This window comes from Eublepharis macularius, chromosome 6 (genome assembly GCF_028583425.1).
Source record: "Eublepharis macularius isolate TG4126 chromosome 6, MPM_Emac_v1.0, whole genome shotgun sequence".
In the NCBI taxonomy this organism is placed as follows: Eukaryota; Metazoa; Chordata; class Lepidosauria; order Squamata; family Eublepharidae; genus Eublepharis; species Eublepharis macularius.
Genome location: NC_072795.1, coordinates 126773994 through 126845100, shown reverse-complemented (window position 1 = coordinate 126845100; position 71107 = coordinate 126773994). Strand labels below are relative to the sequence as shown.

The following is a 71107-nucleotide window of genomic DNA, read 5'->3' as shown; positions in this document are numbered from 1 at the left end:
AATGGCCGAGAGTCAGGTGGGCGGGGCCACCTGACATGTGACCTCTTTGGGGAACCGCCGGAACTGTGTTCCTGGCCGTTCCCCCTCAAAATGAGCCCTGATTCTGTCCCTTCCCAAACTAACAAAGCTGGCCAAGGGGCCAAAATGCTCCCAGAAAACCACCGAAGCAGTGCCTTCAAAAGACCGTGGCTTGCACCAGCACAATTATCATTCTCCTCACAAGGAAAACGTGAAAGCCCCTCAGCCAAGAAGACCCCAACAACTCTTTTGTGTCTCCAGCCTGTAAATCAAAACACTTTCAGACTTTGTTCCAGCATCACTCCCGACTCCCCAACAAGTACCACATCCACAGGGCGGGGGGGCAGGAGGGAGACCACCTCCAGAGCTGGCCCACCAGCACAATCTATGGCGCCTCACAAACCCCCTTACCTCTATAAGGCACCGTATTGGCCAACATTTACAACCACCACCACCCCTGCGTTTTTATCAAAGAAAAAAATATTTTGGCACCCCACCCCACCCCACCCCTCCGGTCAGCCTTTAAAAGGCTTCAGCACCAAAGCGATCTCCACAGCTTCCCCTTTCAGCAGGTCTCCAAGAGTTTAGGAAGAAGCTTTTGACCACCTCCTTCTCCTATTGTTGGCAGGGAAACAAAAGGCGAAGGACCTGGGCTTAAGCAAAATGACAAGGAGCGCCTTCATGCAGAAAAAAACACCCCAGAAAGAAGCCCTCCCTCTCTGACATGCACAAAAGGGAGGGAGGGAAAGGAAAAGAATCTTTGAAAATAACTAATTAAAGTTGTTTTAGCCTCTCTCACACGCCTCTAAGGGCACCTAATCTCACAGGAGTAATGGCATGTGGAACAATGGGCCCCCCGGCCCCCCAGGCTCCCTCCCCTTTCCCTGTGCCCCCAACCTCTGTCTCCGAGGTTTTAAAACAAGAGGCCACTTTAAGTTAATGAGCTCTCAGCTGACTGGAAGAAGCCTCTAATGAAGGCTGACGGTCACACATTCCCTGGCGGAATGAATAGGATCCTGCCAAAGCTAGAACTGTCAGAAAGTTTCATTCATAAAATCCACATGCCGGAGAGGTAGGAGGGTTGTGTGTGTGGGGTGGGGGGGTGACTGCGAGGTGTCTGCATGGAGCAAGAGGACCAAAAATCGGAGAAGCGGCCAGCAGTGGGCAGGCCTCAGGATTCCTGGGGTCCGGCTCCTGGCTCCATCTGCCAATTAATTAGGAAGATCCCCCAAATGGCTCTGCCGGGATAATTAGGGAGAGTTTGGGCTGGGGGGGGGTTCCACTTTCCAGCTGTTATGTCACCACCTCTGCAAGGGACAGGCCTGGCTAGCGGGGGAGGGGAGGGGCAGAAAAGTGTATGGATTGTGCTCTAAGGAAGAGATGTGGGGGGTTCTTCCTTGGCTTGCCAAATGACGGCATCCATGCCAGTTGCCAGACAAGGGGAGGGATGGAGGAGGGTAGGCAGAGGGGACACTGGGATGGAACAAAGGGGGACAGGCTTCAAATAGACACACACACACCCTCAAGCAGTCCCCATAGCTTGCAAGAGAGAAGAAATTTGGTTCACAGGTTGTCTGTGCAGATGTGTAATGCCACTGTGGGACAGCCTAAAATCAAATAATAATTATGTTTTAAAAATCAGGTGCCATATGATTATTTAACTGCAGAATTGGACACAATGCACTCTAAACAAAATAAGAAAAAAGGAAGCTACTGGTGCAGGATTGAGAGACCAAGCCAATGAAGGAATCTTGCAGGTCTCTTGCAAGGCTCTTGTAGGTGCCAGCCTGCACATGGGCAAAATCAACAGCAGCCCATACACAGACTTTCTCTGTGGTGGCCCCTACCCTATGGAACAGCCTGACTGAGGAGGTCAGGGGAGCCCCCACACTCCTGGCTTTCTGCAAACAATGCAAAACCAAATTTTTCAAAAAGGCTTTTTTCTCAGATAGGAGGGTGGTATTGTAGGGAGGGGTTCTCAGATGTTTCACTAATGAGTTAGGGACCATAGACTCCACCATTATGTTGCCTTGCATATTATCTGTTGCTTTAAATATGTATTCCTATATACTACCTGGGCTTCATGCTATTTCATGTCAGTCCTAGAACTGATTATATTCTGTTTCAGCAGTTCTCCAACCCCATATTGGATCCTTGCTAATGCTATGTCTTTTAAAACTTGTATTCATTTACCCTAGGACATTGTTTATGGAAATGTCCTTGACGCTGTATGGAAATGCCTGCCCTTGTCCTTGCTACTGATTGTACTAATCTCACACTACGTAATCCGCCTTGAGTCTCAGTGAGAAAGGCAGACTATAAATGAGTGGCACGGAGGGCAATCTAAACTTCCCTCTGTCTGGAGATCAGGGGGCGGGGCCACCAGCCATGTGACCATTTTCTCCGAGGGCAACCAACTCAGAGCCAAGCTACAAGTGACGCCTGACACAGGTTGGACACTTGTCAGCTTCCCTCAAGTTTTGATGGGAAATGTAGGCGTCCTGGTTTTACAGCTTGGCTCTCCATTACAGCTGCAAGACCAGGATGCCTACATTTCCCATCAAAACTTGAGGGAAGCTGACAAGTGTCCAACCTGTGTCAGGCGCCACTTGTAGCTTGGCTCTGAGTTCCACCACCTCTTTTCCCAGAAAAAAAGCCCTGCTCTTTATCACCCCCATTGACTGACTCCACCCAGTGTGGGGCTGGAATCTCCTTCTAGGCTGGAGGAGCAGCACTCTTGGAACAGCAGGACTTTGCTTCAGAGGAAGGGAAGTTATGCGTTTCTTCTTATTAAACGGCTTTATGAGAAAGCTGATTCACTGCTCGTAACTGATCGTATGATTTATGTCTCCTTTAACAACCCATCCAAAACAGCGTGGGAGGAGAATTATGACATCATTACTAGTGATGTCATACTCTCCAATCGATAAATGCTTCACAAAGGAACCCAAAGTCAAAAAGTAAAGCCGAGGCATCAACATCCACTCATTATTGATCTATTTAAATAAATAATATCTATTTTGCTTTTTATGCCATTCATGGTTTCCCCTCTTTTTTAATCCTTACAATAACCCTGCAAGGATGGATAAACTGAAAGAGAGTGATGGCTCACTGGCTTGCTAAGAGCCAGTTTGGTGTAGTGGTTAAGAGTGTGGGACTCTAATCTGGAGAACCAGGTTTGATTCCCCACTTCTCCACTTGAAGCCAGCTGGGTGACCTTGGGTCAGTCAAAGCTCTCTCTGAGCTCTCTCAGCCCCACTCACCTCACAGGGTGATTGTTGTCGTAGAGATAATAATAACACCCTTTTAAAGCGCTCTGAGTGGATCATCCTGAAGGGCGGTATATAAATCAAACGTTATTTTTGTTGTTGTTATATCACTTAGTGAGTCTCATGGCAGATAGGTAGGGTTACCAGCCTCCAGGTAGTGGCTGGAGATCTCCCAGAATTACACCTGGTCTCCAGGCCACAGAGATCAATTCACCTGGAGAAAATGGCTACTTTGGGGGGTGGATTCTATGGAATTATGTCATGCCAAGGTCTTTTCCCTCCCCAAACCTCACTTTCTCCAGGTTTCTCCAGGTTTCACCCCCCAGATCTCCAGGAATTTCCCAACTTGGAGCTGGCAACCCTACAGATAGGGAATTTGAACCCCGATCCCTCCATTCCTGGTCCAACACTAACAGTGCAATCCTAAACCAAGTTAACCCAGCCTAAGTCCATTGAAATCAATGGGTTTAAACAGGAGTAACTCAGTTTAGGACTGTACGGTTTATCACATTCACTACACCACTGATAAATTACATTGCCTTCAGTTTTTCCTTTTAGTTACTATTCAGTAAGTGCTGTGAATTGTCACACTTCCAGTCCCAGTCAAAGCAGAACTGAGCACCCTTCAAGATAGAGGGAGGGAGGTTTGGGACTTCTGCGTGCCCAGGAGGAGCTACAAAAACCTGGAAAAAATGGCGAATGATAAAAATGCAACAGAAATAAACATGCCTGGGGAATCAATCCTATTGAAGACAAGAAGACAAGCATTCCCTTGCCTCTGAAGATGCAGACTCTCCGCTCTGGTGGAAAACATCTTTTAAGTGTCCCTGGCCCTAGGGAGGCCCGCCTGGCGTCAACCAGGGCCAGGGCCTTTTCGGTCCTGGCCCCAACCTGGTGGAATGCTCTGTCTTGTGAGACAAGGGCCCAGCAAGATTTGCTTGCATTTCGCAGGGCCCGTAAGACAGAGCTATTCCACCAGGCATATGGCTGACGCCGGGCAGTGCCGCCCCCCCCCCCCGTGAAAGGGGGGTTAAACCATCGCCCCTATGCGAACTCAGAGGCATGTGTGAACCACTATGCAGCATGAACTGTAATATTTAATGTTTTTAAATGTTTTTAAATGTAGTATTTAATGTATTTAAATGTTTTTAATGGTGTTTGTATTTGTTATCCGCCCTGAGCCTGTGAAAGCAGGGAGGGCGGAATATAAATATAATAAATTAAATTAAATTAAATTAAATCATCTTCTGCATAAGGTGCTCGAGGAATGGAGGTGGAAGGCAGGAGAAAGGCAGGACATGCAATGAGATACAACTAAGGGCCAAGCTACAAGTGAGGAATGACACTTGAACGGCAAGTGAACAGATTCACGTGTATTCCTCCCTGTTCACTTGCACTCCACTGGCGCTCCACTATGTGATCAAGTGGAGCGCCAGTGGAGCGCAAGTGAACAGGGAGGAATACACGTGAGTCTGTTCACTTGCCATTCCTCACTTGTAGCTTGGCTCTAAGGGACAGAAATGAGGATGACGTAAACAGGAAAGGTAACTAAGTGAGGAAGGATACGCAAGGATAGTTTTTGTGAGGAGTAAAGCAAGCACCTGGAAGTTGGCTGTGTTTCTTCTGCGCTGGATCAGTGGCAAGGAACGGTGGTTCCAGCTCTTACAGAGAGCTCTTGTCTGCCTTAAGAGGTTGCACGGCCCCTTCCCTTGAGAAGCAAGAGCTCTTCACCACTCGGGAGAGACAAAGGTCCGTTTTCTTAAGGGCAGAGTGGAGTGTGCTTGGGGCAAAGTGCCCCGGGGCCGGGGGAGGAGTCCTCTTGTCAAGTGCTTTCCAAATGGCCTGCAGTTTGGATAGCACTGCGGAAGAGCTACAGAGCCAGACAATAAGTGCCCCGCGTCTTCTCGAGCTTGAACTCATTTGCCCTCCTTAAACCCTCCTTGAAATTCTTCTCTTGTTTCTGAAGTCAAATAGCCATTGAAAATTCAGTATCTGATATTTCGCATCTGGTATTTAGTATCCAATACCAGCTGACAACTGACATCTGACAGTATTTGGTATTTTACAAGCCGCAGACCCACAAAGACATGCTGGGGGGGGGCTCTCATTTCCCCTCTCCCGCTATTTCCTCTTTCCATTTGCTGGCAGCCCCCATGGCGTGTATCTTTTTCCTCTTCCTTCTCTCCCTCCAACATATCAGTCAACCTACATTTATCTTTCCCTCTGTCTTCAGCTTTCCCTCCTTCTGGCAGCCTCTTCTGGGAAAACTATGGCCAGGTTGTGTTGTGCTGGGCTCAGTTGCATGGTAGCAAACATGTAAGGACTTACACTTTCCCTTGCATTCCCCCCCCCCCATACTATTTTCTCTTTCCTTCCTTCTGGCAACCCACCCCCTCCAAAATATACTTTAACCTGCATTTTCTCTCCTTCTCACTCACCAACTATCCTTCCTTTTATTGAAACCAAAACTTGAAGGCTGGTGTAATGATTTTAGGGTGTGTGTGTCTTTAAATGCGTGGTGTGAGGGTGAAAGAGAGGGATGAGTGAGTAAGATGATTGGCTGATGACTGAGAGTGTGGGTGGAGTGAATGCAGTTTTTAGTTACTATGAGCCAAGCTACAAGTGACAAATTACACTTGAATGGCAAGTAAACAGACTCACGTGTATTCCTCCTTGTTCACTTGCACTGCACTTGATCACGTAGTGATCAGACTCACTAAGAGCAGAACCACAAGTGACAAAAGGCACAGATTGGACACTTGTCAGCTTCCCTCAAGTTTTGATGGGAAATGTAGGCATCCTGGTCTTGCAGCTTGGCTCTCTGACTGCTGTCCAATGGACTTTTCAACTGTCGCTTGTCCAACATTCCGCCAAGCTGCCTACATTTCCCATCAAAACTTGAGGGAAGATGACAAGTGTCCAACTTGTGCCTTTGGTCACTTGTGGTTCTGCTCATAGTGATCAAGTGGAGCGCAAGTGGAGCGCAAGTGAACAGGGAGGAAGACACATGAGTCTGCCCTTCAAGTGTCATTTGTCACTCGTAGCTTGGCCCTGAGGGAGAGAAAAAGATTCAGTCAGGGCAAGAGAGACAAGCTGTGTGCAGCCTTAGCATGTTTAAGCATTTCTGAGAAAAATAATGAGTCTGGTTCTAGCAGGCAAGCTGTGTGCAGCCTGAGTATTTTTTAAGCAGTTCTGAGAGAAATATTGAGTCAGGGCAAGAGAGGCGAGCTGTGTGCAGCCTGAGAGGGTCCATGTATTTTTGAGAGAACCTGTGTGGAAGCCTGAACTGTGTGTGTCTGTGAGACTATATATTCATTCTATTAGAAGCAAGCGAACTGTGTGTGCGTCTGAGAGAGAAAGTCTATGTATATTTGAGTGAGAGGTTGATATCAGAAGCAGGCAAACTGTGTGTGAAGCCTGAGAGAAGATCTGTGTGCCTGTGTCTATGAAAAGAAACTTTAAGAACCAATAACACTCTTGAAACCATCAAGCTTAAGAAATAATATGAAACCGATATGCTTCTTATAAAAATAAAAGTTTTATCCCAGAGTATCTGTCATTCCTATATCCCATTCCTATCCTCAGGGCCACATAGTACCACGAAGGAGCCTGACGCTTGGGCACGTTATTAAAGGGGAAATTTAAATAAAATATCTTAGAATATAATTCCTGGTGGCAGCAATCTACCCAGAGGGTGTAAGAGAAAGATTAAAGGCAAAATCTACCCAAGAGAAAGAAAGGGTCGTAACAGCTGGCAATACTGGTGTGGTTGCCTAGAAACAGCCACAGATGGCATTTGTTTCTCAGAGCTACAGGTGATGTGTCTATGGTTTTGGCGGGGTTAACTCCGCCCCCCCTCCAATGATGTAATCTTTTTTTTAAAAAAGTTCCAGAAAAGTTTTGTTTTTTGTTTTGTAGAAAACTCTGTCTTGTCCATACACAACTCCAGTCTCTGGATTTAAGTATCCTCAGATTTGGCTGAGTTGTGAGTTTGATATATATATATCTAATATATTAGATCTTTCTTTCTTCCTTGTTATTAGAAAAACCGTTGTATTCTTTATTTGGCCCTTTGTAATAATTAGTACTTGATTGACTATTAATAAGATTAAGGTTGCCTACTGCAGGTTGTGAGTTTCCTGGAGATTTGGGGGTGGAGCCTGGGAAGGGCTGAGTGGAAGGAGCTCAAAAGGATGTGATGCAACAGAGTTCACCCCTCCAATGCAGCCATTTCCCCCAGGGGAGCAGATCTCTGTAGTCTGGAGTCACTTGTAATTCTTGGGGAACTACAGTCTCCACCTGGAGGTTGGCAACCCTAAATAAGATACATCTACTCTTTTATCATTTAGGGCTGGCAATTACATGATGAAAGAAGGGGATTTTTCTGACTGTTAGTACTAACACAGCAGTAGCCTTTTCTTAGCTAGTAAATCTATATTCTGTCCCATAACAACACACATTGAACTGTCCAGAAGACAAACACAGTCACCCTGAACAAAGCTTTTAAGAAAAGAAGTCAGCTTGTGTTTTTAAAATAAACGTCCAGATATAGCTTTGCAATATCACCCTATGTTTATATACAACCAATCCATTAAATATAGTACTGGTGTTGCTTCTGAACCAACTCAGCTATTTTTTTTTATCTCTCTCTCTCTCTCTCTCTCTCTCTCTCTTTTTCTTTCTGTCTCTACCTCCCTCAGTCCTTCCTATGTTGTCCTTTTTTATTCCTTCCTTCTTCCCAATTTCCATGCCAAAAATTCTGAGTTAAACATTGCCTGCAGGGGAAAAAAATGCATCTCCGATATAAGAGGCAACTCCATTACAATTTAACATAAAAAGATCAGCTGATATCGACCCATAATTTGAACAACTGCCAGGCTATTGACAGGAAGACAAAATAAGTTAGAATGGCCATGTTTCAAAAATTCTGTATGTACACTCAATCACTGGAACAGAAATTGCAACCGGGTGTATAACAACACTACCGTGTTTTCTATTTCCCCTGTAGATCAATGCTAATACGAGGAGGGCTCCGAAGATGGATGTTGCCGCCAAAAACCCCATTGCAATCCTGAGAGCTGGCCATGGGTGGCTTAGTGGATAAAGGACTCTGTTGTCGCTGTGACAGAGCGCTCTTAAGAGCCAGATTCTGTTTAGGCGATGTCAGAGTAAATATAGCTACCAACGGGACTTTTTTTCTGGGGAAAGAGGTGGTGGAACTCAGCGGGTTGCCAGCACAGGGGGGCAACTCTTGGTGGGAGGTGGTGCCCCTGGTGCCACATGTGCAAAGTGCATGCATGCTCCCAAGGCCAATGATGTCACTTTGGGTCAGCTGGAACAAGGGGGGAGTTTTTAAAAGTTTAAATCACACTTGGCGAAAATGATCACATGGCTGATGGCCCGCCCCCTGATCTCCAGACAGAGGGGAGTTTAGATTGCCCTCCGCGCCATGCAGAGGGCAATCTAAACTCCCCTCTGTCTGGAGATCAGGGGGTGGGGCCACCGACCATGTGACCATTTTCAAGAGGTTCAGGAACTCTGTTCCACCACATTCCAGCTGAAAAAAAGCCCTGGCTACCAAACTTCAAGGGATTGTGTGATACATTTTTGAATGTGGACCTGGGTTTCAGAATGAGAGTCTGTCTACCCAAGACATCTTACACGGGGACACTCAACTGAAAGATCTTACACTTGTTCTCCCATTGTGGATACACGTGCACTGCTAGGGAGACAAAATACACTTGAATATAAGATCACTGAGTCATTTGAGCGCCTCCATGTAAGATGTCTTGGGTAGAGAGACTTTCAGTTTAGCTTAGTTTGGCCTCAGGGTTCTCTCATAGTGTGTCCTTGGGCTAAATCCTTACATCTCAGCTTTATTTGCTCAGCTGTAAAATAGAATTAGGGTTGTGCTCACTGAGAAAGAGTCCAGTAACACCTTTAAGACTAACCAACTTTATCGTAGCAAAAGCTTTTGAGAACCACAGCTCTCTTCGTCAGATACATCTGACAAAGAGAGCTGTGGTTCTTGAAAGCTTATGCTACAATGAAGTTGGTTAGTCTTAAGCGTGCAACTGGACTCTTTACTATTTTGCGACTACAGACTAACACGGCTAACTCCTCTGGATCTATGACTGAGGAAAAGGTTCACCAGGGCATAGTTTCTGTGACGAGAGAGGTGTAAAGGTGAGTGCTAACAACAAAGGGCGAAGCTCTCTAGCAAGGAAGCCCTTCTCCTGATCTCCAAAGCATGGGAGCTTGTTACTCAATGGCCAAGGGAAGGTCCCTCGGCACATGCTCAGAGACGCTCTCTTTAGTAGTACTTCATACATTGGGTCTGAGCCCTGGCACAGAAAACAAGTTGCATGACTATAAAGGAATCAGCCACAAACTCTCTGGTGCACTGAAAACAGGGCAGGGCTCAGGCCCTTTAATACAATGCAAAGAAGCAAGATGTTTCAGCTCACACCATTATTTTCACCTCTGATATAGAAAGCCTACTGTTAGGGGAATTCCTGAGTTAGGAATTTCCTGGAAATTTGGAGGCGGAGCCTGGGAAGGGTGGGGCTGGGGGAAGGGAGGGATCTCAGCAAGGTATAATTCCTCATAGTTCACCCTCCAAAGCAGCCATTTCCTCCAGAGGAATTGATCTCTTTAGTCTAGAATTGTATTTCTGGGAGATCTCCAGGATCCAGCTACAGGTTGGCAACCATACTCCTCCATCTAGCTATAACAAGGACTAGAATCTGGTTCTGATCCCTGTGCACCTGGAAGAAGATCTCCCAGAGTTTCCCAGGATAATCCCAAATACGCAAGCACAGGATAGGGCTTTAGCCATACAACCAAGGCTATAAATCTGGAGATTTCTGTTTAAACGCTTTGCACAATAGGAAACAGAACGCAATACAACATTTCCTGAAAGGGATGTGTGGAGCTCAGGGCTTTTTTTTTTCAGCTGGAACGCACTGGAATGGAGTTCCGGAACCTCTTGAAAATGGTCACATGGCTGGTGGCCCCACCCCCTGATCTCCAGACAGAGGGGAGTTTAGATTGCCCTCGCGGAGTTTAGATTGCCTGTCTGGAGATCAGGGGGCGGGGCCACCGGCCATGTGACCATTTTCGCCGAGGGCAACCCGCTGAGTTCCACCACCTCTTTTCCCAGGAAAAAAGCCCTGGTGGTGCTGATAACTCGTTTAGCTATTGACAATGAATGCATGTCAGCATAAGCACTTTTGAAAACGCCAGGACTAAACTGAAGAGGCATAACTGGTTGACTTGCTGGACCTTGGTCTGTGACCGTCTTCCTCCGCTTTGCAAAAGTAGGCATTCTGGTTAAGACAGAATCTTATCTGGCCCTCCAGTAAGGTTGGAAGAGCCAGTGTGGAAGAGTGGCTAGAGTGTCAGGGCAGGAGAGGGGAGACCTCACTCACTCTCCAATAAAATTAACTGGGTTAACTTGGGCCAGTAACACACTCTCAGCCAACCTACCTCACAGTGTTGTTTTGAGGACAACGTGGAGGCAAGAAGAACCATGCAAGGCACCCTGATCTCCTTAGAGGAAATGGACTCAAGCCCTCCCGCACACGCAGCGGTGTGGCTTGTGTCCCAGCCAGGGGAGCTGCACCCACACACAGGGCCATTGGGCTTGCCTAATAGCTTGAACCAGTCCAGTAGGGAACTGGTGCTCCAAACAAACTCTGCAAAACTATAAAGCCAAGCAGCTGAACAAAACACAAAGCCAATCAAAAAATCTTTCAGGGCGTTCAGAGGCAAACAGGGGGCTTCCGCTTTGTTTTATGCTGCACAGTGAACTGGGCTTCCCTCTGGCTTCGCTCCTCAAATGGCACACATCCTTGTTCCAAATCCAGAAGTTATTTCCTCTTTCTTCCTTCCCCCATCATTCATCAAGTGAGCCATCTGCCTTTCAAATTTTTTTTCAAGTGCCTTGCGTGTTTATCTGGTCAAACTTTTGTTTGATGCTTTTAAAAATGTGTATATTCTCACTTTTTAAATTTCCAGAACTTCCTCAAGAAGAGGCTCTGACCTGGATAGCCCAGCTCAGCCTGATCTTGTCAGAAGCTAAGCAGGGTCGGCCTTGGTTAGTAATTGGATGGGAGACCTGCATTGAAGAACAGGGCTGCAGAGGCAGGCAATGGCAAATCTCATCTGATAGTCTCTTGCCATGAAAACCACACCAAGGGGCGCCATGAGTCAGTTACGGCTTGAGGGCACTCTCCACCACCATCCCAAGAAGGGGGGAGGTGACCATAATGGTTCAAAGGACCCACCAATCAGTTTCAAATAGGAAGAATATTTTTCCTTCGGGCTTGTTTAGAGGATAGTGCGTGTGGTTCCATAGATTCATTGCTAAAATATTGCCCATTGGGATGCATCCTTAGCAGCTTTGAAACAGACCAGAACTCCTAAATACACACACACACACACACAAACTAGTACTCACAGTTAAAAGTTGAAAGAGTCAAAGCTTAAGAGGGTCTTGTGGGTGGTGAAGAAGGACTAAGCCTGCAGCCTGCACTTACCTGGGAATAAACACCAAGGCCGTTTCCACACGGCTTACCTTCATTTGTAAGGACCCGGAACATTGCGCAAAAAACGCGGAAGGTCGCGTTTTCTTGCGTGAGATTTGCGCGACGTTGCACAACTTCACGCAAATCTCGTGCGAGAAAACGCGATCTTCCGCGTTTTTTGTGCGATGTTCCGGGTCCTTACGAATGAAGGTAAGCCGTGTGGAAATGGCCCTAGTCTGAAACTCACTTCAGAGTAAACATGTACAGGATTGTGCTATCAGTCCCCTCCAACCAGAAAGCTGCAGGCTAAAGCCCCTATTGGAAATTGTGTGCTTTTGTGCATCTTTAGCCCCATGAAAATGAAAAAACTAACCCCACTGAATGTGGGCTAGTCTGAAATTTGTCAAGATTTATCTTCCAAATAAATATTTCCATCAAAAATATCTGGGTAGTTCAGATGTCAGCCGTAAGCCGGAATTCCAACATGCAAGCGACTTGAGATGCTTACCTGCTCAAAGCGAGCTCTGCAGATTGGTCCTTATCTGGAGTTTTTTAGATCAGTGAGCGTCCTCTCGGATTCAGACCTGACCTGGTAAAAACACATGGTTGCCACCAAAATCAGCAACTTTGTTTAACTCCACCCACCCCCACATTGCAAGCCTTTTCTCCTTGCCGTAACAAAGTCATGTTTTCCCCTTCATGCTATTCCATAGCATTGCTGATGAAGGTGGAGGGCAGGGAAAACAGCACCGTGATGTCTCAAGACAGGGGGGGAAGATGCAGAGCAGAAGGGGTGAGCTGGGCGCAGGGTGGTTCCCACTGGCATCATATCTAACAAAAATGAGCCCCCAGAACTACCTGCTAGAATAAAAGCACAGCGTTCTGCTTCCAGCACCCAGGTAATTCCAGAAGGTCACCAACAGGGCAAGCATGGGAAAACCGTCCTGTATATCGCCTTTCCAGGACACTATCTCTAAATATGGGGACTCTGTTTTCTTCACTTCGTCACATTCATGCCTTTCCATTAGTCATTTTTTTCCTAAACAGAAAAGCCCCAAGCCCTTGACCGTTTCCTCCGTAAGGAATGCCTTGATCCAGGGGTTCTCAAACTGTGGGTCAGGACTCAAAAGCGGATCACAATTCTCTCGCAGATGGGGCAGGAGGAGGCCAAGAGGGAGGAGAAGCGATGGGGTAAGTTTGGAGAAAAAGCTCTTGGAGGCTGGACGGCAATGTTAGGTTGGCCTCCACAGGATGGGCCAGTTGGCCATGAAACACAGCTTCCGGCTCAGTAATGCTGTGTAGTCATCATAAATACTAAACATGGAAAACAGAAATGCAAACCTGTTCAGGATTAACCAGTGCTAGATTCCCGTGACTTATCTTGCAGGGGGTGAAAGTAGCATCAAGTGACTGCACTTTGGGGACCCACTTGCAAAGGAAGTTTAGAAGTCAGTCCCACTTCAAGAAGCTTTGAGAATCACCACATTAATTGCTTTAGCCACATTTCTGTCACTTGGGCAGATCTGCAGCATCCTTTTAAAAAAGATGGATTGCCCAAAACTCTACGCAGTATTGCAAACATGGAGGCACCACAATGATGGAATTCTTCTTGTTTCCTTTGCTGTTGGGGAAGACAATCCCACCAAGATATTTGGTCTGAGTTAGAATTATGTTTCCTCTTGCTGCTATACAAGTCAACACCAGGGCTTTTTTTCTGGGGAAAGAGGTGGTGGAACTCAGTGGGTTGCCCTTGGAGAAAATGGTCACATGGCTGGTGGCCCCGCCCCCTGATCACCAGACAGAGGGGAGTTTAGATTGCCCTCCCCACCACTCCAGGGCAATCTCAACTCCCCTCTGTCTGGAGATCAGGGGGTGGGGCCACCAGCCACGTGACCATTTTCAAGAGGTTCCGGAACTCCGTTCCCCCGCGTTCCAGCTGAAAAAAAGCCCTGGTCAACACAGAGCAAATATTTGGCAGTTTGAAATTCATTCTGTCTTCCCTGTGGAGAGAGGCAACTGACCATGTTCTGAAAGATGTAATATTATTGCATGGAAATAGCATGTTTAACAAATATTATTTTCTCAAACTCAATGTCATTATATTTCTCTGTATTAATTACTTGACAATTGTAAAGGTTTACCAATAATCAGAACAAAATGAATATGAACCAATTCAAAAGTGGAGTGGCTGAAATAGTGACAAAATAGTAGAGAGTGCAATAGCACCTTTAAGACTAACCAACTTATTTGCAGCATGAGCTTTCGAGAACCCCAGCTCTCTTCGTCAGATGCATCTCTGTGGTTCTCGAAAGCTTATGCTACAAATAAGTTGGTTAGTCTTAAAGGTGCTACTGGACTCTCTACTATTTTGCAACTACAGACTAACACAGCTAACTCCTCTGGATCTATGAAATAGTGATAGAACCTTTTTTTTCCCAGTGAATATCTGAATGAGATTTTAAAGATACTGGAACTGAACCCACGTTTGTAAGGGTAGAAATTATAAATTCGACAGCCGTGTAGTACTTCCTTCGCTATTTTATTCCTGCTTCCTGGAGCTTTCTTCTAATTTTTCCAAGGAAATACTTTTGCCATCTAGAGCAGTAGCTTTGTTGCAGTTTATAGGACCCTGTGACACCTCGGCGAACGTGCCTTGCAGCTTATCACATGACCTTGGAGTGACATCTAGAGGTGAAATGCAGCACTGCCATTTTGCTGCCAAGAGGGTTTGCTATCAACACACAGCGCTGAACCAAAATTGGGAGAGGAAGGTACCTTTAATGAATATTCACAACCCCCGTTACAGGCACTGCATTCCCTTTACAGCAAACTGTGTACAAAGAGGGGCACAGAGCATACACCTCTCATCAATAATATACCCATATTGGGGGTTCAGGCCTCCACACTGCGTAACTTTTGTTGAGATTTACATTCAGATGTTCCCCTAAATATACATCCCTATGTATGTATGTATGTATGTATGTCATTTATAGTCCACCTTTCTCACTGAGACTCAAGGCGGATTACATGGTGTGAGATTAGTACAATCAGTATCAAAGACATTTCCATACAGTGTCAAGGACATTTCCATAAACAATGTCATAGGATTTCACAAAGACATAGCATCAGCAAGGATCCAATACAGAGTTGAAGAACTGCTGAAACAGAACATAATCAATTCTAAGACTGACATTAGATAACATGAAGCACAGGTAATATTTAGGAGTACATATTCAAAGCAACAGATAGTATGCAAGGCAACACAATGGTGAAATCGATGGTCCCTATCTCATTAGCAAAGCATCTGAGACCCCCTTCTTACAAAACTTCCCTCCTATCTGAGTAAAAAGCCTTTTTTGAATAATTCAGTTTTGCATCGTTTGCAGAAACCCAGGAGAGGTTCTTTGTTCTTCTCCAACTAGTCCAGCTTCACTATGCATAAGTACAGGCAGTAGGGTTGCCAGGTCCAGGTTGGGAAATTCCTGGAGATTTGGGGGGGGTGGAGCCTGGAGAGAGTGTGGTTGCAGAAGAGAGGGGCCTCAGAATGCTATAATGCCATAGAGTCCACCTTCCAAAGCAGCCATCTTCTCCAGGGGAACTGATCTCGGTCACCTGGAGATCAGTTGTAATTCCGGGAGATCTCCAGCCACCACCTGGAGGCTGACAACCCTAACAGGCAGATAAAGGTTAAAGTCTAGCTATGCAGTGCTGGCCAGCAACACAACAATCGTCACAGCATGCCAGGAAACGCTTGGGTACTGAGAATGAGTGGTGTGGTCCCTCATTCAGAGTGAGGGCAACAAGAAAACTTAACTTGCCTGAACAATCTGGTCACTCAGCCAAATACGCGATACCATAGTGTAAACGTGATCCTTATGTGATCCCGGACTGGCTGGGATCATGTAGTAAGAAATCCTTTAAGGTAAAAGATGTTGGCAAAATAATGGTTGAAAAGGGGAGGTATGAAATATGTATGTGTGAAAATGGAGGCCCAATTTTCCCATGGACTTTTCCACTCCTTCCCCAACAATCATTTTTGCATCAAAAACCAATCCTTTTTTTAAAAAAACTGACAAAAAAGCACATATTGACAGGAGAACTTGGACATATGTGTCCAACCAGACATTTTGCCGAGGCAGAAGCTGTCAGATTCAAACAATTCAGTCCACAATTCAGGAGGATTGCATACCTCTTTAGCCAAAGAGGCTCTTGCTGCTGAAAAACTCCACCCAAATGTCAATGGAAGGCAAGAGACTCCATTTTTTCCCTCAGTCACCAGCTTGGTCTAACCAGCTGCAGATTGTTGCCTCCCTTCTGTACAGAGGAGTTATCCAAAAATAAGAAACATAAAGGAAAGCCTAATTTCCCCTACAGAGTAGGGTTGCTAACCCCCAGGTGGGGCCTGGAGATCTCCTGGAATTACAATTAATCTTCAGACAACAGAGATCAGTTCCCCTGGAGAAAGATGGCTGCTTTGACATTATCACCTGCTGAGGTTACTCTCTTCCCCAAGATGCATCTGACGAAGAGAACTGTGGTTCTCGAAAGCTTATGCTACAATAAAGTCTCTTCCCCAAACCCTGCCTTTCCTAAGCTCCACCCCCAAATCTCAATGAATTTTCCAACCCAAAGTTGGCAACCCTAAAACAGGCACAGTAGCCAATTGGCTTTTTCAGTGAAAAACTGGATGGGCTTGGACGGAGGGAGGCGGAACTTCAGGTGGCTGTGTCCTTTATAACTTCATGTAGAAAATTTGAGCACAGTTATTCAATCGCTCATTTTTTGCCACTGTCATCCCAGGCAAACTTACACAGAAGTAAGTCCCACTTGATAAAGTCAACTTCCAAGCAGGCACGTGTCAATTCAGGCTTTGTGACCTTATTTCTGGACACTGACGCGGCCATTTTCTTTATTTTGTTTTGTTTCAGCCAGAAACCTACAAGCCTCTAGCGGCTAACAGTTTAGCAAACCCCTGCTTTGTTCAGAGCTGACACTTTTAGTTGGAATAAACTTCATCAAAAGCCCACTTTGAGCCAACACCTTTTGCACCTTGACTAGATCTGCCCCGCAACATTAAATAAAAAAGAGAACTCTACTTATTATCCCACATCTAGACATGAGAAATGATAAAAATTGGTCAGCTCCTCATTTCTGTCACCCATCAGCTCTTCCCTTGTGGGTATACAAAACAAATGTGTGGGGGAACTTTCCCGCTGTTATTGCAAAAGGTATTGATCTGGTCTTCAGTGCTGCATCTGGAACCTAGAGGTGTAAAGTGATTTGTTAGCAGATAAGAGTAGTCCACAGTTCAAGAACAGAACAAACATGAGCTAAGACTTTTCGTAAACCTGCGGTTTTTCATTGCCAACTTTTTGGTGGACCTATTAAGTCTGCCACCATGACCTGGAATATCTCAGAAGCTAAGCAGGGTTGACCTTGGTTAGTAATTGGATGGGAGAGATCTCCAACGAAGACCAGGATTGCAGAGGCAGCCAATGGCAAACTACCTCTCTTAGACTCTTACCATGAAAATCCTACTAGGAGTTGCCAAAAATCACCTGTGACTTAACGGCACTCTTTGCCACCATTAAGTTTGCCATCGTGTCTTAAACCGGCAAAGCATGCATACGCAGGATCTCTTAATAGTTAAAGCATAAGCTCGTCCTGGGTAGTGATGCAGTATGGTATAACCCGATCTTGTCATATCTCCTGTCAGCTCTTCCCTTGTGGGTTAAGCCAGGCTGCGTAGCTCACTTCAAAGTATACAAAACAAATATGTGGGGGAACTTTCCCTCTGCTATGGCACCCGGGCTGCCTTTTTCCCAAAAGTTGTTGATCTGGTCTTCAGTGCTGGATTTCGAACCTAGATGCGTAGCAGGTAAGAATAGTCCACAACTCAAGAACAGAATAAGCATGAGCTGAGAGCCAGGCTACAAGTGACAAATGACACAGGTTGGACCCTTGTCAGCTTCCCTCAAGTTTTGATGGGAAATGTAGGCATCCTGGTTTTACAGCTTGGCTCTCCGACTGCTGTCCAATGAACTTTTCAACTGTCACTTGTCCAACATTCCACCAAGCTGATCATAAACATCTCTGCATCTTGGAGCATGAAAGACCTACTTGCACTTTTTCATTGCCTACTTTTTGGTGGACCTATCAAGTCCGCCACCCTGACCTGGATAAGCCCATGCAAACCTGTTCTCATCTGGTCTCAGAAGCTAAGCTGGGTTGATCTTGGTTAGTAATTGGATGGGAGGCCTCCAGACCAGGACCGCAGAGGCAGGCAATGGCAAACCACCTCTGCTAGTCACTAGGGGATGCCATAAGTCAGCTATGACTTTATGGCACTCTTTGCCACCATTAAGTCTGCCATTGTATTTTAAATTGGCAAAGCATACATATTCAGGACCTCTTAATAGTTAAAGCATAAGCTTGTCCTGGGTAGAGGTTCAGTATGGTATACCCCGATCTTGTCATATCTCAGAAGCTAAACAGGATTGGTATTAGGATGGGAGACCACCAAAGAAGACTTGGGTTGCTCTGTAGGCAACGGCAAACCACCTCTGCTTCTCACTTACCTTGAAAACCCCTTGATGGGGTCACTAAAAGTTGGTTGCGACTTAACAGCACACACACACTTATAAGCATGTCACGAGTTTGTCATCTTGCTTTAAAAAGTCAGGTCTATTCTCACAAATAACTGCAGCAACCATCAGAACCTAAGTAGTACTCCAGAAACTGAGCAGATCTGTCTTCTGCCACCAAGAGCACACTCCAGCAAAGCTTCACATTGTAGATGTATCCTTAAACGATATAATTAATATTGCTGTTGTTGTTTATTTATAGTCTGCCTTTCTCATTGAGTTCCAAGACAGATTACATACTGCAAGTGAATACGAAATAATCAATAGCTAGGACATTCACAGAGCAAAAATACAATATGACCATCGGGACATTCAATGAAAGCAGATACAATGGGGTATGGAAGCCACAGACTGAAAACCAGCATAAAGCCAAACACATAGATGAAACCTTTCCGAATTAAGGCATAAGTAATTAACATGACATCTTTGGCAAAGTCGAACTACCCAGTAGGAGTATATCTACATCAGCAGACAGTACCCAACAGCCTAGTCTACAGTCCCTGTCCCTTTACCAAGGTATCTCTTTGAGCTATTTCTTATGACGCAACCCTATTATCTGAGTAGAAAGCCCTCCTGAATAATTCAGTCGTGCATAGTTTGCAGAAGGCCAGTAAAGTGGGAGCTTTCCTGACCTCCTCAGAAAGGCCATTCTACGTGGCAGCTACCACAGAGAAAGTGCATATATGGGCAGTTGTTGATTTAGCCCGACTGCAGGGTGGTATCTGCAGAAAGCCAGGGCAGAACATAGGGAGAGAGGCAGTTGCATAGATATGAGGGGGCAAGACCATGAAGGGCTTTGGATGTAAGGGCCATGACCTTGAATGCAGCTTGGTAACTGATGGGTAGCCAGTTGAGTGACTGCAGAACGGGAGTGATATCCATGCTCCATCTAGCTCCTGAAAGTGAACACGCTGCAGCATTTTGCACCTGCTGGAGGCTCTGACTGGACTTTGAAAGGAGACCTACACAGAGTGAATTACAGTAGTCTAGTCCCAATGTTACCTGGCATAAATCCAGGTGGCCAGATTAGTCATGTCGAAGTAGGGGGCCATCTCCCACGCTAGCCTAAGTTGGGAGAAGGCCTTGTTTGCCACTGCATTTACTTGCTTATCTAGCAGCAGTGCAGGATCCAATATAACCTCTAGGTTTTTCACTGAGTCAGCCATGGTCAACTGGTCCCCATCAAAGTTCAGAAGCACTTTAAACCTCTTAGCATACATGTACAGAACACACGGAAAGGTTGGTTTAAGATACAGTTAAATTGGCTGGAAAAAATAGAACTAATAAAATCAATAATACTACCTAATGTCTTTTTTTATTACAAAATTTCCCAATCAAACTTAACCAAATTTATTTGAGAACCTGGCAAGTTAAATTAAGTTCATTTCTTTGGTCAAACAAGCGACCAAGAATAAATTTTTATTCACTAATATTTTATTTTATTCAGACCAACGAAACTTGGAGGACTAGGCCTTCCAAATCTTGCCAAATATTACGAGGCTGCCCAACTTAAAAATTTCTTAGCCTACAATTCAACCAACACTGACACGGCATGGCTTCAAACAGAACAAACTTATGCAAAGCCTTATAGCTTACAAGAGGTAATTTGGAATAAACCTAGAGAAAGACCTAGTGACGGTTCAAACAATCCTTTTTTGTTAACTACTTTGCAAGTTTGGGATAAATTCAGGACTCTTTTAACCCCAGGTGCCTCCCCAGTATGACATTTCTGGGACAAAAGTGATTTCCTCCAGGCCAGACCCAGGAATATAGTAATATATGGAAGTCAGCCAAGCCATTGCGATGTCACGACATTTTCCACATGGGTAAATTAAAAACAAAATCTCAGACTGAAGTGGAATATAAAACAAAAAATTCTTGGTACCAATATCATCAGCTTCATAATTTAACATACAATACAGAAATCAGAACTTTAATAGACAGACCTTTGACACCATTTGAAAACCTTATGAAAACTGAATTGCACAATATAAAAGGCCTGATATCCTTACTGTACACATTCCTAAATCAAAAACTATGGGCAACTACAACAGTCTTGCAAAATATGTGGCAAAAGACTGTGGTAGCAATATAAACAAACCTGGTCATCCAAATCATTTACTTCTGAATCCAGGGGCGGTGCTAGGGTTTCTAGCACCCGTGGCTGCCCCTATGTGGCTGCGCCCCCCCGGACTGTGTGATGATGTCACTGCATGATGATGTCATCATGCAGCAAGCCAGGCCCATTGGCTGGCAGGTGGCTGGGGCGGTACGCGGTGGCTACCCGCGCTCCGCACGCCACCCCAGACGCCTGCCTTGCCTAGCCCACGAATGCTGCACCCGGCTGGGGGCATGTAGCGGTGGCGGTGGCGATGTGGGGCTGGCCAGCTGCAGCAGCTGCGGGCCAGGCACGCCAGCTCCGTGGAGCATGCATCCACCCCAGGCACCCCCTCCAGCACCCCAGCGCCCGTGGCGCCCGCCTCACTGCCTCAATGGTGGCGCTGGCCCTGTTTGAATCTGTAAACATTAAACTTCAAGCCTTCAAGATCTATACAAGATGGTACCTAACTCCATTAAAGCTCTTTCATTGCAGAATTAATAAAGATCCCAGATGCTGGAAATTATGTGAGTAAACTGGCACGTTTTTACACTGTTGGTGGACATGCCCAAAGATTCAAATATATTGGGATTCTGTTATTAGCACCATTTAAAAAATTATAGGCCATACAATATGTCACAAACCTGAAATTTCTACTGAACGTATGGCACGGAACTAAGATCTATAGGATAGATCTTGGTTCAGTAATGCTAACAGAGGCAAAGATGACTATAACTCATAAATGGAAAAGTGACTGTATACCCACCAATAAACAATGAATATCAAAGGTCTGGGATCTTTTAATTTCAGACAAAATAACACACCAGATAGCTTCTGCTGAGAACCCTAATTACCATTCACTTTTTATGGAAAGATGGCTTCCTTTCTTAAATTGTATCACAGAGTACCCTATTGAAGATTATGCTGTACCCAGGGCTTTTTTTCAGGGGGAATGTGGGGGAACGGAGTTCCAGCACCTCTTGAAAATACTCGGCAATAGTGCTTGAAAATAATATGACTTCAAAGAATCTCGTGTGTTTCTTCTTCATTTCCCTCTTGAGAGTTCCACCACCTCTTTTCCCAGAAAAAAAAACCCTGGCTGTACCTAAGAAATATGTAGACATTTGACTGTATTGATTGTTAACACCTGTTAAAACATTCTCTGATACATTAATCTAGTTTAAAATGTTTAGAATCTTGTTATAGTTGTATATTTATTGATATGTTATTGTTGTATTAAAAATTTAGAAATAAAAAGTTATTTTAAGAAGTCCAGAAGCACGTCCTTCAGGATCTCTGCATTTCCTACTAGCATCACTTCTGTCTTGTCTGAATTCAATTTCAGTTTGTTTACTTTCCGTTCATTGAGAACAGCTGTCAAGCAAAATCAAAAAGAGTCCAGTAGCACCTTTAAGACTAACCAATTTTATTGCAGCATAAGCTTTCGAGAATTAAGTCAAGCAGTGACTCTACAGCCTCACCAGGGGATTTGGATAGCAAGATATAGAGCTGGGTATCTTTATATTGATGGCATCCAATTCCATAGCTACAAATTATTTCTCCTAAAGGCTTTATATAGAGGTTGAATAACTTGCCCCATAGCGCAGAGTGGTAAGCTGCAGGACTGCAGCCCAAGCTCTACTCACGACCTGAGTTCGATCCTGGTGGAAGACGTTCAGTAGCCAGCTCAAGGTTGACTCAGCCTTTCATCCTTCCAAGGTTGGTAAAATGAGTACCCAGTTTCCTGAGGGTAAAGTGTAGATGACTGGGAAAGGCAATGGCAAACCACCCCATAACAAAAGGTCTGCCAAGAAAACGTTGTGATGCAACGTCCCATGGGTCAGTAATGACTCAGTGCTTGCACAGGGGACTACCTTTACCAACCTAACTTGGGAATAAGGCCCTATATGTGCATGTTGGTTGTTGCGAGGAGAAACTGGAGAAGAGGAGAACTACATGAGCTGGTTTCAGTCCTCACTGGGGAGAAAGACAAGGCATAAATGAAATAAACAGAGGAACTTTTTCATTGAGAAAAATGCTTCCTCCGTGATACCAGAAGAGGGCGCAGAGCTCACATTTCATCACACAGAACAGGAGAACACACTCATCAAAGCAAGATGAAGGAAGATAAATTTCAGTAATGATGGATAAATAATGCATGTAAATAGTAAGTCACTATGATGAACCAACGTACAAAATACTCCCGATTGAAGTCTATTTGCTAACAAGGGTCCTATAGAATCCATACGTACCTAAGAACATGAACATCCTAAATAACACAGGCCTTTTCTAGCTCGTTTTGAACTGGTGTCTGCCTCTGAAATTACAAATGGTCTCAATAAACAGTACAACACAAAAACATTCTAATGGAGTTTGACAGGCAATCATCTGTTTGAAATGTTTCAACACCTTGAGATTTGGAAAACCAGCCACGAGGGAACTAGAAACGCTGGGGTTCAAGATCAAAATAATCCACATTATGATACTCCCTATTACTATGCATGGACAGTGAAAAAAAGCTGACAGGAAGAAAATTGATGTGTTTGAAATGTGGTGCTGGAGGAGAGTTTTGCTGATACCATGGACAGCCACAAAGACAAATAAGTGGGTTCTAGAGCAAAGCAAGCCTGAATTCTCCCTAGAAACTAAAATGACAAAATTGAGGCTACTGTACTTTGGTTACATCACGAGGAGACAAGACTCTCTGGGAAAGTCAACAATGCTAGAAAAAGTTGAGGGCAGTAGGAAAAGAGGAAGACCCAAAATGAGATGGCTTGACTCAATAAATGAAGCCACATCCTCCAATTTGCAAGATCTTCGCAAGTCTGTTAATGATAGGACATTTTCAAGGTCTTTCATTCATAGGTTCGCTATAGAAGCAATTTGACGGCACATAACACACACACAATACCTTCTGTACAATTTTTTGGATGCATTATACACTTATAGTGTCAATTGTTTTCTACTTTATTCCTGTATTTGTTATCAGCACATTGATTATAATGAAGAGGCGCTTTGCAGGGGGGCAGCAATGTGCAGTATTGCACACCACTTCCAGCTGCATAACCAAAAATGACATCACGGCATCACTGCAGTGGTCTAACAAATGCTATTGGTTTTAACCATAGAGTTTGAGGAGGTTGCTAGTGTTGCCAGGATGCATGATATCACTCTGAGTTCTGGGTTCCAGAAGAACATGTGTTGTTGTTTCATCACTCATCCAACTTTCTGCTGCTGCTGCACCAGGCAACACCAGAGGACTGGAAGCAGAAGGGTGGGAGCTCTTCTGTTCTAGTTGGAGACCTGGTCCCTAATCATAAACTTTCCTCATGTAGGTTTTGCTCATGTTGTGGGTTCAGGTGGTCTTTTCACTTTGTAATTTAACAATGGTGGGAGGAGTGCCCTCAAGTCATAGCTGACTTATGGAAAGAGACTAATAGAGGTGGTTTGCCCTTGCCTGTCACTGCAATCCTGGTCTTGATTGGAGGTCTCCCATGCAATTACTAATCAAGCCTAACCCTTCTTGGCTTCTGAGATCCAACCAGATCGGGCTTACCTGGGCTATCCAGAGCAGGGCTCCTTTACAACATACCTCTATTTTTATTTACCGCCTTGAGATGCAAGAGGGGCCAGCAACCAAGCGCCCCCTCCCCTCCTCACAACTCAACGCCTCAGAGCTACTGAACCTAAGGCTGCCAATCTCCAGGTAGTGGCTGGAGATCTCCTGGAATTACAACCGGTCTCCAGGCCACAGAGATCAGTTCACCTGGAGAAAATGGCTACTTTGGGGGGTAGACTCTGGAATTATGCCATGCCAAGGTCCTTTCTCTCCCCAAACCCCACTTTCTCCAGGTTTCTCCCCCCAAATCTCCAAGAATTTCCCAACTTGGAGCTGGCAACCCTAACTGAACCAGTACACAGGCATTCGAGCACCATGTTTCTACCCTGCACTTCTAGGGTTGCCAGCTCCAAGTTGGGAGATTCCTGGCGATCTGGGGGGGGTGGAACTTGGAGAAAGTGAGGTTTGGAGAGGGAAAAGACCTTGGCATGGCATAATTCCATAGAGTGCACCCCCAAAGCAGCCAATTTCTCCAGGTGAACTGATCTCTGTGGCCTGGAGACCAGTTGTAATTCCGGAAGATCTCCAGCCACTACCTGGAAACTGGCAATCCTATGCACTTGCCCCAAGGTCGAGCTGCAGGGGCGCCTTTTCTCCATTTTATTCCCACCAGAACCATCCTGTAAGGGTGACAAATTCCGTGGGGCCAATTCAGACGTGCGTTGGAGGTTCCGTGTGAGCAGAGCCGGGCGGTACCAAACGAGGGCCCTCCCCCACGAATCCCAAACTCCTCCCCCTGCTCTGAAAATTAAGTTTTAGTCAACCGCTAGGCGCGCCACGATGCGCCCCCACGCACGTCGGAATCGCCCTCTCGGGGATTCCCGCCCACCCAGACCAGCCTCGGCACTAACGGCCTCAAACTCAGCTGGCCCCGCCCCCTCCTCATCCCCGGATGTTGCAGAGGCGCTCCGCCCCTTCAAAAAGTCACCCGGCGCGGCTTTTTTTTTTAATTTGACCCTTCCCGCTCACCCTAGTTTAGCCTCAAGTTTGACGGTAATGGCGGGGCCGATCTAGCCCCCGCCAACTCTATGGAGGGGAGGGAGGGAGGGAACGAAGGGAGGGAGGTGGCCAGCCGGGCCTCACGTGACGCCTTCAAGCGCTCCAGGCGGGACGGCGAAGAAGAGGCCGTGGCGGGACTGAGGGCAGGTGAGGCGGGCAGCCTTTCCCCCTTCCCTGGAGTCCTAGCCTGGCCCCTTCGCAGCTGGCCAGTGACGGGTTTGAGGGGTGGGTCGGCGGGGCCGGGAGTGCCTCTGGGCATGTGCAGAGGGCGCTCTGCCGACCTGAGGGGCTTGTTTGTGTTCCTGAGGTTCAGACTGGGGGGGAATGACTGGAGCTAGGGAGGGTTGCCAGCCTCCAGGTGGGGCCAGGAGAGGCCCCAGATTTACAGCCAGTATACAGACTGCAGAGGTCGGTTCCCTGGAGGAAGTGGCAGCTTCAGTAGGTAGACTCTGTGGCATTATATACCCAACCCTACCCTCCACCCCCAAAACCTGGGATTTCCCACCCCGAATAAGGGATTTGGACATTAGGAAAAAGAAAGCTTCTCTTTGTAACATAGCGTAAGAAAAAAAATGGAAAAAATTATACCTATATTTGTCGTGGAGAAAATCAGAACCCTTCTTTTAGCTAATACTGTCTTCTCTTTGCTTTGTTTGCTTTGTTATTCTTTGTTTGTTAGTTGTTATATTTGGCTATTTTTTGTATAGATGTCTTTTTGCTATTTTATTATTTTCTTTATATAAAACTTAATTTTTTAAAAGGGGGGGGGATGGAATTTTCCAATCTGGAGACGGCAACACAAAGGACAGCTGGGCTGACTTCACCGTCTTGATACGCCGGCATCTTCTTGTAGCACCTGCCAGCTTTAAATTTTGTCCCCGTGGAAGGTTTTGTGGGCTAAAAGTCCACTTCACCAGTTGCGATGGCTTGGGTCTTCATATTGCAGACATTTCATGTAGGAATTATTGGGCAGGGAAGACATCAGGGTCAGAAGTGCATGAAATGCAGGAAGGGCAGGATGAAATTTAATTATGTAAAATTCAAATCTAATCATGGTTTGCATCTGTATTTTTCTTGATTAGGCTTGAATTTTACATAATTAAATTTCACTTTGTCCTTCCTGCTTTGGGTAGCTCCCTGACCCTGCTGAGTGTCCCCCCTGCTTAAAATTGACTGCATGGAGACAATTCAATTACAGAATCTGAGAAAGTAGGCTGTAGTTCATGAAAACTTAACACTGAAACAAAATTGAAGTACCACAAAATTACACTGATCAACTGCCCTGGAATTATGCACAGTCTTGGTATGCCTTCCCAGCTCAGATTGACAGCTCAGAGGGCCTTTTTAATAGCTATGGGCCATGCCAAAATTTAGCAGACTCCTGGTGTAGACATAAAAACAAACTTTTTTGCATATTGGACTGCTGTTTAAAAGCAGGACCGGAACCCAACGGTTCTATTCACAGCAGCTATTGTGTCTGCAGTTTATGAGAAAGAACTTAATTTTATTTTTAAATTTAATTTAATATCATCCAGTTGTGACGATGCATTTTCCTACTATTTTAAAAGTTACTGTCACTTAAATATGCTTAAGACCAGGTGGTCCTGTCGCCCAATACAACAGATGATGGTTGTAAGTCAAGTAGGCCCAGCTGAGCTTGGTGGAACTTCCTTCAACCCTAACACAGTTAGGGTTGCATTGTTAGTCTACTTAGCAATGTTTTTAACAGCCTTCTTGTGGTATGACGGTTTAAATCCATTAATTGACTCATTGGCCTGAAGGTCATCCAGTTTTACATGATCTCAGTGGTTCGGGCTAGTCTGATCTTGTCATATCTCAGAAGCTAAGAGAGTCACCCCTATTAGTACTTGGATTGGAGACCACCAAAGAAGTCCAGAGAGATCCTGGTAATAGCTTTGAAAACCTTGCTTTGAAAACCTCATTGGGGTCACTGTAATTCAGCTGTGACTTGACAGCACCTTCAGTTTTACTGAATCATAGGGTTGGAAGGTACTTCTAGGGTCATTTAGTCCAACCCCCTGCATAATGCAGGAAATTCACAAATACCTCCCCTCCCCACACCCTCTGTGACCCCTGCTCCATGCCCAGAAGATGGCAAAACTCCTGCCCCTTCCAATGAATGTGTCTGGCCTTAATTGTAGGGCTGCCAGAGAGAGAGTTAGAATTGAGAAGTTATCCAAAGGTACCTCCTTAATTTCAGGAAAGGCATCCAGTCTTTAGTAAGCGTAACTGATAGGTTTGGGTAGTGGCTGCTAACTTTGAGTATTCAGGTAGGGATGATTTTATAATTTATAAATAATAATTTATAATAATAAATGTTTACTGGTGGTCCTTGGCCCTAAGGAAGCCCGCCTCGCTTCAACCAGGGCCAGGGCCTTTTCAGTCCTGGCCCCAGCCTGGTGGAACGCTCTGTCAATGGAGACTCGGGCCCAGCGGGACATATTATCGTTCCGCTGGGCCTGTAAGACAGAGCTGTTCCGCCAGGCGTTCGGTGGTTGAAGGGGGCGGTGCCATGTCGGCCTCCCACCTTTGGGGTGGGGGAGGGTTCTCCCCACCATTGCACTTGATTAATTTATTTCATTATTGTTTTGTATATTGATTTTAGTATTGGTTTTTTTTTAATCAATTTTAAACTGTTCACCGCCCAGAGCCCCTGGGATGGGCGGTATATAAATTGAAATATAAATAAATAATTTGACATTAACTGTAGAGATATGCAGACCTCCTGGTCCCCAATTATTTGTAAATTTGTGGCACTGAGCACCCATAAAAACTCTTTTCGAAAATATTCAGGGTTATCAATTTGATTCATTCAGAATTTAATTTCCAGTATTACCTTTTTCCTAACTTTTTAACCAGCCAGAGTTGTGGCTTTAATATCAGTTCATGTAGGGGGTAATCAAATGGTAATATCTGTTTGCAAATATTATGCAAATCATATGGCTGTTTCAAGGCAAAGAGCATGCTAGACCTGTGTTTTTCTGGTCAGCTGGCTACTTTAAAATTATGTCTTCTTCTTTCAGGCATACTCGGCTGACTTCCACAGGCACATCTTTGTCATAGTATACATACGGGTTGTGAATTCTACACCCAGTCATTTCTAACTCTGTGACTACCACTCTAGATTTTATAGCTGGAATAAAACTGGATGTTGTCAAGAGATTTTTATGCAGACTACATAATTTGCACCAGTTGTTCTCCGGGTATGTGGGGGCGGGCGGAGGTTGAAAACCTGGTGTTCAGCATTTCTGAAGGTCAGAGGACTCGTAGAAAAGTAACAGTAAGAGAATGAGTACAGACAAATTGTAGCAAAGGCACTGGTTAATATCTCTAGAAAGAAGGTGGTAAGAAAAATGTCCAGGGAAATAAGCAGTATTTTAGAAAAAAAGTGTGTTAGGGCAGTGAGTCCCAACCCCAAAAGTGGGTTGTGAAGCCTCTGAAAGTGGGTCTTCGGCCTTTGCGGTTTTGTTGATTTGTGCATGCTCTGTTTTTTATAGTGGTCCTCAGACCAAGTAACTTTGGACTTGAAGGTCATAATTCCAAGAATGTCAGGGTGGATTTGATTTAAATCACTAGTCAGTAAGACTAGATTTAAATCATGGTTTTCTATATAAAGACTCATTCTTTTCTACATAAAGACTCCTCACTCTTAGCTTCTTGTGCAGATCTATTCTGTTCCCAGCAATCTTCTATTCATTGAATTTTTTTGAAACTTAGCACTTAAGAGGTAAGGGGTTGGTTCTGTGTACAAAGATTTGCAAAGTAACAGTGGGATTAAGGTCTTTTTCCCAACTGTGTATGTTTCTTTTATAACCATTTTGCTGTGAAGAAGAGACGTGATCTCTGCAGACACAAATTCACAGTTTTGAGAACTGTAAAACCAAGCATCTGTGATAACATCTTCTAGATAGAAAAATGGCCTGATAATTTTACAGAAACCTCTGGAAGAGCATGACATTGTGAATGGATTCATGGAATTCATTTATCAAAAAAATAAAAATTGCATGAATATACAGCTTCATGCTACATAATTAAAAACTAATCTTTACTTCATGATGATAACCTTTGGACTATAATGTATCTTAAATAGAAAACTATCTTTAGATTTTTCCTCAAAAAACATTTTATTAAAAAAATCTGATTTAAATTTTTAAAAATCCGATTTTTAATTTTTTTTAAAAAAAATCATTGATTTTTATCCACACCACTGTGTTAGGAAAAGGAACAAGATGGGAAATTGTACATTTTAGGGAACATTGAGGGGGGTGGTACCATATAACATATTTTGTCATGCTAATGGCCCAGGCTAGGCCAATCTTGTCATATCTTAGAAGCTAAGCAGAGTCAGCTGTGGTTAGTACTTGGATGGGAAACCACTAGAGGTGGGCACGGTCTGAAAAACGGACTTAAATTTGTCAGTCTGGCCCGGTTCATGGGACTCGCCTTTTTCATTTGGGCCAGTCTGTCGGTTCGTGGCCTACGAGTCCAGACATCCTGGCTCCGGTTGACCAATTCCCTAAGCAACAGAGGGGACTTCTGCAGACCTTCTGTAGCCCTTAAAAATTTGATACGCAGCTCTGCCAGAGAGCTCCCATTCTTCTCTATGTGAACAATTAATTCCCTAGGCAACAGAGGAGTGGACATTCTGCAGCCATGGGAACACCAGTCTTAGCCCTCAAAACTTTGATAGGCAGCTCTGCCTGCCAGCCAGAGAGCTCCCATTCTGCTCTATATGAGCAAGGAGCAAGAATTAATTCCCTAGGCAACAGCTGGGAAGGTGTCTGTGTGGTGAGTGAGGGCGCTCTTCCTCCACCCTTTTCTGTTTGATTTTGCTTCATTGCAACTTTTTGGTGCTGCAAACCAATGCAAGTCAATTGGCATTTGTGACTCCTATCTAGTGAAAGTTTCCTGGGGGTGGCCCAGGACTTTGGAGGTCTGTAACTCGGACCTCCGAAATGCAATCTTGGCCAAACTTGGAGGGTGGCTGGAAGAGAGCCTGCTGAAGCCTTGCTGCGAGTTTGGCATCTCTGAGTGCGAAGGGGGTGGTCCTAGGGCCCCCAGAAGTGACGGACCACAGACCGACAAACTGGTCCGTGAATGGGCTGGTCCATGAAAAGTTCGTGGCCTTTTCCTGGTCCGTGCCCACCTCTAGAAACCACCAAGGAAATCCAGGGTCTCTGTGCAGAGGCAGGCAGTAGCAAAGCACAGCTTTGTAAACCCTACAGCAGGGGTGGGCAATTGTTTTGGCTCGGGGGCTACTTTGTGGGAGCGGAGGTTAGTGGAGGGCCGCACCTTTTAAAGTGATTGCATTCATTAGTTAACTTTGCATTTCAGAAAAAGTATAAATTGTATCATAAAAATCAATAAATATAAATTAAATAAAATAGTGGTAGTTTTATTCAATTTATTGTGCTAATTTCATACGAGATGAATCTTCGGTCGTGCACGGGAAGGAAATTCTGGTGCAAGGCAGATTTTTCTGACTGTCTTGGCGGGCCACAAAAAACTCTGTAGCGGGCCGCATGTGGCCCGTGGGCCGCAATTTGCCCACCCCTGCCCTACAGGATCGCCATAAACCTGCTGCAACTTGACAGCACTTTACACACACCATTGTATTATAGAAAGGTTTGTTCCTGAGCTTTTTTTGGTAAACATACACATCTTCTGTTTCTGTTTTGAGGTCAAGTAACCCTCCTTCCTTATGGTGATGGTTTCCATTCTTATTGTCCCTGACTGGTGAAATCAGTGGCTGAAAGGAATGCTTGAGGGCAGCCAAGCACTCACCTCTGATACTTCGTATGTTTCTCATTAGAATTTTTTTAAGTATACTTAAGAAATATACTGACTTGCGCTATTTTATGTGCCCTAACCTGGATGGCCCAGACTAGCCCACTCCTGCTGGTTCTGGGAAGCCAAGTAGGGTCGGTCCTGGTTAGCATTGGATGGGAGACCATCAAGGAAGTCCAAGTCACTGCGCAGAGGCAGGCAATGGCAAACTGCCTCTGTTCATCTCTTGCTTTGAAAACCCTATGGGGTCACCTTAAGTCAGCTGCAACTTGACAGCACTTTACACACACACACCCTGTTTTATGCATTGTTAGAGTGATCCTCGTGTTGTGATAAATAAATGTTAGGTTTTTATAAGCTGCCAGATGCCATGCTAGTTGCCTTATTTCCCAGGACTAGAATCTCTTTTCAGATGGCATTTGCACACTCAAGTTAGCTGTATAAGCAACTCAGTAAAAGACACACACAGACCCCTGAAAGATTCCAGGACAACCCATCTCCCTAAATATTGTATCCCTGTTTGTTATTTTCCTATGCTGCAATTCCACTAACATAAGCCACGTGACATGAATCAAAAGACCACGTCCCCAATTCCATGACAACCATATCTCTTTGTGTTTTATCTTCCAAGTTTGTCTGCAATTTTTATTTTTGCTTTTAGGGGGTTGGGAGTGGTATTGGTGATTCTGGAGGACAGGGTCAGTGAAAAGAAGCAGTACTCTTACAAGGGAAGAGTTAACAAGAAGAGGTCAGTCACAAGAAGTATCTTGGTAACTACTATATGGGTCATGAAACAGTGGCAGCTTTGTTGATTCCAAAGGTTAGAAGTAGACGTGTATAGGATCAGCGCAGACTGATGTGGGCATTTGAACGTTTCTTACAGAATTACTCATACGGCAAAATTGTGGCATACTAATTTCCACACATCTCGTACAACAGTTTGTAATACATGCAATCAGGGCATCAGTAAAATAAAAGTAGGGCAAGAACCCTTTCACCAAGTTTTAAGGGAAATAACATCATGTCTATGAGGTATGATGGTAGGGGAACAAAAGGGGTTAAGTAACAACCTAAGAGTGTGAGTGTGTGTGTGTGTGTGTATTAAATATTAAAAAGTATTTATTATAGATGTGCACCAATGTGAATAAAAACAAGTTTAAAACATAAGGCCTGAATGGCAGGCTACATATATATACTAAAACTTGCTAGAACATCTCAAGATACAGATGATGGTACAGTGCAGTGACCAACACAAATAGACCAAGGTACAGTACAGAACTGGCCAGACGCGTTTCGGCCCTTAGGCCTTCCTCAGTGGTCAATTGTAAACAATTTATGATCAAACACGCGCACACGTATGGAAACCAATCATGCAACGCTCCCGGTGTTTTATCCAGAGCTGTAACAAAAGAAGAAGGGGGGAGGGAGATTTTTTAATATAATATAGTCCATTCTAAAGTGCTAGAATTATTCTAGGTTAAAATACTGGATCAAAATTTACCTCTAGTATTGTGTGATAAACTGCAAATATTGCAGTGGAGCCAGGACTGCATTCACAGAATGCTCTTCATTTATTGTTACACTCTAAAAAAAAAAATGTATCAAATTATAAAATTATTCCCCAACATGCTCTTAATTACCCCCTAGGTTCTCCAACCCCAATCCCAAACCCACCTGAGGCTTGGTTTCCAATGTATAGGAGTGTGTTACATCAGTCTGCAGTAAAGATACAATGGCACTTTAACCTAAAAAAGTTCAGCTATATGAAAAGGTGTAAGGGATGGTGGTAGGACCACAAGCTCCCTGGGAAGCACATGTTTTCAATCCCAGTCTATCAGCAGGCAATTTTCAGACCAGTTTTCAGTGCAACCGTATGTGTCCACAGAGTAACTTTTACAGTTATTCCTGAAGATGCAATCTTTTTTTTCTGAAAGCCACGCATTTTGTCTTTACCTGAAGAGTCCATGTGCTTCCTATGAATTGCAGAGGGTAAAAAGGGAGGGGGGGGGAGGATGAACAGCTGAACAGTTTGACTTGTTCTGTCTTTGTGCAAGGACAGAAAAATGGCCCAGTCGCCTCCTTTCTCTGTCCGTGGTTGTTCACATGCAAATTGACCAGCTTTCCCTACAGTCTGGCATGGCCAGCCATTGGTTGGGGGTCCGGGGGGGGGGGCGTGGTGTTTCACCCACTCCTAGAAATTCTTCGCCTCCACCTCTGGCTTGCCCTGAGCAGCTTGGCTGCACTGCATCTTTCCTTCCCTGGCCTCCTGACCTGCTTCCTCACTTGCCCTCCGCTCAGCGACAATCTGCTGTCCTGCCTTCTGTGCCCCGTCAGGTACCCGTAGAATAAAGACCCGTACAGAATTTGAAAGGATGCTTGCTCGGTGGAGCAGATGAACATAATGTACGGATACTTCATTCCGATAAACTATATGAAGTTAGGATGGGGGGGATTGGGGGGAATGAAGCTATACATGATGTTGCTTAGTTATTTGCAATCGTTATTATTGGTTTCATTCATAGTCCGCATTTCTCATTGGGACTCAAGGTGGATTGCAAATATGGTCAGAACTCTTCAGTCAATTAATGAGCAAAGTACTCAGGCCTTAAATATGTGGTTCAGTTAAGAGATGGCAGCAGGGGTGATGCATGGAGACATCCATTCAATGGGCTATGTTCTGCAGCATGTTATGAAATCTACCAACCTAGCTATGGAAATAAGCTCCATATTGCAAGCCAGTGTGTGGTAGCCAAGGGGCCTTTTCCTGTTTTGCTTTGTGTGAAAAGTCCTTCCCAAAGCAACTTTGAAAGGAAAAATAAACAATAGAATAAATATTATGTATGTATTTAGAAAACATATATTCTGCCTGTCCAGAGACTTGCATGAGAACTGGTGGTTTATATTTTTATACACAGAGAGTGGGGTGAAGCTTGTAGTTTTGGGACTGGTTAGTAGTTATTAGACTGACTGGCTGTTTAGAAAACAGCAACATTATGATCTGTAGGCCTACAGCAGAACCATAGATAAAATTATCTCCCATAGCAATTAGACAGGTCAAGTTCAACTCACAATTTTGGGAGTATTACAAAGGTGTCCAAAGAAAAAGAGATGGGGTAAAAGGCATCCGTTATATCTGTTCACAACTTCCATCTGATAAAGAGATCCTAATAATATGTATTTTTATTTGCAAACGCAGGTAATCTTCTCCTTCTCCAAACAAACGGTCACCATTTCCTGCTGCTTCCAGCTTTGACAGCAGCTAATGACAGGACCGGCACTAGCAGGGAGTAAGGCTGAGGATCTGTCCCAACTGCTCCCCGGTGGCCTAGCACCTCTGGGTGCCACCAGCCTTGGTCAACAAGCCCAAAACTGGTAGGGAGATTTAGCCAGACTGGATCATCTCGTGCTCCCTGGCTTGCTCCAGCTAAACGTGTTTGCAGCCAAGGACTTTTAAAACGTGTGGAAGCACCAGAGGCAATTGACAGTTGCAGGGGAGACACAAATAGAATTGGGGAGAGGATTGGGAAAGACCTGGATCAGTGCTTTCTCGTCTTTTTATTGGCAGTTTACTGTATCTTCCCAAAAGACAGAGGGTTTAAAAAAAAAAAAGCAAAGAGATTGTGCAAATTTCTCATTATGAAGTTCCTTTAGAAACAAGTTTCGTCAAATCTGCTCTTAGTTTCCAGATTCATATGCATTGTTGAGCTTTCTTGGCAAAACAATAGCAGAACGGAATCTATTCTCAGGCTGATCCATGTTCTTCGCTGCCTCACCATCCAATATGGTGGTTCCTTAATAAAATTACTCTGAACCTTCATCAGTTTGCCTGACTGATGCTTGCCTGCTCACTCTGCCAACGACAGCCTCATATAATCTTACAATAAACGGAAGCCCGGAAGCCTTTCCGAACCTCTGCAAAGCCCCCATTCCCGAGGGACCCCTACAAATAAGTGCACATATCTGTCATTTTCTCACCTTAACCCCTTCTGTAAGGTGGACAGCAAGAGGCTTAAACAGTCCCTTCCCCTGGTGGGAGGGATTAGTGAGTAGAGCCAGTGTTGCCCTTGCCAAAGTCAAAGTACGATTTTAAAAAAGAAAGTCAGCTTTTCAGGGAGAAGCAGAGCCTCATCCCTCACTCCTGATTGCTACTAGTCTGATACATCGGCTGAACTCTCCAGTAGAAGCCGTGGGCCCGAGGCCGTTGCCCTCCCAATGGAGAATTACCTGGGGTAATTTACGTTTTATGGTTTGGGGAGGATTACAGCAGGAGGAAACAGCAATGGCTCATCTCAGTGCAGGGAGGATACAGAAGGGAAACTGCACCTTTGTTCCGGCAGCGCAAAGCCATCCATGGGGGTCTTTATGGTAGGCAGATGGGGCACCACAGTCTCGCAGAGGGGTGAGCAGAGCTTCAGTTTTGCAGGCTCCCCCTTGTGCCCTCAGTTCCGTGCTCTTCTGAACAACATTCTGAAGATGTGTTTGTGTTTTTTTTTTCCTTACCAGAAAGGAAATGGAAAGAATAATCCAAGATGACTTGACCGTCTTCATCCAGTCCCATATCCCAGCCGCTGACTTAAGGTAAGTTATGTTTCACAGTTGGGGGAATTCTTTTATTCCTCAGTGTACCAATATGAGGTTCCCCTCTTCTTAGTCTGAATAACTGACCAAGACTTCAAATCTAGTGAGCTCAGAAGTAAAGTTTATTTTCCAATAAACTTGATGCACAAGACAGACAGCAAAAGTGCATACCAGAATTTGGTAGCACTCACTTTTTTATACTTTTCAGAAGGAAAAGATACAAGTAAACCATTTTGCTTACGGAATAAGAAATTATTACATGAAGTGTAAACAGTCAAGTGAATATATAAACTCTTCAAGAGTTACATGATGTTTAGATATGATGGATTGACAGATTAAATACATATCTGCTGTGGGTCGAATAGTATAAACAAAATCCTAAGACTCCAGTGATATGTAGACATATCTGAGAGAGGATATACCTAAGGCTGAGAGAGAAGGGCAGTAAGGGGGGAAAATCCAAGCCCTTATTCACTCAAGGATTAATATGTTTGCTAAGTTCAGTTTGGGCTTTATCTTGTACTGACTAAGCACAGGAAGAACATAGTAAAATGAAATAAGAGATACAAAGTGTGTGTGTGAGTGCATGTTGATTTGATACACTTCAGTTACTCCAGAGCATAGAAAAATGGGAGACATAGAGAAAGAACAGGATACTCCAGAATTCCCTCACATTCTCCTTTTAAACAAGCCCACAGCAGAATATGTGACGTTTTCTCAAAGAAAATATGATGTGGGGTTTTACCAGGAATGCTGAATCTATGTTCCACAGTGGACTGAGCTGTATTAACCTTCCAATACATTTACAGTGAAATCCTAAGCAGAGTTACTCCAGTTTAAGCCCATTGATTTCAGTGAGCTTAGGCTGGAGTAACTCTGCTTAGGCTTTCACTGTTAAAATGCTTTTTCGGCCTGTTGAATCCTCAGGCCCCGTATCTCTGCCTTGGTTCCAGAGCTGTCTTGGTGGCTCCTAAAAAGTTTCTGGACTGAAACCACACAGTGGATTCTTTTCAACGGGAGGACTTCTTTCTCCTGTAGAGCCAACCTTTATCTCAGGTGTATTTGCAAAAGGCCATGCATGACATTTGACATATCATTTTTTAAATTTGGGCTTGTTTTCAGCGGCTAGAACAAAATCAAAGAATGGTGTGTGGGGTGGGGTGTGTTATTACAAAGGCAGCTTCCACACACATTGGATAATGCACTTTCAATGCTCTTTAGCGACCATTTGGAACTGGGTTTTCGTGCGTGAAACAAAAAATCCACTTCCAAAGGATCGCTCGAGGACATTGAAAGCGCATTATTCAACGTGTGTGAAAACTGCCTTAGTTTTAGTTTGAGATTTGTCAGATGGTTATGTGTCATTAATCGTCATTTCAAACTGAATTAATTCGCTGTTATTTGCTTTGACTGCCTGGGGCTGGAAAAAAATATGAATGTTAAATAGGTGATTGAAGAAGTGAGTCTGTAGAAAGTGTTGGGCTTGTTCTCTGCAGGGTACTCCGGTCTGTGTCCAAAGGCCTTCTTAGCTTCCATCTGTGGCTCTCCTGATGTCCAGAGACTTTGGGTACCACTAAAGGCCAGATTGGTAAATGAAAAATGACAAACTCTATCATCAAAGCGTCTGTTGCTGGTTTACATTTTGTACCAAAGCAAAACCCCTTTTCTAGTTCTGAATCCAGAATTGTAGACGTGACTAGATGAAAAAGGTTATTTTAAAAATCTCATTTATGTCTTACTGTGTCAGCTCTTTTATCCCGCTTTTCTGAACCACAGAAATAGTTTATCCATGCGAGTCAGTTCCTAAAGATTTTTTTTTAACACCGCAACTCACCTCCAAAGTTGCTGTGGATTCTTGCCCCACAGCCAGTAGAACTGCTGGTCTCCTTTCTATCCCCGTTTGCTCTCTGTGCTTCCAGTGGGATGGATGAAGTGTTCTTCTCTTACGTGACGAGCGTTCTGGAAGACCTCGGGTCCCCCGATTCAGCGGAAGAGAACTTTGACATGGACACTTTCGTTGAAATGATGGAAGCCTATGTCCCGGGCTTTGCAGACATCAACAGGTGTGTGTTTAAAGATAGGTTCCCACCTGGTGCTGGGGCCACAATCCTGCAATCTGACTGAAAGGCCACTGAACGGGGAGCTTCTTATTTCCACAGCTGGGTTGACTGGCCCCAATGCATCATTCTGTATTTAGGGGGGGGGGGCTCGCTGTATGACGGCACACGACTTCCACAAGTTGGACACTTCAGCCCCCTTATGGCAAAGCTTCACTCTGTCCCAGTCCCAGGAGATACGAACTTGTTAGATAATAGGCGTACTGTCCCTGGAAAAGGTCTTCTGTCCATGTGTCCTCCTGGTCTTGCTTATTAAAGTTTTTTTTCCTCAAGTTTCTCGGCCACTTATTTACCCAGAACTCTGCTCCCTAACACCAGCATTGTCACTGAAATCTCCCCAAATGTTGGCAAGATTTCAAAGAGCAAGCTGTAAATAAAGCAGTCAGTAGTGAATTTGACCCCATCAGCTTCTGTTGCACTGAACTGCGTGATTCCTGTGAAAGCCCAAATCTTTAGAATCTTTCGGAATAATTAGCAGGACATTCCTGGTTTTCCTCACCCAACGCTGTCCTAGGCAAGGTAGAGGAATGGATAGGAAAGGGGGCCTGCCCACCGCCAAAGCATCAAAAGTTGGTCTCGTGCTGTGATAACAAACCATTCTTTTCTTACAGTGGTCAAGTTTGTGAAATGATGTTTTCCCTCTCGGAAAGACTCCGCAAAGCTCACAACAAACGTAAGCCATACGATGAACACTTTGAGCACAAGGAGCTGTTGGCCACGAAGGCTAAATGAGGTGCCAGTCTTGACCCAGACTGGCAGAGAGGGAGCAAATGCCAGCATGATTCAGGGGAGGCTGATGTTCAAGAGCCCTGTGGTTGCAGCAGCGCAAATAAATAGTACACTGAGAGACCACAGGAAAACCACACGGGCTGTGCAGAGTTGTGGTTGCGGTCTAACTCCTGCCCTGTACCCCCAGTCCATCAAAAAACGTATTAAAATTTCAGTACAGCCACCAGTAGCCCACTTCTTCACCTATCCCATGGGGATGCCCCATTCCTTTCTTTCTTTAAAAAAAAAAAAGCCAGAGAGCCCCGATACTCTTTAGAAAGCAAACTTGGCAACGTGGGGCACAGGCAGACCGAGTGTGAATGATCTGCACTTCGAAGTTTGAAGTGATCAGAGAGAATGGAAATCAGCATTCACGTGGCATCAAAAAGCAGAAATTTCTGGAAATAACTCAGGGCAGCCAGATCAGTACAAGAGGTTGCCTGCTGGATGGGATCAGTGGTCCTTCATATGCAGCATCCCGTCTTGTGCTGGAGGGCCAACTTCTGTGACGCTGCCTCCTAGCACTGGTTTTGGGAGGCTGACTACCTCTGAACGTGGAGGTTCCCTTAACTCACCATGGCTAGTAACTGCTTATAGACCTATCCTCCATCAATCCGTCTTTTTAAGCCTTCTGTGAAGGTCGCCATCCTTATGTCCACTGGAAGTGAATTCCACAGTTTAATGACAGTTTAAATACACATACTAACACACAACACCAAGAACAGGGCCAATAAGTTATTGTGAGTATGCCAGACAAAACAAAAAAAGTCTTCACCTGCTGGTGTAAGACAGCAATAGAGAGGGACCGATCGATCTCCCTGGGGAGGGCGTGCCCGAGATTTGGTGTCATGCCCAAGAAAGCCACCCATCTAGCCTCATACGGCAGGGGTAACCAAGGCAGGGCCTCTGGAGTGACCGGGTAGGTACATAGGAGAGAAGGTAGCCCTTAAAATAGGCTGGTCCCAAGCTGTGTAGAGCTTTAAAGGATTGAACCTGGGCCCTTCTGCATGCAAAGCAGAGGCTCTTCCGCTGAGCCATGGCCCCTTTTGAAACTTGGTGTAAATGAAATGGAAACACCGAGGAGTCAGGCAGCTACAAAACACCGAGTCATCACAGGCCATTCCATGGTCTCTGCGGAGTTTTCCAGTCGCAAGCTTTTGTGATGCCGATGTGGCCCTTGGAAATGTAGGGTTGGGTCCTATAGCTTTTAGGGCAGAAGTTCTGATTTTTCACCCTGCCTGATGGTTATTGCAGTCTACTGCATTGTTCTTCTATTGCTATAAAAAGTAGAGCTTGGCTCTAGGGGGGACCTGGGTTCAAGTTACCCCTCCGTAACAGCCTCCTTGTGCTGATCTGTGCAAGTGCCTGCCACTTAACCTCAAGGCTCCATCTTTACAATGGAAATACCCCTGGCTTACATCACAGGGTAAGCCAGTCATCCCCAGGACGGTGCCTGTGGGTGCCATGGCACTCCTCAATGTGTTCCCTGGCACCCACTTTCTGCCTTCGCAAATTAGAGCCAATTCCTGGCTTTCCTCGGAACAGAAGATGCTCTAGAGGAGCCCAGGAGGCACCATCCCCTCTGCATCTGCAGGAGGCACATATTTGGAAACAGCTGCCTCCTCCAGAGGAGTATGTTGAGCTGGGGTCCTCGGTGGTCTCATCATGGGCCCCAACTCCGATGCCAGCCATTTTGTGATCGGCCTTCTTAATAAACCGCTTTGAAGGATAAAAGTGCTGCATAAAGGAATCGAGGGATTTTCCCCTTATTGCTTTCATTTATCGCTGACAACCTGGCAGTACAATGGGGTGGAATGACGACTTGCCTTACCAGTTTTCTGCCTCTGTGTCGTATTTAAATGAAGCAGAAACTTTTCTCCACCAACTAGCCACAGCCTTTCAATAAAAATGACAGGAGTAGGTTAGCTTAGCGTTCATTCATGTCGGATTCAGGCTGGTTCATCTAAAACAAGGTTAACTTTAGATGGAAGGGAGAGGGGAAATAGACAGCCATCCATGCCTCTCCACTTGCTTTCCTTTCCTGGCATTGCAAAGTTAGTCTTTTTTACAATGGCACTGGCCGAGCAGCTGCCCCACCCAAATGCCATTGATACATAAATGTGTTTTGTTTCTTTAAGAAACCACTCCTCAGAACCCTGTGCAGAACAGGAGCTGTTTGCCTTCTGAAGCACTGATCACCACAAAGAAAGAGGGCGCGGGCACCTCTGAAGATGACAGGCTGTCATATTCACCAGTAGGGGGAGCTCTGGCTCAGGTAAGTAACCACAGGTGCCTGTACTGACTTCTCTAGCTGATGTTCTGATAAGTTCTTTGTGGAATTCCCGTCTACTGCGCCATGACATCACAGCTGATTGCATCCTTGATTCCATTCCATGTGAGTTTGGGGTGGGAGCATAAAATTCACATTTTACAAATGGGAAAGTTGAGATTCATCCCTTTGGTAGCATATGGCTGTGCTGTTGTAGACGTCCAAATTGAAAGTAGGAAAGAGTCCAGTGGCACCTTTAAGACTAACCAACTTTACTGTAGAATAAGCTTTCGAGAACCACAGATCTCTTCGTCAGATGCAAATGGAAAGTGGCTGTGCGCTGGCAGCCTGGCTGGTGTGGGGCAGGATGAAGGCCCCATGCTAGTGAAAGATTAGGAATGTAATATGAATCTGAATTTTTTGGAGGTTTGCCCCCCCCCCTTTTTTTTTTTTTAAACAAATGTGATTTAACTGAATCTTATACTCGGGGCTTTTTTCTGGGAAAAGAGGTAGTGGAACTCAGTGGGTTGTCCTGGGGGGAAATGGTCACATGGCTGGTTGGCCCCGCCCCCTGATCTCCAGACAGAGGGGAGTTGAGATTGCCCTCGCGGAGGGCAATCTCAACTCCCCTCTGTCTGGAGGTCAGGGGGTGGGGCCACCAGCCATGTGACCATTTTCAAGAGGTTCCGGAACTCCGTTCCCCCGCGTTCCCCCTGAAAAAAAGCCCTGCTTATACTTGGGAAGGCCCCGTATCGTGCTTTCATCAGATTAATACTCAGGGATCGATACAGTGACAGATTCAATACTGTGGCTTTGGACATAGTTTGAGAAGTCCATTGTTGATAATTTAATCTGAAGTTAGAGGGCCAGTTTACAAATGACCCAGACATAGTTTGTGTATGCCTGGGCACAGGAGACCCCCCCCCCTTCCTCCCCTGGGCTTGTGGTCTTTAATGAGTCTGGTGTTTGAGGAGGTGCCACAGCCGTGACTGATCACTGCAAAAAAAAAAGTGTTAGTGGATCCCTTGAGCAGCAAGACCGACTTGTGCTGCTGGCCTGGACTTGTGCTGAGGCTTGCTCTCACCTCCGATAAACACACGCCCCTATCAGCCTTTAGTCTTATAAATACTACGCTAAGCGATTGATAGATTTTTATGAATGTGTCATCACAGAATGACTGGGTAATTGTAGCTAATTAACTGCTCCACTGACTGTTAAATTGATTCCCATGCTTACTGAGTTCATATAACAGATTATTTTTCATACAGGTATTTTGAATTGGGTTGAATCTGGTTGAAAAGATGGGCAGTTGTATCCTATGACTGCCTTCTGACAGGTCATTCTCCAGTGGAGAAAAACTCTCTTCATCAGAGGAAGAATGTCACAGGGTCTCCAACCCATAATTCATCATGTATAATAAAGGGAAAAATACAAAATCTAGTTACTGCATATCCCCGATTTTGATCTTCCATCAGTGGATCTCAAACACCCCCTCCCTTTATTCTTTGAGCTGCTTTGTTGTTTTGTGAAAGTAGGGAGGGAGGGAGGGTTGCCCCAATTAAATCATGCTTTTCTAGTCGAACATAAAATAGAAAAATGTCTTTTTAAGGGCTAGAAGCTGTGTTAGCAAATTTAAGGCAAAAGATGTTCTAGGAAAAAAATTAAAAATCTGGGTTACGACCAGGGACAGATCTAGGGTTGCTGGCACCCAGGGCAACCCATTTCCAGCTCCTCATGCGCACAGCATGCGTGCGCTCCTGGCGCTGCGTGATGACATCACAGAAGTGATGTCATCACACAGGGAGGAGCGTGCCACCTGCACAGCTTGCCGGCTGCCCCGGTGTGCTACGGAGTTGGCAGAGGCCACATGAGCGCTTGGGAAGCCACCCGTGCCATTCACCTGCCCCGCAGGACGGGGCACACAGCAAGCCAGCCGCCCCCTGTCCTGCAGGGCAGGTGAATGGCACAGGTGGCCTCCCAGCCCCCCACGCTGCCGGCTGCGTGCTCCTGGTGGCTGGCAGCTGCACCTGGCACACTCTGATGGCGCCAGTCGCAGACTACCCCCTGCCCCCCCCCCCCCGTCAATCCACCCCTGGTTACAACAGGACTCAAGAATGATCTTTCAAAGAAATAGAACTGGGACAAGAGAACAAGAACCAAAGGCATTGAGCCAGTAAGTTGTCTGAATAAACCCAGGAGCTGGGAAATGTCTGAAAAATAATACACAGTAAGCCAGAAATGATTCCTAGAGAGGGAATAAAGTTTTCCTCACCTGCACCATTCCCTTCGATTGGGGGAGGTAGGCACAGAAGCATCCATGCTCTTAGCTTGCTAGAACGAAACCCCCTCAGATGACCGATTTTGGGAGGGGGGGGTCCATGTACCCAACGGATGGTCCCGTTCATTTTATTTTACATAGCTATAATAGCTGAAAGAGGACACAAGGGGACTGTTTTATGCCTCTTGGATGGAATATTAATCATCGTTATGAGAGAACAGGTGACTTAGTCTGGATTTTTTTTAATGAACACAGGAGTTGCATGAGGTTTATTTTATTTACATTGCAGCACCAGTTGCTGCCTACGATCCAACTGGGAGCTCTTAAAGACTCTTAAGACACAGGTCTTAAAACTACACACAGGTCAAATCATATCCTGCCATTTTGCACTGCTACAAAACGTGTAGGCAACCATTTCCAAGTTCCGTTGCCGAATTGTGCATTTGTACCTTATGCCCTCCCTCTCCAGTCACTACACTGCCCCACTCTGCCCCTTGAAAATGAACGTTCCCATTGCTTGGCTTAAGTAATCCTTCATTTAAGTCTCAAAAGGCTCCCATTCTTGAAAGACACTCCAAGGAGATCTCGCCAGTAGGTCCCTCCACTGCTTGCCGGGCTAACGCTGCACCTGTCTTTCCTGGCTAGGAATCTGGAGGTGAACTGGTCAGTGCTGTGGACATGATGCTGGAGATGTTCCCAGCATGCACTGTGAGCCAAGCCAGGAAGGCTTTGGGCATGGCCCTGGGTAATCTGGAAGAGGCAGCCCAGCTGCTCCTGGAGGAGAAGATACAGTTTGACTCTGCAGGCCCTACTGCACAGGTATGGTACCTGGTATGAACTGGCAGGGCTGGGCCAGGGCAGAGAACACTGCTATGGTGCTGCAACAAAGATAAAAAAGGGCTCCGTCTTCCCCATACACAGCAGACGTAAAAAGATTAGTGGCAGTTGATTAGCAAATGTATTTTCTGTACTCAGACCCCTGCAATCGTGCAAAGGGGAGTGTTTTAGGTTGGTGGCACAACAGAAAGTTTTCTGCTGTGTTGTGAATTCAGAAGCAAACCTAACTTAAACTGGGTTCCTTTGGAAGAGATGTTGATATCCATGCTTAGCTGCTTTGGCTACGTCCAATGAGAGATGGCTTTGAGGTTCAGGGTGGGGCTTGAATGCCAAGTGTGGGAATGGGTACAGAGAGCTATATATACACACACTTCCAGTTTAAGATAGGAAATCCATTAATCTCTGGTTAAGACTAGCCCAGCAGGAAAAAGAAAAGGCACATATGGTGAGTAGGGAAGGCCATGACTGGCAAAGCATGCCGTAAATTTGGCGCTGCAAGAACACTATTGACTATGCTAGTGTCCAAGCATAGGAAAAAAACCGTCTTCTTAAATCCTCTTAAATTGTGAATTTTCAATTACTTAGGGTTCTCTGTGTTCCAGGTGAGTAAGAAACAGATCACTTGACTTCTACATATCCTATCGTGCTTTCTAATTCCAGGACATTTCGAGACCTGAAAAGTCACCCAAGCAAGATGACTGCAAGCAATTTATCTTACAGAAGTAAGTAATAAACCACAAAAATCCATGCATATTTGCACCCAGCTCTACCTTTCAGTGGAAAATGTTTAACCGGTTTAGGCTAGATTGCAGCCGTGCCTTTCTTGAAGAATGTTGATCTACCCACAGTAATTCAAGCTTTAACAATATCCAGGCTAGGCTATTCCGATGTGCTCTTTTTGAAAAGGGGAACAGCAGTTGGTCCAGAATGCAGCCACAAAAATGTTAACGGGGGCAGGTCATTCAAGATGCATAATGCCAGTTCTGTGACTGCATTGTGTACCAGTTGGTTTCTGGGCCCAGCTCAAAGTGCAGATTTTAACCGCTGGAGTTCTAAGCAGTCTGCATGCTAAGGCACCCAAAAGAATTCCTGCTCCATTATGAACTTACCAGTAGAGGTGGGCACGAAGAGCAATACGAACAAAAAAAAGCCAGAACAGCCCGATCAGTTGTTCGTGAGGCCCCGTTCCCGACGAACGTGTTTGTTCCAAGCCGTTTGTGGTGTTCATCAGCCGTTCATCAAGCCAGACAGTCTGGCGCGTTTCAATCAATTCCCTTGGTAACAGTAGGCACGGACTTTCTGAACTCTGTCTGAACTCCTGTTGCCCTGGAAACCCGAATCTAAGCCCAGGGGCACTCCACCCCCCCCCCCCCACTCAGCCACTTGTTAGGGAAAACCCTGACAAGGGCTGATTGCAGCCTGCCCGGGGTTTAAATTTCCCTTTCCCTGCTGCTGCGCAGCGCAGGAAGACGGACATTTAAATCCCCCACTCAGCTGCTTGTCAGGGAAACCCCTAGCAAGCGGCTGAGTGCAGCCCCGCCCCCGCCCCCCCCACTCAGCCGCTTGTCAGGGGGTTTCCTGACAAAGTCTCCCCCCCCCCCACTCCCTCCAGCCGGCTGGAAGGAGGGAGACTTTGAAGGGAAGGAGGTTCCCCAACCGTTTGCAAACGGTGCAGGGAACTTTCTTCCCTTCCGAGTCTCTCCCCCTCCCTCACGAACAGCGAACCACGAACATGTTCACGAACAGGGTCATGTTTGTGGTTGGTTGTGATTCCCTGTTCATGGATGACAATGAACATTGTGTTCGGGTTTTTTTCCTGTTCGTGCCCACCTCTACTTACCAGTAAGCTCACATCCTCCTCAGAGGCCCTGCCCATTTGTGTGAAGGACAGTAAATAGTTTTGTGCTTCACAGCCTTTTCCACAGCGTTTGTTATTGTTGTGAATTAATATATTTATGTATCACTATTCCCTTCATTCAGCTTACAAAAGCATATTCCAAAAAAATGTGTAGAAACAATTCAAATAAGCAGCTGAAAACGTTAAAAAAAAAGCACAAAGAATTTACTGTCTCCACGCACGCGCTCCCAAGCAAGTAACCGTCTATTTCCAGCAGAGGTGCTCTTGAACCGTACTGCTTTGCAGTACCTTCAGAAACAAGCTGCTGGGATCGATTCCAAGATGGTGGGACTGACTTCTAAGGGAGATCAATCTGGCTCCTTCCTTGTTAACCATCAGACAAAGGTGGTACTCCTTTTTAAAGAGTGTTTGAGTTATTTTTTTTTAAACCAAGTTGCAGGAAGTATTTTAATAAAAGAATAAAAACCAGGTGGCTGTGGGTAGTTCCTTAGCATTTCACCTCAGCTTTCCCCCTCTTGTAAAATGAGAAAAAAAGGAACTCCTTGACAGTTTTGCTACAAAGAATGGTTTTAAAGAGATTTTAAGCTGATAAAAAAGCCGTGGAAGTAATCTCAGCATTGGAGCATCACTGCTGGTGTCATCCTAACGATACTGAGTTCTGACCACTGCAGTTGGCAAATGTGGCAGGAGTCAGAGGAGAAGAAACAAAATGGGGTCAAGGGAGCAAGAAAAGGCTAGGATGACATGTGCTGAGCCTAGAGGCAAAGGAGGAGGGGATAGGTTGATAGTCTAATTTTAATTATCATAAAGGAAGCCTGAAGGATTGCAGAGTCTCAAACGGTGTTTGCTTGCAGTGGGCGTTCAGGAAACTTGAGGATGCGGAAGATCCTTCAAACTAAACCTGAAGGAAATATGAATGACAAAATTCTAGTCTGCAGTATTTGAGTTTTGCAGTTCTTAGCACAAATGGAAAAGTTGAAATACAGCAGCCATTTTCAAGGACTGGTCAGATTCCAAAAAGCTGGACTAGAACTTTCATGTTTGAGTTTTCAAATGTAATGGATGTTAAATTCAAGATACAACTCATTTACTTTTGGTTACAGCCACACGTAGAATCATAGGGTTGGGAGGGACCTCTAGGGTCATCAACCCCCTGCGCAATGCAGGAAATTCACGTCTTGTCTTCATTCCCCTTCTACTCACACCCTAGAGAAAGAACAGCAGCCTTCCAGGAAGTGGGGCTTCCCTCTGGCCTCTGAAGTTTAATAGAGCACAGGAACTGGCAGCATCGCCTGTGGCAAAGCCGTCTCAAAAATAACAAGTTTTGTTAGCCGCACTTCCTCCCATCAAAGATGGTCAAAAAATAAATTTTAGATAAATGCAGCTCTTCAATGGAAAGGCTCGCCCTTTTTTAACCTCAGCCAGGGGGATGCAGAGCTGCCTCTGCCATTTTGCTATGTGAAAGACGACAAAATTATCGCTGACAAGTGAGCCTTGGGGGGCTGAAACTGGCACCTGCAGGTTCAGTGCGGGCGGAAAAGAGGAGCGTTCTCAAGTGCAACAGGCCAGGCCTTCCCTGGGGGGCTCGACCTCACTAGGAAGCCTTGTGCGGACTCGGAGGTCGTTCGCTCTGTATTGTTTCCTGTCTGTGTTGCAGGTACATGATGGTAGACAGCGAAGAGGATCAGAAGACGCACAAGCCGGCCCCACCAAAGGAGGTGAGCAGCACAAGCCCATCTCCAAGCAGAGACTTGTCACCATCTAGCCTCCAAACCATTATTTGATGCAGCCTCAGATTTAGAAGGGAAAAGATACCCAGAGAGTACAGTTTGTACGTACAACCTGAAGTGGGCTGCACGTCTATATGGGGACGACAGCAGTTTTCCTGTTTATTGTAGGGGTGTAAAAAGTTTCATACACGCTTGACAGCTGGCCTAAAACATCGCTGCCTTTGACCTCCCAAATCAAAGCCCCGTTTAACAGAGATTATTTCTCCAGTACCAGGAGCTGGATAGGGATCACTAGTTGGTTCTAACACAGGCAGCGTTTTGTCAAGGGAGCACACAGATCTCTCAGCCAGAATCCCTCCAGCCAGCCTGTGGCAGCTTACCCCTTGCTAAATACATTGCGGCTCGCAGAGAAACCACCTTGACGGGCACACTTAAGAGCTGGGTAAATTCATAGTTTTGAGCATGTCTCTTGTTTCGGGTGGCCAGCAGCACAGAATGGACAACTAGCAGCCCTCCGCTCAGGATAGTTAATTCTCCTCCACCTCTGCCTTCTGTGGGACTGAATCATTCAATCAGAATTCATGCAGAACTGCAGCAGAATTACCCAGCAGAAGCAGCATGGCAACCTGACATCCAGTAAACCATGCAGAGTTGCGGCAGCCAGCCTCCAACCAGGGAACGGCTGCTTTGGCTCAGCATCTTTTAATTTCTTGCAACACCGAGCTTAAGAACGACTCAAGTGAACATGATCTGGGGGGCAAAAGTCTACAGTTTAGCAAGCCACCTCAGTTTCCTTTCCTTCTTTCCAGGCTCCCAAGAAATTGATTCGCTACATTGATAACCAGGTAGTCAGCACCAAAGGGGAGCGATACAAGGACATCAAGAAGCCAGAGAGTGAAGAGATGAAGAGAACTTACATCAACCTCAAACCAGCCAGAAAGTATAAATTCCACTGACTGGGTTCTGGTACTCGCGCCGTACCTTTTCCTCAAACATCTGCAAGCATCTTCTGCGGTAACTACTGAAAAGAGCTGGAACTCCTCCTGCTTACTAATCTGGAGATCCCCAGTTCAGGGGGAACCGTGTGCGCAACCCCAAAGGCTGACAATCAGTGTACCATCACAGGACGCGCTGCAGGGGTTCGAGAAGACGCTGCTGCTCCCCTGGGCTCTTTTTCCTTGCTAACAAGGATTTAAGGTAGCAGGTGTTTTGTTATTTCCTAATAAGCCTTTTTAAATCTGCATAATGAAGTCGTGGTCACATAGTAGAGAGTAAAAACTAACCTCTGTGACTGTACAATGGAAGTACACTTGCCTCTGGAGCCAGCTACTACGCAGGCTTTGAATACACATCTGGTAATTTCATAAACACACCCCATTCCTGCCAGTAGATTCAAGAAAATCCTGCATGGGGAAATCTGCACCAAGATTCAACATACACAGACTCCCCTCTAGAAACCCCACGATCAAGTGATGCACAGGAAGGGTGCCACCTTTTCCTTTAAGAGCACAGCATCAGGGAGAAATTCGATGGGTGCTATATTTCTCAGCGCTCCCGCATGAAAAACACAGAAAGGAAAAAGGCACTCCGTGTTGTCCACCAGCCACCTCTCCGGTGAGCTGTGCTTCAAAATAGTTGCCGCCATTTACCCCCAAAGCAATTACCACTTGTCAGTGGCGTTCCAAAAGAAAGAGTTTGGTGCACGAGTTCAAGAACCGTGGCTGCTGCTTCACAGCCACATCACACTGGCAAGACAAGTGTCTTTAAATATACATACGATATACGAGCTAGCGGAGATACAGATGGGCTTGCTTTTCTAACCCTCCCCACACACACGCACGCAAAACGAGTCCAAGATGGGAGCAGCGTGCCCTGAGCAGGAACTCCACACCTGCCGCTTTGCCTTCTTGGCAGCAGTTCCGTCCGCTAGATCTGAAGGTTGATAAACGGGGCGTAGCCCGCCACGTCCTGCAGGAGAACCAGGGCCAGCTGCAGCGGAGGCTCCACGTCCAGCTCCACCCCGCGACTGCGCAGGATGCTCAAGCTGGACTCCACTACGTCGTGACAGTGCTTCACCTTCAAGGCACGGAGCTTGGGGCAGTATTCAGCCAGGGTCCTGCCAAAAAAGGGTGGGAAAGGTCAGGCCACAGGATCCGGCCAGCAACAATCCCCCCAAACGACACGGTTGCACCTTGCCCAGGAGACACCAAAGAAAAGCAGGGACAGCCAGTGTAGAAAGAGGACGGTTTGGTTTAAAAGTGCAATCCTGTGTCACGCAACCACTTTTTAAGGCAAGAGATACTAAACGATGTTAATGTCATCCTAATTTCTGTAATCCTAATCCTGTGACTTCACTTAGCAGATGTCTTATTCTGTTGACTGCACTGACTTACACTGTGTAATCTGCCTTGTGTCTCAATGAGAAATAACGTGAATAAATCAAATAACAGAAGTCAGCAAATCTGACATTGCCCCATTTCTGTTACAAGCCACGGGAAAGAAGGCTGACAGGTGACAGGTGCCTGAAGCTCTGTAAAAGAGCTTTTCCAGTCTCTTCCTGGAAGAGTCGCTCCAGCCTCGTTTTAAGGACTTGGCTTCCCACAGCTCATCAGCTAACTCTTAAGGCCGAGCCCTGAAATGCTGGAACAGCTTCTGGAAGATCCTTGCCGGTCACCTGTACTCCTTTACCCAGGAGCAGCAGAGCATCAGTTGGCACAGGTGCAGAGATAAAGTCCGCAGAATACAACCCTGTGTCAGCCATTCAGGGCGGGGAGTGGGGGGAAGGACCAGGCTAGGAACTGGTGGCATCATTTTGAGGATGTGGTTTTTGCAGGCAACATACTGGCAGCAAGGAGGGCGCGGGGGGGGGGGGTCGGTTTGCAAGGGAATCAGAAAAACTCAAATCTTGTAAAACCACTTCACTGCACTTTTGGCAACCCCCCAAATCCCAATAATAAGTACCATACAGAGGTTAGCGATCTCTGAGGGGAGAAATGGCCATAAAGCACGGGGTCAGGCTCGCAACAGTTTCCAACAATGGAGAGGAAGGGCTCCCTGCCTGCCTGTCTCTAGTCTGTGATCTTCCAGCATCCCACAGAACCCTTAGTTTGGAATACGCCACCCCATGGCCCAAAGTATAACCAAAATAAAGCATGCAAATTAAATGTGTCCCTCATCCTACAGATCCTATACCATTCGAACTGCAGAACTTGTTATATTTAGTACAGGATTCCACAAATACTGGGGCGGGGGTGGGGGGAGAGAGATCACTAGCATGCACCTGAGAAGCCTTAACACGTTGTTAGGCCCAGCTGCTGAACTGTTTCAAGTATAGTCCTCCTTTTGTAGTTTTGATTTTTCTCCTGTCCATCCCCAAAAGACCACATCTGAAAAAAAGGCCATATCTAGTTTGGTGTAGCGGTTAAGAGCGGTGGGACTCTAATCTGGAGAACTGGGTTTGACTCTCCACTTGAAGCCAGCTGGGTGACGTTGGGTCAGTCACAGTTCTCTCAGAGTGCTCTCAGCCCCACCCACCTCACAGGGTGATTGTGAGGATAATGTAAATCATTCTAAGTGGGCGTTAAGTTGTCCTGAAGGACAGTATATACATCTGTTGTTGTTGTTGGAAGAAGATAACTGAAGAGGACCCAATCGTTCACATTCAGCCTCCCCTTTTAAGAGAAATCTTTAAGGGACTTCCTCGGAAGCCCACTTTCTGTTTTCAAAGTTCCAGCTTTTTTTAGCCATTCAGAAAAGTGTAAATGAGTAAGGGCCGTTTTCTGCTTAATGCTAAGTCTGCATGGGATGGGACGTGGTTTTCAGAGATCGGGGCGGGGGGCTACGTTTTTTCCCCAGCCTCCGGTAGTCATCGCACACATGCCCCTTTTTCATCCTATCCAGAGCCACACTAATCCTTACCCCTCAAAGTCAAAAGATATTCTGACTTTTCCCCAGGAATCTTACTAGTACAGTCAAAGCACAGCACCTAAACCTGACCTACAGATTTGGGCGGGGGGGATCAGCACATGGCACCTAGCACAAAATATAGGCTTGGTGTAAAGTCTCATGAGGAGCGTTTGGGGACAGATGCGTGGCTACAAGGGGAACATTTCAGAGGTACTCTTCCTGCTGCAGACATGCACCAGTCAGGTTCACCTGCTAAGCTATAGGTTACCTAATAGAGTCATTCTTGACCCGCAGGCAGCCTGTGAGGTCCAGGTGCTCCAGGTCAGGACAGCCTTTGGCAACCTCTTCCACAGCAGCATCACCAACATTGGCGTTGACAGCCAGCGACAGAGACTTCAGTCTGGCGCACCTTCGTGCGAGGTAGCAGATTGCTTCGTCCTTCAGTTGCCGGCAGGCTGTGAGGTCCAGGGACTCCAGCCCCTTGCAGTGGTCGGCCAGGCTGCGCAAGGAGAGACTGTCCACCCACTCGCAATGGGCCAGGGAAAGCTGGCGTAGATTGGGGCAGCTCAGGGAGAGGGCTACCAAGGTGTGCCGGCTCAGGTGCACGCAGCCGCTCAGCTCAACGTGCAGCAAGTGATGGTTCTGACTGATCACAGGGAGCAGCTCCTTGTCCGACAGCCAGGCAGAGCAGTTCTGTAGGGCCAGCTGCTGCAGCGCTTCGTTGTCTTTTAGCAGGACGCAGAAGGCAGCCTTTGGAATGTGAGGTCCAACCTGCCAAGGCCAAGAGGACAGCCAGATTCAGCATCATTCTCTAATCCAGGTGCAAATCTGTAAAATCCCCAGCACTCGCACATACCCAGCCCATGAGTCATGAGAGGAAAAGATGGCCTTCTGAAGGGACACAGAGCCTACCGCACTAATGGGCTTGCCAGGGCCAGATCGAGGGGGGGCAGGGGGGGTAGTCTGCCCCTGGCGCCACCAGGGAGGGGGTGCCGGGAGCAGCTGCCAGCTGCCAGAGGGCACATGCAGCAGCGCGGGCAGCCTCGCAGCCCCCCGCACTGACTTTCACCTGCCCCGCGGGACAGGGAGCGGCTGGCTTGCCGCGCACCCCCTGTCCTTCAGGGCAGGCAAAAGGCAGCACGGGGGGCTGCGGGGCTGCCCACGCCATTCACCTGCCCCCCAGGACAGGGGGTGGGCAGCCGCCCCCTGTCCTGCAGGGCAGGCGAATGGTGCGGGTGGCCGCGCTGCCTTTTGCCTGCCCTGCAGGACAGGGGGCGCGCGGCAAGCCGGCCGCCCCCTGTCCCACAGGGCAGGTGAAAGGCAGCGCGGGGGGCTGCGAGGCCGCCCGCACCATTCGCCTACGGGGAGGTGAATGGCGTGGGTGGCTTCCCAGCCCCGCATGCTGCCTCCGCCATTCCGCTCTGCGTGATGACGTCACCAAAGTGATGTCATCACACAGCACGGGGAGCGCGTGCGAGAGGTGGTCAGCCTAGGGTTGCCCCGGGTGCGGGCAACCCTAGATCCGGCACTGGGCCTTGCAGTCCAGGCCATTCCCCCAGAACCAAGAAAAGCGTGCCTGTTCTCTCACCCCATGCTTGGCCTCTGGGTGGGGCTGCTGTGGTACCCAGCCAAAAGCTCCCTCCTTTTAAATTTTTGCTGTTAGACCAAGCGCTCCACAAAATTACCAAAAGGAGAGACAGTCACCCATCCTGGATTGTTTTCTCTGCATCCAAACCTGTCTACTTAAATTGTCCCAGAACACACAGTATTCATGATGGACAGACACCCCCATGCTCAACCAGACGCCATATGCGTTTTTGAAAGCATTCCAGAAGAAGACCTGAAAACTGATGGGATGCTCATAAAATATGCACACTGGATACCCGTGTCTGCCCCCTCAAGCCACAAACTTACCTTTCCAAGGGAAGAGAAATAACCTGTAGCAGGAGATGACTCTAAAACAGGCTGCAATCCTGGCTTATCCTGGTTCTTGTAAATTTCTTTTCCCATTCTTCCCCAGTATGACTTCCTGCTAGAACTGATGGGAATTGTAGTTTTTCAAAGCTCTCTAAAGTGGATAGCCACTAGTTTCCATCAGGAATCTAACAGGTTCTGGACTGTAGCTATCAGGTGGCTGTCTACGTGATGAACGTCATCAGCAACATCAGAGCAAATACACTTGGAATATAAGTTTTGAAATGCAAGCAAATCACCAACATGAATATATAGAACACAGACATTGCAAGCAGGGTATGTTCATTTTGGAACACGTTATTTGCAACGATTGCACAGTCACTAATTGGGATGAGTTTAAACCAAATCCACAAGGGGCAGTTTACCGTTTCGGTAGTCACTTATACCCAAGGCAACCTGGTGGGGAATAACAACTAACATAATTCAGAGAATGAGTTGTTTTACACTATCAGTCCTTGTGTGTACTTCATCCGTTTTGGCTTTATTTCCTGTGGCTTCATGATTAATTGCATCACCCAGCAGTAAAAAGGTTTCTCCTTAACATAGGAAACAGAAGACTGACCATTCACAAAAGCTTTGCATTTTGCCACTAGGGACCGCTATAGCATGCCAGTTGTTGCTGTCAACACAAGAATTACAGTACAGATTCAGTATGTTTGTGAGAGGGGGAAAACAAAGCACTCAATTGTTCCAACGCTGAGAGGCAGCATGCATAAGCAAAGATCTGCCCCCTAACATGGGTACCCAAGCCAGCAAGAGAAAGGCAGTTATCTATAATAATCCCATATACACTCACTTCCAAATTCCTGAAAAGAAAATATACCTTTTGGGTCCTTCTTCAAAAAGCAAGTGTGTGCAGATGGTTCGGAAGCAATGCAGCAGCGTCTCCTGGGAAGCTCAAGGCAGCAGAACAGCTTCTTTTCATTTAATTGCTGTCTGACGTTGACTTACAGTAGTCCTGTCTGCATGCCCTCCAAGATGACCCATCCAGGACTGGGATTTTTCCATATATGAAATTATGAACCCAACTTAAAAGGCCAGCACACAAGTTTCTAGTCCCACAGAATATCCTTTAGCCATCACGGAACAGGTGCAGGAGCCACACCATTCCTTTGCCTGGCTGAAAGAGATCTGCCTCTTCTGGGAATTCTGGTTAGGTAAGAATCTCTACTAGTGAGAAGAGAGTAGAAGGATCCACCAGAGCTGCATCTAGTTCCCACGTGAGAACCATAAACTGAAGAGGAGGCTGGGGTTTGTTCTTTGTGTTGCATTTAGATTACTATTTTGTTTGGGGGTTATGCGTTTAAAACTCACAAAAGAAACATCTACAGAGGAGAATGGGGACCCCAATTCTTACTATTCAGATAAGGGGGAGATAGGTACATATCTAGCAGTTGATAAGCAAGAGAGAGATCAGCGATGTTTAGCGTACCAGCCGTGGGGCTGCCTTTGCTCATTTCTTGTCCAACTTGGCTAACAACATCTGGCTAAAGGTAAGTTATAGGTTAAATCTTGTCAACAGGGAACTCTCTGGTGAGACCAGAAGTGGTTCTAGTGGTGCCTTGAAGGGGACAGTTGCAAGATCACTGCTAGAAACATCGTCTACTGGAACCATTACAGTACTTCTAACTGTTGGCCAGTTGGCAAGGTGTTAGATCGCATTGTGATGGTCCAGCTCCAGAAGGTAGTGGAAGATGGGGATCTTACTTCAATCTAGCTTCAGGCATGGCTTTGAAACTAAGACTGCCTTGATCGCTGTTTGACATCCTGCAAGGACAGAGGGGGAGTGTGATCCTTTAACGGTCCTGGCCCCCCCCAGAAATTTCTAATATCATCAGCCATAATATCCTGGATCACCTACTGGGGGTGAAAGCATGTAGTCACTGGGAATGCACCCACCTAGCAGGTCAACTCCGGAAGGTGGTGCTAGCGGATTGCTGTCCTGCGCTATACTGACTGAGTGCATAATTTGAAATTTTAGAGCACCAAGTTTACACGCATTTTTAACATGTATTCATTTGCCCAATAAAGCCCAAACACCAGTGCAAAAAATATGATGTAGCCCCGTGAGTAGTTTAGGAGCATCAAATACTGTAACATTACTGAAGCTTAGCGGGTGTACCTGATCAGCAATCTAGGCTAGAGATCATGTAGGAGTCCACACGTTAGGCCAGGAAATACAGAGTAAGGTATTTTGAAGAATGATGACTTTCAAGGTATGTTTTTACGGCATGGTATCATAAGAATCAGAAAGCTGCTCTCAACCCCCACCCCTTCTTATTCGATTCATCAGAAGAGACAGAAAGAACTAACATTTCTCCATCTTTCCCAGGCACCAGTTACTGAGTTGCCTCAATGCTGAGGACCTAAAGGCTGCTCAGCCCCACAGGAGAAATTAATGTGGCAGAGAAATAATCTCTTATTTATGTCTGCTACCGTTATTTCAGAAATCACCTAGCATAACCCAAGGCACCTGCATCCACAAAGAGCACAGTGTGGCGCTATGATCATGTAGCATATCTTAGTTTTCCAACTCAGACATTAGGCAAACCTGCTCTGCCTCGGGCTCCATCCACACTTTCTCACTGCTCCACACACACCCCATTCCTGATACCTGGCCAGCATCAAAGCAGCGCATGTTGGTGAGGTAGAGCTGGATCAAGGTCTGGAATGCCTTGCTGACCCTCTGCAAGCTCAGGAGCTGCCTCAAAGGCAGGTAGGAGAGGATGTGGGGGAAGAGGACGTCCTCCCAGGGTAGGTCCAAGAGCTGTTTTCTGCTGGAGGAGGAGGAGGAGAACAATAATAATTCTGCACAGAAACGATTTCAGCAAAGAAGTGAAAGGAACTCAAGTCAGCAGGGACAAGAAGAAAAAGTGGGGGCAGAAACAACCCCCACACACCCAAGGTGGGTAGCTGCGTTAGTCTGTGGCAGCAGAAAAGAGCAAGAGTCCAGTAGCACCTATAAAAATTTATTTATGATAGGGTATGAGCTGTCATAAGTGACAGCTCACTTCTTCAGATACCACAAATTTTGTTAGACGTATAGGTGCTACTGGACTCTGGCTCTTTTCTAAAATAACCCTATGCACACAGCACAAGCTCGTCCTTCACAAAACAACAGGCGACAGCTTCAAGGCAGACCAATGGAAACACAGAACAGAACAGAAGGTGCTGACCTGTGAAACTCAGGGCTACTGGATATGGCAATGTCCCCAAGACAGTCATACAGAGAGCTCCCAGGAACTCTTTTTACAAGGGGTGGGGTAAGGAAGGGCTAGATTATAAGGTTGACAGCTCCAAGTTGGGAAATTCCTGGAGATTTGGGGGGTGAAGCGTGGAGAGGGCAGGCTTTGGGGAGGGAAAGGACCTCAGCATGGTATAACTCCATAGCATCCACCCTCCAAAGCAGCCCTTTTCTCCAGGTAGGTTTGCCAGCTCCAAGTTGGGAAATTCCTGGAGATCTGGGGGGTGAAGCGTGGAGAGGGCAGGCTTTGGGGAGGGAAAGGACCTCAGCATGGTATAACTCCATAGCATCCACCCTCCAAAGCAGCCCTTTTCTCCAGGTAGGTTTGCCAGCTCCAAGTTGGGAAATTCCTGGAGATCTGGGGGGTGAAACCTGGAGAAAGTGGGATTTGGAGAGGGAAAGGACCTTGGCATGGCATGATTCCATAGAGTCCACCCCCCAAAGTAGCCATTTTCTCCAGGTGAACTGATCTCTGTGGCCTGGAGACCGGTTGTAATTCCGGGAGATCTCCAGCCACTACCTGGAGGCTGGCAATCCTATCTCCAGGCGAACGGATCTCTCTCGCCTGGAGCTCAGCTGCCATTCCGGGAGCTCTCCAGCCACCACCTGGAAACTGGCAACCCTACTGGGTTAAGCGAAGCAAAAGCCTCCTTGCGGTCCCCTAACTAGGCCCTCCCCTACCTCGCCCCCACACCCAACACGGAACTACCGGCGCACGTCTGAATGGAGCCGCCCCGCGACTGCAGCCTCGCCCACCCTCGGGTCCCGTCCAATGCTGCCCTCACCTGGACCCGGCCAGCCCGGCTGTCCCGAGGGGGAGCCGGGCACCGCCTGAGGGCTCCATCCTCCTCTCGCCTCCGAGCCGCTCCGGACTCTGCCCGGTCGCGCAGGAAAGCGGCCGGCATGGCGCCTCCTTTTGACGTCACACGCCCGCCATCTTGCCGCCGGTCCTCCTCTCTGCTTAGGGATGAAATCCCCAGAGAGGCGTTGCGGGCATTGCTTTTTCTTTTCTCTTATTAATTAAGGGTTAAAAGTTGCTCAGAAAAAAAGGGAGTCTTGCGGGTATCTTAAAGACGACGCTTGATTTTATTCCCGCGATGGTGTAAAAAGCCAGAATGGAACCACCTGGAATGGCAATTTCATGAAGGATGGGCTGAATCCAGCCATCCTATAAGTAGCCTTCCTCCAACAGAAGAGCCTCCTTCAGCGCAATCCTAAAAAGGGTTACACCAGTCTAAGCCCATTGTTTTCATGCATCTGACGAAAAGAACTGTGATTCTCGAAAGCTTATGCTACAATAAAATTGGTTAGTCTTAAAGGTGCTACTGGACTCTTTTTGTCTTTGTAGGATTGCACTGTTTAACTTAGTTGGAGGAAGGCTCCTCAGACTTCACACTTGAGCCGAAAGGAAAGTTAGGGTGTAAATATTTTAATGAGTAAATGACTAAACATTGCTGAGTGTAAGGGTAGGATCTTCTCCATCATTTCTGCAACGAAACCCACACAAACATTGGGCTGTATGAAAGATCCTTGAGGACAATAATTTTAGACAAAAGCTTTGCGACGTTGCACTTAGCGACAGCTTTCCTGCCAGAATGCATTGAGCTAGAAGAAAGATTTTATTTTTTTGCAGAAAACTGGGATTTGAAATACACACCCTGGCAACATTCTAGAAACGAGACCAGCTTGGTATTTAAATTTTATGAGCTCTCTCCCACCCCAAACTCACTTTTAACAGAAATGAAAACAACAGATGGGAATGGCAGGTTCTAAGGCAGCTAAAATTTACACATTATATAGGACTACATAGAAGTAACACACTGAGTCACAAAATGTTCACAGAAACCATGTTCCAGTATCCCTTCTGGGCAATAAACAGATTTATGCAGGCAGAACCTGAAACGCTTCAAACATGTTCATATGAACCAAACTTGCAGGTTTAATAAACAGTAGTGCAATCAGACACTAAACTTCCAGATAATCCACATTCCCATAAGCATTCTGAGCAATTTATTGTTTTGTGCAAAAACAACTGCAACAAGGTATCTCTATAAAAGAGCAGATAAAAAAATATATCTTGTGATAACCAGCCATTTACATTGAGAGAGATGATAATACAAAAATTCTCTCTTGGGGAATCATATAACCAACAATATTATAGATAATAGACTACATTTTCAATACAACCAGTTTGACATATACACAGCCTGTCTTTAATAGGGATACCTGCCCTCCAAATATGCTCTAGGGCCCTGTTGGAATCTCAGTTCTGTAAATGTTTTCCTCACACTTGGAAAATAGATATTCTGTAAGAAGCCAGAGATAAAATAATTGTATATCAGTAAGAAGAACCATTATTATTTATTACTTCTCTATCCAGACTTACATGAGATTTATAGATATGGTTATGCCTGTTTGGGGGATATTTATTTATCATGACAGGCAGGGGTCATTTTGTAGAAAGGAGCTGGAGGAACTCATTAGCACATCTCATTAGCATAACTTATTAGCATATGCCATGCCCCTTGTCAGCACTGGAGGTGTGTCATTAGCATAGCTGATTTGCATATGCCACATCCCCTGACATCACCTATCCTGGCTGTTTTGGACCCAATCCTGGCCATTCCGGGCTGAAATTGGGCCAAAAATGGCAAAAAGGGGCTGAAAATGGCTGAAAGGGGGCCCAAAATGGTCAGGATTGGGCTGCTGCTGAGTGGGAGAGTGATCCACCACCCGTCAGAGGCCCAATCCGGGCCATTTTGGCCCCAATTCAGGCCGAAATGGGCCCAAAATGGCTGAGAGCCGGGTGGGCGGGGCCACCTGTCATGTGACCTCTTTGGGGGAACTGCCGGAACTGTGTTCCTGCATGTTCCCCCTCCCCCTCGAAATGAGCCCTGATGACAGGTCTAGGTCCAGCTCCCCAATCTCTGTCGTTTGATAACTTAGAGTCCATCATATCATCTAACCTGCATCAGTATTAGACAATCCTTTTGATTACTCTAAATTCAATAGAGATGACAGTTCTCTGCTCTCAAAATAGCCACTGGAGTTCTTGGAGATGCTGATAGAAGTCTTCTTGGGAAACTATTTTGCAGGCATTCTAATAGGGCGATATTTTCCATTTCCCAAATCTCAGATCCAAAACACATTTGTGCCACTGCTTTCCCCACACAGATAAGAGTGGGCTGTACTAGCTGATCTCCTTTTGAATAAAAAACATTTAAAAATCTGCTGTATAATTTGTGAAACCATAATTTTAACCCCATCCATGTGAGTTTTCCAACTAACAGTGAGAGTCTAAGCCTATGGATTTCAATGAACACTGTAAGTTGTTAATTAAAATGTATCTCTAAGTTTTTAAAAGATTTACTCTGTTCTATGGACTGTCCATCTATATATGGTCCATGTCCATCTATATATGGTCCATTTACATTTTTTAGGGGTCTCTTTCCAAAAAAAACCCACTATCTTTGTTTTAGAGTAATTAAGCTGGGGACCTGTAAGGACTTGCCGGGACATCCCATCTCCCCCCCCCACCCAAATACACAACACACTATTTCTTCTTTCCCTTCTCTGAAAGCCCCTATAGCTGCTCCCCTCTTCCTGGCTCCTTATCTCTTTCCCACCAACCAGCTCAACTCACCTTTATTGCCCACCCTCTTCAGCTTACCCTCCTTCCCTCCCAGGGCAGCCTTTCCCCAGGAAAACTTTGGCCCAGTTGTATGGTGCTGATCAAAAGGCCAGGCTAATTTGCATTGAGGGGAACCTGAAAGAACTTGAGACGGAGGCCTAATTTTATCACATACTCCCTTCCCCATATTAAATCCTCTTTCCTTCCTCCTGTCAGGCTTCATATTCTCATCTTTTCCTGCTTCCATCTCCCTTCTCCACCCACAAACCAACTTACCTTTTATCGGCTCCTCATTTTCAGCCATATTAATTATTTTTATTTTTGATTTCAGATTTCTCTGCAAACCTGGGACTTTTCTCAGGTTTATAGAAAGATGTCTTGTCTACTCATGGTTCCAGTCTTTGTATTTAAGTATCCTCAGATTTGGCTGCTTTGAGAATTAGCTATATTGACAAGTGAGGACTTATGGGGGCATTTCATTTTCCCCTCCCCCACCGTGTCCTCTTTCCCTTCCCTGCCCCCATAGCCTTCCCCCCTTTCCTGCTTCCTTCTTCCCTTCCCACCCAATTTTGTCTACTCCCCTGTCTTCACTTTCCCCTTTCTCCTCCCCAACAGTGTCTTCCTATTCCTCAGTTGTGTGATGCTGGGTTAGCTAGCCCCAGTTGCATGCTGGGGAACTTGCAAGGATTTGGGGTAGGGATGCCAGCCTCCAGGTAGTGGCTGGAGATCTCCTGGAATTACAACTGGCCTCCAGGCCACAGAGATTAGTTCACCTGGAGAAAATGACTACTTTTGGGGTGGACTTCCCTCCCCAAACCCCACTTTCTCCAGATTTCTCCAGGTTTCACGCCCCAAATCTCCAGGAATTTCCCAAGTCGGTGCTAGCAACCCTAATTTGGGGGGAGGTTACTTTCCCCTGTATCCCCTTCCCCACATTTTTCTTCTTTCCCTCCTCCAGGTAGTCTCCATATGTTCACCTTTCCCTACGTTCTTCTCACCTTCACACCCACTCAACAACCTACCTTTTAACTGCCCTCCATCTTCACCTATATATTTTGATTTACTTCATTTATATACTGCCTTTCTCCACAATGGGGACCCAAAGCAGTTTACATCACTCTCCTTGTCTCCATATCATCGTCACAACAACTATGAGAAGTAAGATAGGTTTAGAGTGTGTGACTGGATCAAAGTCGCCCAGTGAGCTTCACAGCAGAGCTATGATTTGTACATGGGCCTCCTACATGCTACTCTGAAACTCTAACCACTATACTACACTGACTTTTGGGGAGGGGGCTGCTGTTGAACAGTAGCAAGCAGCCAGGCTGGGATGAGTCATGAAAGTCATGTAGCATCAGTTCACCCAGTGGTTGCTTCTGGGCCTGGCTCCAATAAGTCCTCCCTCAAAGGCCAAAACACTCCTGGGGTTTTTTTGGAGAGAAAGCAAGCCTAGAATACTGGCTAAACTGTTATGGTTACCTAGGTGTTTCATTCATAGGGTCACCATAAGTCAGAAGCAACTTGATGGCATGTAACACACAACACATTCCCTTGTAATTGTTTGGGTGGGTTTTGGTTTTTTTTTTTTTTTTAGATTTTTCTGCAAACCTAGGGTGTTTTTCAGGTATGTAGGAAGATCTGTCTTGTCCATGCTTGGCTCCAATCTCCAGATTAAGTATCCACAGAACAGGGCCACTAGGTTATTAGTATTAAAGATACTAAGTGCTCCCTCTTACAGAAACCAAACTTAGCTAGCATCCATCTCAGACAAGCTGGGTTTATTGATAACAAAACCATGTCATCAGCATACAAGAGCACTGAACCTTTATCTGACCCCAAAGTAGGAGAGGGGGGAATGAAGAAAGCCCATCTCATGTACAACATTATTAATTATATTAATTTAAAAATTAAATTAATATTAATTTAAATTAATTTAAAAATTAAATTAATAATTTAAATTAAATAAAAAGGGAGCCAAAATGCAACCTTGTCTAACACTTCGCTCAATGTTAATACTTCTTGCAAGATAGCCATTTACACCAACTCTGACCTGCATAACATTGTTTAAATGAAGTCTATGAATTAACTAAATGAAGCCTTTATCAATATTTTGCCAGCTAACAATCCCCATAGCCGATCTCTGTTTACTGAGCCAAAGGCAGAAGATAAATCAATATTTGGAGGGTCCACGGATAGTCTTATTGGTTAGATAGTGCAGTACAAAGCATAGTGTGCAATTAAATTATTTTAATGAATATTTTTAATTGTAACCTATTGATTAGATGCCTTGAACCTGCCGACCGGTGTGTATACATTTTGTGTATACAGGGCAGGTCTTGATTTCTAAAAATTGTGATGTGGAAGAAGCACAGTTCAGCTTCTTTCACTTGTCAGTGTTCAGAAATAGACCGGACTGTGAGTGCTACTGCCGTAGCGTCCATCTGACCTGGCTTCCTGATGTTGAACATCTGTGAGGATAGTTTCCTGTGTTTTGTATTCTGTGCATTCTCTGCCCATATGTGTTTTCCTGAATTTGGGGCTGAAATTGCCTTGTCTTGTCTTCCATGTTGACTATTTGACACTTGTGACTATTTAGGTTGGGTGGGATGGGTGAAGGGCTAACCGAGTCGTCATTTGGTTGTTTTCTCTTGTTGACAGATTGTTCTTAGATATGTTTAACTGATAATCATTTGGGTCTGTGGTACCGATTTTAGGATTTTATATTTAGGGAAGTAGGATTTTAGTCTAATAGGTCAGCAAGGGTAGGAGAACTAATTTGTGACCTGTTTAGTTGGGGATGGATGTTTTATATGTTTCCAGGGTGCTGCCTGGTTGATGTTGCAGGGTGGGCACACCAGGATGCAGTAGGTACCAGCAGGGGCAGCCCCTATGGCTTTGGGGATCCCAGTGTTCATGGGGCAAGGGAATTATGGTGGTGGGGCCAGGTAATGCAGAGGACGGAAGCAGAAATATGGATCTGCTCAGCTCCCTTCCAACCTTCACCCTGTCCCAAGGACTGTTGGTAGTGGGGCTAGGAACAGATACCCTCTCCTGACACTGTTGTTGTGTAATGCCAGGTCCATAAATAATAAGACCACAACACTGCAGCAGCACTTTGCAGTGAATAATGTGGACCTGGTGTGTGTGACTGAGACCTGGGTGAGGGAGAGCAAAACTGTCACCCTGAAAGAGCTGCCCCCCTGGGGGGGGGCTTTTCAGTCCTTCATAAGTCCCAGAAAAGTGTCCAGGGAGGGGTGGAGTATCCAAGAGTCTTTCTCCATCAGGCCGCTCCCTGCACCAAAGATCACGGGCATTGATTGTGTAGGCGTGGTGTAGGATGCTGAAGAGAGTTTGGCTCTTTGTCTGGTGTACTGAATGCCCAGGGTACCAGCAACTGTCCTGCCTGGCCTGGTTAGGGTTGCCAGCCTCCAGGTGGTAGCAGGTTATCTCCCGGAATTACAACTGATCTCCAGGCCGCAGAGACCGGTTCCCTTGGGAAAATATGGCTGCTCTGAAGGGTGAACTCTCTGGCATTATAGCCCACTGAGGCCCCTCCCTTCCTCAAACTCCACCCTCCTCAGGCTCCACCTCCCAAATCTCCAGGAATTTCTCAACCTGGACCTGGCAACCCTAGGCCTGGTGGAGGCACTGGCCAGCTGGGCCTTGGAATACCACCAACTGTTGGTTTGGGGGGTATTCCGTGCCATCGATGTCCATGCCATTGATGTCCATGCCATCAATGCCACCTCTTCATAGGCCATGGACCTGGTGTTATCCACGGTGGCACTGGAACTCTCTGTTTGTATCAGTTTCCATGCATCGAGCAGGATGTACACAAGACCTGATCTTTGGGATGGGGATAAAGGTGGATCTGGACGCGCCTGAAGCAGTGCCGTGGTCAGACCACATTGCCCTGAGGTCTCACCTGGTATCTCAACTCCCCCTTGTCTGGCGATGAGCTGATTTATGCTCACCTATGGAGTTTAATGGATTCGATTGGGTTCCAGAATGCTCTGCATGATCAAATTCCCCCTGGCGATTTGTTAGATGAGCTGGTAGAGGACTGGAATACCCGTCTTTCTGAAGCCATTGACAAAATTGCTCCCCATCATCCTCTCTGCCCCCAGACCAGAGTAGCCCCCTGGTATACTGAGGAGCTGCAATGGTTAAAATGGGAACTGAGATGGCTAGAGAAAAAGTTGCCAAATGCCTCATAGAGCCTCAAAAAAACAGTGTTGCACTTACCTGTAACTGTCATTCATCAAATATCTTCTGTGCACACACACACTGGGGACAATGTGGGGCTGCACAGAAGGACGACGACCAACGTAAATTCAGACTTAGTACCCACACTGAAAAACACTTGAGACAGGATGATAGATTTTTGCTGCTGTTGTTCCTTGAATAAACTATCTACTGTGGACTTTCCATGCTTTTTGTGTTTAAAAATTATCACATATACCATTAACTCTCAAGCTCTAACTTGCAATCCAAAGGTGAGGTGGGGCCAAGGCATAAACTCTGGAGCTGAAGAGACCTTTTCCCCAGGAGGAGAAAAGGAGAAGACAAAGCTCTGCTGCTGCAGCATTCCTTCCTCATTAACTTCTTTGCCTTCTACCCACATTCATTCCTCAAGAGTGACCGACTCCCCACCCCCACAAGGTATGCCCATTGCCTCCTTGACCTGCTGTGCCAGCACAGGCACTGTGGTGGTAGGTCCCCCAAAAATCAAGTGTCGAAGTGGATCCCACTTCAGAATGTCTGGGAACTACCAAAACACGCAAAGGCAAGAAAAGCTGTTCTGTTATCTTGTATAGCAGAACGGGTACCTGTCCAACATAACAGCCACACGACCACATTCCACATGGCACATAACGGAGAGGAAGGCTGGCAACGCAGAATGGCATTTTCTGGGGAAAATATTTCTCTGCAGCAGAAGCATGGCTTCAAGGAAAGATATCTGAATCTGCCACCAGAAACATTCTTAGCTGTCTGGGACAGCCGTTGGATAGTGGAGCTGTCCTTTCAGCACCACCCTCAATTTGCCATCAAAATCCCAGGGATTTTCGGTAGGATTTTTCTTTTGTACAGGGGTGAACATATAGGATATACATAACCCTCCACTCCACCAGAAACAGATGCCCCACTGCAGAATTTCACCCATTAAATGCCTCTTCATTGTACAGTGAGAACGATGGTCATTTGCCACCAGCTGTTGGCATGCTGTGTTCCTGAGAGAGGAATTACTGTAGGGAAGAGAGTGCATGCCCGTCACGGTTAGAGAAACACTCATCACAGAGAACCCTGTGGAATGTCTGGCTTAATACAGACTTGGACAGATGTGGAAAGTGCATAACGTTTACAGGGTGAACACAAACTCACTCACTCCGGCAAGCTGAACCTGTGAGCCTAACAAATATGCAGCTCAGCACCCCATAGCATTGCTGTTGTGGGATGCCACCATTCACACACAGAGAGGAGAATGTCCCCCCCCCTCCCCAATCACATGCATCCAGACCTTCTTGATCTGGGAAGGAAGGAAAGAAGACAGGGACTGTTCCGTCTGCTGCCTTATGTGCAGTTACCATAACAACTCCATGGAAGGCTTCAATAAAAATAGAAGCTGCTATTCCCCCGTTCTCAATTTGCTTTCCAGGGCTGGACTGCCTCAGAATTCTCTGGAATTGTGAACTGAGAGTGGATCTTTTGAAGTGCAAGACCCCAATCTGGAGTACTAAAAGAGGCAGAGGACCGCTTTCGTCTAGAAACAGGTAGGCTGACGGAAGGATACTGGAGACAGTAAAACGATGCTCTCTTTGGAACCTTTGGAACCTGTTTCATGTTGATTCATAAGCTTGCCCCTGCCAAGGTTCACTATTCGGGATGGGGCCTGGCGTGGGATGCTTGTGTTCTGTTCAGTGGCTTGTATTCTACCACTTTGCTCAGCAGAGTTTGAAGCCACCCTCCAGGTAAGGCGTCTTCCTCCAGCTTCTCTCAGCAGTGGAAGATGCATTTCAGTTGGTGGAGGGCACCTGAGGCCAGAGGCAGGCTTCAGACATTGTTGAGTGGAGTGGAAGAACCCAATCCACTAACTTCTTGCTCGAGTCTCCCGTCTGAGCTTCCTAGAACAACCCTAGCTCACAATGTATGTCTCGCAGTATGTCCTGTTGACACATTTTTCTGAACATTTGATTGGAACTTTTAATGATATCCACCGACTGGCTCGGTAGTGCACCAAAAGCTGAATATACCAATTTAATATAAAAACAAATAATACAAAAATACAATAAAAACAACACAAGAGGCACAGATTTCCTTTCCCTTCATTAGTGCCCCTGAAAAGATTGTCAGAACACCAGCGTTTTGCATCACAGCTTCCACATCATTTGGCAGTGACCCCCTCTTCCTCTTGCATCAATGGCTGATTCCGCACATGTTGGATAATCCTCTTTAGAGATCATTTGGAACTGAATTTTTCAAGTGTGAAACAAAAAATCCACTTCCAAACGATAGCTAAAGTGCATTGAAAGTGCATTATCCAACGTGTGCGGAAGCAGCCATTGGAACCTTTGGGAAAACCTCTCCTGTAGATTTTAACAGCGGTGGCGGAATACATTCAGCCAGACCAGGCTGAGGGAGGAGAAACAATTATCTTGAATTATTTTGCTACAGCCCAGGAGAACCTGATCTCATCAGATCTCAGAAGCTAAGCAGGGTTGGTCTTGGTTAGTAATTGGATGGGAGACCTCCAGCAAAGACCAGAGTTGCAGAGGCAAGCAACGGCAAACCACTTCTGTTAGTCTCTTGCCTTGACAAGCCCACCAGGGGTCGCTATGTCAGCTATGACTTGAGGGCCAGATTTCATTTGTTTCGGTTGCCAAGAACAGAGCAGAAATGACGAAAATGAGCTCTCTACTGCATAGGCAAAGATTGAGAGCACCCATGTTGATCCCCAGGGGGAAGAATTTTTTTTTTAAAAAGGTAAATGTCTTTTTTGTAGGACCAACTAAATATGACAAAACAGCATGCAAGCTTTGGAGAGCTCTTAATCAAGTGGAGTGTGTGTGTGGGGGGGGGGTCAGTTTAAAAAATGAATTATGATGAGTGGCGCTGTTTACGTGGGAGTAAGGGTGAGGATCCGCCACACACACCGTCCAAAGAGTTCCTTTGGACTGAGTCACAGAAAGGTGGCATACTAGAGGGAAAGGTTTTGGATTTCTTCATGAGATTCAAAAATGGAAGCAAAGCACAAACTAGGGGAAGCTAATAGCTTCTTGATTTGGTGCGGTGGCATTTTTTGTTTCAAAGGTGAATACTTGTGGACAGGCTGGCCTGGGTTCCGAGCACACACACCAAACCAAAGGCAGGAAGTTGCTTTCCCTCAGCCCTCCAGGTGACAATTCCAAAGGAAAGGATGTCTTGCAGAAAAAGCCCTCCTCCTTGAAAAAAGGGCGGTATGGACGGAGGAGCTGTACTGTGGAAAGCCAAGACTGTGAGCCGGGATAACCCAAGTTCAGAGCTCCTCACAGCCAGCGAACCCAGCAGGAGCCTTTAGTCAACTAGTCTCTCAGCACACCTCCCTCTGCAGTATGGGAGATAGCGATACTGGCCTACCTTGTAGGGGTGTTGCAATGGTTACCGGACAATGCGTGCAACACACTTTGACCATTCTGCCATGACTGTTCTCCATAAGACTTCCCGAGATGCCGACTGCCTCCCAAACCCCCAGCACAAGCATTCAGCAGCATATATATCTTGCAATGGAGTCCCCTTGGTCTCCCCAGTCATCCCTTTAAGAGTCTCCTGTGCAGCCTCCGATCTCCACTCAGCCCCTCCCCAAACACAGAACCTGCCAAACCTGCTGCAGACTCTGGGGGGAGCCATTGGAGTGATTCCGCACATGTTGGATAATGCACTTCCAATCCTCTTTATAGATCATTTGGAAGGGATTTTTTTTGTGTATGGAACAAAAAATCTACCTCAAACTATTGATAAAGTGCATTGAAAGTGCATTATCCAACGTGTGTGGAATCAGCTGTTCCGATGCAAAAGTCCGCAGTAGCATTGCCCAGACCCTCCAGCTTGTTTCTCGCCCAGAGAGCCGGAGTCTCTCCAAGTAGAGGGAGGGGGGGGAGTTGTTTGCCTCCCTGGGTGTGGAAAGGGCGGCACTAGAGCGCCTTCGCCTAGAGGCCTCCCGGGGCGTCCGAAGCCCTTTACTCCGCCGGGGTCCACCGAGGGGCTTAAAGCGGCCCCGGCCGAGAAGCGCGAGGGGTCTGCAGGCAGCCCAGGGAAAGGCCGCTCGGCCCCGCGCGCCCACACGCACAGCCCGGCCCAGCCCGGCCCGCGCCACGCGCCGCCACGCGGCAGCCGAGCGCGCGCCGGGACTAGCCCCCTTCGCGCGGCGCGTGTGAACGCCACGGCCCCGGGGGCGCGGCGGAGGCGAGGCGAGCGGGGCTTCCCTCCCCGCCCGCTCGGGGAAGCGTGCCGCGCCTCTGCCCGCCGCGTGTGCGCGGCTCTCGGGCGGGCTTGAGCGATGCGCGCCGGCGCCCGGGCCCTCCCTCGGGCAGGTGTCGGTCGGCGGCGCCCCCCGCCTCGCAGGGCCCAGCTCGGGCCACGCCGCCGGGCGGGCTCGGCGCCTGGGCCCCCGGCGCTGGGGGCGGGCCGAGGCGCTGATTGGCGCCGGGGGCCGAGCGGGCGTGGCGCGGCCGGGGGACGCGCGGCGCTCGCTACCTGCCGCTGGACGCTCGGCGAGGCGAGGAGGACCGCGCGGCGGAGGCGCCTGCGGCTGGCCGCGGCCCGGGGAGGAGGCGCGGAGGGAAGGAGCGGCGCCCCCGGCCCGGCCCGGCCGGCCCGGCCCGGGAGGATGGAGCCGGGAGCCGCGCAGCCGGCCGCAGGGCTGAGGTGAGTGCCTGAGCGGCGCCCGCCCGCCGAGCTGTCAAGACAAAGGCGCGCAGCCGCGGCTGGCCGGCCGAGGGGCCCCGCGGGCCTGCGCCGCCTCCCGCGCGTTGTCTGGCGGGCCCGGGGACCGAACGCGCGGCGGCTTGGCGCTGCCCGGGAGCGGCTGCTGGGGCTGGCGCTGCCCGCCGGTGCCGGGCTCGGTGGGTCTCCGAGGCGGGGGCTGCGGCCGGGTCCTCCCTCCTTCGGGAGCTTCTGCCCCTCTCCGCCTGCGGGGCTGGCCGGGCTGCGGACCGGGGAAGGGCCAGAAGCCAGAGGGCCGGAGGAGGAGAACTTTGCGCCGGGCTCTGGCGGGGCGGGGGGGGGGGCGCGTCCGCAGCAGCCTCTGCAATAGCCCGGCGTGCCTCAGCCTGCCGGCGCGTCGAGGCGGCCTCTGGAGATGGAGCCCTCTCAGCTGCCCGGAGAGGAGCCCGGGAAGGGCCGGGCTGGGTCAGGCCTCCTGGAGGAGCCTCAGAAGCGCCTCCTGGTCCGCCGGAAGGTGCTCAAAGCAGGACAGCGACTCGGGGCCGCCGGTTGTAGCAACCTCCACATAGACGCTCTGCTGGGTTAGGGCAGAAGTCCATCGCCGCCCAGCCTCCTGTCTCCCCTGGGGGCCACGAGAAGGCTGTCCCTGTCCCCCCAGCCAGTGGTATTTCATGCACACACTGCATTTAAGGCGAATAGCTCTTAATACATCTATCCACCATACGTTGGTCTAATCCCCTTTTAAAGCTCCAGAGGCCCTTTCTGCATTTTGTGGCAAGGGATTCCGTACACAAATTATGCATTTTGTGATGAAGGGCCTTCTTCTGAATCTGCTGCCGCTCAGTTGCGTTGGGTGACTCCATAGTCTCCAGTTGCAGATGGGGAGAAAAAGTTCTCTGCCTGCTCTCTCCATACCACAAACCCTTCCCTCTACTACCAGAGTTCATAGCTGAGTGTCTCCCGGTATGGCAGCAAAGCGGGGCTGGCCACCCCCAAGAGAAATGTTTGTGCATGCACAGAGGAATCCCTAGAAAGCAGAGACCCATTGGTTTGTAAATTAATAAGAAGAAAGAATGAAAGAAATGGCATGCTGAAGACTGTGGTGGTAGAGAGTGCCCTCAAGTCATAGTTGACTTATGGCGACCCCTGGTGGGGTTTTCATGGCAAGAGACTATCAGAGGTGGTTTGCTGAGAACTAACTATGCACATTTTCCTCTCGAGGGCTGAGAAGGTTTGGGCTGCCTCTTAAAGGGAGATGAGGTAGGCCACCACCCTTAAGGAATATTGTGAAGTTTTTTATAGTCAAACCTTTTTTACTGAGATCCAAGGCAGATCACACAGCGCAAGTGAAAATACAATATAATCTGCAGCTAGGACATTCACTGAGCAAAGTACAATAATGAACAACTGTCAGGACATTCAGTGAAAGAGATACAGTAGGGTACGGTAGTAGAAATTTGGAAAACAAGCACAGAGCTGAGCATAGAGATGGAAACTTTCTGAAATTTGAGATTTGGGGAGGAGTGGAATTTCTTAATAATTTGTTTTACCTCTCTTGCAATTTCTGATGGATTCCGAACATGTGATTTTTATATACCTTGACCATATCCACCTTGACTTGCCTTTCTTGCCATACTGGAATGTCCCCGTACCTTAACTGTGACTTTTGTTGCACCTTTCGCAGCTTTTCGATACCCTTTTTGTGAAGGGTGTGTGTGACTAAAACTGGACCTATTATTCCAAATGCAGCCATGCCATAGATTTATAGATAGGCATCATGGTGCTGGTAGTTTTATTTCCATCTTCTCCCTGATAACCTCTAGCGTGACATTTGTCTCTTTTTACTATCACTTCACTCTGACTCATAGTTTCCATTAAACTGTCCACTGCAACCCCAAGACCAATTGAGATCTTTCTGTGCAGGTGGGGCTTGCCCTGCTGTGCATCCCTTAGAATATATTATCCTGGATCTCCTTTTCTGTTTCGGTGTCCATTTGTTCAGTTTGGAGTGACCC

The 71107-nt window shown here is 46.6% G+C and overlaps 2 protein-coding genes across 3 annotated transcripts; one reads left to right on the top strand and one right to left on the bottom strand.

Annotated features, from left to right (window-relative positions):
* Window positions 1-25242: 25242 nt before the first annotated feature.
* Window positions 25243-48374, top strand: CUEDC2 (CUE domain containing 2). 2 transcript variants are annotated; one of them, XM_054983656.1, is made up of 10 exons: window positions 25267-25322; window positions 34180-34355; window positions 35487-35561; window positions 37481-37624; window positions 38290-38351; window positions 40585-40721; window positions 43639-43812; window positions 44491-44552; window positions 47346-47406; window positions 48228-48374. In XM_054983656.1, exons 3-10 carry the CDS (start codon window positions 35494-35496, stop codon window positions 48372-48374), a joined length of 855 nt encoding a protein of 284 aa, XP_054839631.1. In that variant the 5' UTR covers window positions 25267-25322; window positions 34180-34355; window positions 35487-35493. The 2 variants fall into 2 exon arrangements, with proteins under 2 accessions (XP_054839630.1, XP_054839631.1); XM_054983655.1 differs by lacking the exon at window positions 34180-34355 and having other exon boundaries at window positions 25243-25322.
* A 970-nt stretch (window positions 48375-49344) lies between these two features.
* FBXL15 (F-box and leucine rich repeat protein 15) lies at window positions 49345-57391 on the bottom strand. The gene is made up of 4 exons (XM_054983654.1): window positions 57328-57391; window positions 55913-56075; window positions 51593-52095; window positions 49345-49534 (listed from the first exon to the last, which is right to left on the bottom strand). Exons 1-4 carry the CDS (start codon window positions 57384-57386, stop codon window positions 49345-49347), a joined length of 915 nt encoding a protein of 304 aa, XP_054839629.1. The 5' UTR covers window positions 57387-57391.
* Between the last annotated feature and the right edge of the window lie 13716 nt (window positions 57392-71107).

Bases quoted from the DNA above. Each gene is read 5' to 3' on its own strand.
- CUEDC2 (XM_054983655.1), top strand. From the start codon at position 35,494: ATGGAAAGAATAATCCAAGATGACTTGACCGTCTTCATCCAGTCCCAT. The intron at 35,562-37,480 runs GTAAGTTATGTT...CTGTGCTTCCAG, and splicing joins ATCCCAGCCGCTGACTTAAG to TGGGATGGATGAAGTGTTCT. The intron at 47,407-48,227 runs GTGAGCAGCACA...CCTTCTTTCCAG, and splicing joins AGCCGGCCCCACCAAAGGAG to GCTCCCAAGAAATTGATTCG.
- FBXL15 (XM_054983654.1), bottom strand. From the start codon at position 57,386: ATGGAGCCCTCAGGCGGTGCCCGGCTCCCCCTCGGGACAGCCGGGCTG. The intron at 56,076-57,327 runs GTGAGGGCAGCA...CTCCTCCTCCAG, and splicing joins GCCGGGCTGGCCGGGTCCAG to CAGAAAACAGCTCTTGGACC. The intron at 49,535-51,592 runs GTAACCTATAGC...CTTTTTTGGCAG, and splicing joins GTCAAGAATGACTCTATTAG to GACCCTGGCTGAATACTGCC.